General features: G+C 35.8%; 4 protein-coding genes across 5 annotated transcripts; 3 read left to right on the top strand and 1 right to left on the bottom strand.

The window, feature by feature from the left end:
* Nucleotides 1–12118: 12118 nt before the first annotated feature.
* Nucleotides 12119–15342, bottom strand: LOC113283534 (thioredoxin-like protein AAED1, chloroplastic). The gene is made up of 7 exons (XM_026532832.1): nucleotides 15068–15342; nucleotides 14145–14191; nucleotides 13921–14035; nucleotides 13187–13231; nucleotides 13037–13096; nucleotides 12858–12953; nucleotides 12119–12434 (listed from the first exon to the last, which is right to left on the bottom strand). Exons 1-7 carry the CDS (start codon nucleotides 15203–15205, stop codon nucleotides 12327–12329), a joined length of 609 nt encoding a protein of 202 aa, XP_026388617.1. The 5' UTR covers nucleotides 15206–15342; the 3' UTR covers nucleotides 12119–12326.
* Nucleotides 15343–15867: 525 nt separating this feature from the next.
* On the top strand, nucleotides 15868–20861 carry LOC113283535 (thioredoxin-like protein AAED1, chloroplastic). Its single transcript, XM_026532833.1, has 8 exons — nucleotides 15868–16678; nucleotides 17457–17603; nucleotides 18608–18654; nucleotides 18764–18878; nucleotides 19625–19669; nucleotides 19759–19815; nucleotides 19927–20022; nucleotides 20540–20861. The coding sequence occupies exons 2-8, from the start codon at nucleotides 17466–17468 to the stop codon at nucleotides 20654–20656; spliced, it is 615 nt and encodes a 204-aa protein (XP_026388618.1). The 5' UTR covers nucleotides 15868–16678; nucleotides 17457–17465; the 3' UTR covers nucleotides 20657–20861.
* Nucleotides 20862–34362: 13501 nt separating this feature from the next.
* LOC113283536 (F-box protein SKIP22-like) lies at nucleotides 34363–35593 on the top strand. The gene has a single exon (XM_026532834.1). The coding sequence runs from the start codon at nucleotides 34393–34395 to the stop codon at nucleotides 35248–35250; it is 858 nt and encodes a 285-aa protein (XP_026388619.1). The 5' UTR covers nucleotides 34363–34392; the 3' UTR covers nucleotides 35251–35593.
* Nucleotides 35176–38149, top strand: LOC113283537 (putative F-box protein At1g23770). Of its 2 annotated transcripts, XM_026532836.1 has the most exons (3): nucleotides 35176–35311; nucleotides 36952–37049; nucleotides 37432–38149. In XM_026532836.1, the coding sequence occupies exons 2-3, from the start codon at nucleotides 36969–36971 to the stop codon at nucleotides 37846–37848; spliced, it is 498 nt and encodes a 165-aa protein (XP_026388621.1). In that variant the 5' UTR covers nucleotides 35176–35311; nucleotides 36952–36968; the 3' UTR covers nucleotides 37849–38149. The 2 variants fall into 2 exon arrangements, with proteins under 2 accessions (XP_026388621.1, XP_026388620.1); XM_026532835.1 differs by lacking the exon at nucleotides 35176–35311 and having other exon boundaries at nucleotides 36803–37049.
* The last annotated feature ends 33940 nt before the right edge of the window (nucleotides 38150–72089 follow it).

A 72089-nucleotide genomic window follows, 5' to 3' on the forward strand; every position in this document is an offset into this window, starting at 1 on the left:
GATTCCACTACTATTTATAATTGCACATCGAAAAGAATTCAAATTCTAAATTTATGTATATATTTTTTGCTTTATTGCAACACCTATAATTGATATATTTTTCGATCATAAATTAACTTGCATCTTCTAAGTATAGCCCCTCAAATTCTTTAAGCATGACCTATCAAATTATAATGATGAGGTAATTAACCAAAACATAATTTATAAATTCACAATTATTATTTGCATCGTCTAAGCATAACTCATCAGATGATTTAACCTAAGCATGAACCATATATCAAATACTAACAAATAAAATTGCAAACTATATGAACTTAGCCTATTGCATTGTACAAATCCGGTGAAGCAACAACTTGTATTCTAATAGAATCAATAAACATAATTAAAGAATTCAAGATTCATTTTTCATAGCTTAATAGAAAAATAATTCCAAATCAATTCAAATGGTCTAATACTCGAAATCGTTTTTATCCATAAATCTTAGTTACAAAACTTAGCACCACAAATAAATAAAAAATGAAAAAACCCATCAAATAGATATAAAAGAAGAAAAAGATAAGTCGTAATCGAGTAACAGAGTCGTCTCTTCTTTCCGTACCAGCTCCTCCAATGGCCATGACAAAAAACTCCTTCCTCTTTGTTCCCCTACACTATACATATACCCAATAGAAACATCAAATCTCGCCGCAAACTCTGAAATTTTCACACAGTAAATGCTTTATCTCGAGATTATATATGTTCTTTCATTTTTTCATGCGTCTGTGTCTGCAGTTGTTAAAACTCATTCAATCAGACATCAACTGGTTATGTATACACGTACACTATACCAAATCCAGGTTTTTTCACAGGGAATATCTATTACTGATTAAATTTATAAATGATATTCGTCGTTGCAGTAATATCTGTTATAGTTTGTTGCAATGGTTTTTTCAGTGACAATGACTAATTAAAAGTCATATTTATAAACCGTTACAATAATTAATAGCAACAGTTGACCTAATTTTAGGATTGCGACACGTGTCGTATTTGTCACATTTATCTTAACATTTTATCTGTTACTTTGTACTTACCACAATTAGAAGAATGCCACGTGTCACTTTTTGTGACGGATACAGTAACACTTATAAGAGTTACCTATTGATTTATAACTAATTCTTTGAGGACAAGTGTCGTTCTTTTAAACTGTTACTCTTAAAATGATGACACCCGTTTTTTAATTACATTTGTTGTTACAGTTAAACCAGTGACAGTTCTTTAAATTACAATTGATAAAAAAGGGTAATTCGGATGATTTTGATGGACCCGGGCTTCCAGTTTACAGTCCTGCAATACACCGAGCTTCCATTTTACAGGCTTGCAATACAGGTCATTATGATGGACCTGCACTTTCAGTTTTACATGCCCGAAATACTCATGCATATTGATCTACAATCCTTAACCTCACCATAACTGTGTACATTCTCATTCACAAATGAAAGCAATTCATTGCGATCTTATCTGACTAACTTACAGGGACTTCCGCACGAAGAAAACATAACACCTGCAGCTTGAGTCACTAGTGCAGATACTCCCACAAGCACAACAGCATTTCCAGATAGACATAGTGCCTATCCATTTACAACATAAGTTAGCATTTTCTTGTAATTTGAGACTAATGGTCAGTTGATAAACAAGCAAGGGTCACCGCATTTCAATAATAACTAAGTTGTATATATAAAAATTACCACTCAAATTCAAAGACACCTTAATACATTAAAAAATAATCAGTGACACATAAATTGTGTAGAAACCACTGGGCAGGGAGAGACATATTAAAAATTCAAGCGACTTAGATGACGTTAAACAACACGCCGGAAACACACGCCAGCACACTAGATACCATGAATATATAACCATCACCCGAGTTTATCTCTTCGTTTATGTTTTATTTGAAACCGAGAATCTAGCTAATTTTAACCGACTCTAGTACTTATACAAACCCTATATAATTTTGGAAAGTCAGCCCAGCCAAAATCTCCGATTGAATCTCTTGAAAACTCACTCAAATTTTCACCAGAAAGTTACGCAGATAATAATCCATTTTCCCCCAAAAACTAAATTTTCAAAAGGAAGAAGAAAGATAACCCTTATCCAAAACGCAAGTGCCAATAGTAGTTTGGGGATGCCCTTATCCATTTGGGGTTCCTTCATCAATTTTGTTGGTATCTTTAATACTTTTTCCTAGGGTGCTTTCAACACGGTCTTGGGGTGCCTTTAACACTTCCTAGGGGCGCCCTAAGTAATATTACAGGGTGCCTTTAGTAATTTTGTCCAGGAGTGCGAACATCACTTTTCGAACCATTTTTTCCACAAAAAGTTTATTTCTTCAAATTACCTACAAAGACGTAAAATACCATAGTAAGTACAAAATTGAGCACCAAAAATACATAGAACTGAGATCAAATCAGACACAAAAATGTGCCTATCAGGATTCGTGAAGCCGGGTCCGACTATCTTTTACCTATATAGTGTATCCTAATCTTGCTTTTCTGTTATAGAGGTTTTCGTAATCTCTTTTAGACAAGATAGATAGAAATCACAAAGTTCTTTTCGTCTTAGACTTCGTGATTCCTCAAGATAGATACGTGATAATTGATCTTTTCAAGATTGTTCTTGAGAGGTGGTTAAGAATCTAGCCTCCTCTTCGGGAGTCGTAAATTCCGGATTTGTGAGGTTTGGTAGCTTGTTTATTGCAAACAGATTTATACACCTTGATCTCTCGATCTAAACGGAAATCAAGTAGGCTTATCTATTAGAGACATATTGGTATCAAAAGTCTTCACTTGCGGCTGAATCAAATCTTAAGATGTAAAGGACGCCAGCTTAGGGAATCAAGTGCGTAGAACCTTGCGAGGTTCAAGATATGTAAGGAGCGCGATTATAACTGAATTGCTTGGAGGGTTGATTCGGTCTCATCTACATTCCATTATGAAGTTTGATAGTAGGCTAGTGCCTGTAGTTGGTTAATACATCTCAGTATTCAAATCTGGATGAGGTCTCAGGGTTTTTCTATAGTTGTGGTTTCCTCGTTAACAAAATTTTTGGTGTCTTATGTTTTTCTTTTTCTGCATTATATTTTTTATCTTTATAATTGGATTTACGCAATTTGTACGTATTCAATCTAAGTAGATACATCCATATAATTGTGATCGATTATGAGACACGTTCGTAGAATTCATATCTTGAAAGATGTGTAACAATTATAATTACTTGGAAGAATTCCGATTGGATTATTTGGACACGACTAGATTGATCTTGGATATTGATTTTTAATATCGTCCAAGTACTCTTCTTAACAATCAAGTTCACGGACTTATTGTTTTATACATACCGATTGAGAAAAGGTGGAGATTTAAACTCTATATACATATATTGTCAAGGATCACTAAGTTGGTCTGCTTGATATTGTATTAGATTTTGTCTATACAGGTTGGCGAGCGAAAAATCTGGTGGTGTACTTGGCATCCCCGCGTTTCAATTGGTATCAGGGCAGGAAAACACTTTTAGACCTAACAAGTCTATGTTTGAAGCGATCTGTATTATAAACAAGAGTGTCAATTAGCGTACCATCATCCTTCGATGCCACAAATTACTTATTGATACGTATTGATCTCTATACCTTGGTAGCTATTACTATAAAGGCATAATTCAGGATAATAATAGACGAGAAACTTAAAGAACAAAACACAAGTAGTAATTCGAAGAAAAATATCTTCTCTAGATTATGAACAAAAAAATAATTACAATTCTCTGTTTGTTATGCTCACAATCTCTTTAAACAGTGGATCAACCTTAAATTGTTTGCTAGGTTGCACAAGTATTGTTCCAAGCCTCTCTTAGGTTTTCTGTGCCTAGTATTTGTCCTTAGCTATTAGCCAAAGCCCTTTATTTATAGCCTTCATCGTACTCATCCGACCAAGGACTTCTATTAGGAATATATTTCATAAACTAAGAGTATTTCCTAAAACAAAACTCTTCCCTAACTAGGAATTTGCCTAAACAAGGATTCCTGCCTAGAATAGGATTCTTCCCTTAACTTAGATTGAGGTAAACTAAGTTCCCTAAAGGAGTACGGATACACCTGTATCATGGGTCCCCCTTTTAAGAACTTTAACTCATGTGGGAGTAAAAAATGAAGGTTAGGGAACTCGAGGGTCCCTTTTTCCTTGTTAAACCACTTGGCCTTGCTAGGAACTTGACCTTTACATCCAATTAGAAAAGCTTCTTTCTCTCCTTGTCGTGTTTTAGTCACTCTTCGCTCCAATATGTAGTCTTCCTTGAGTGGTTCCTCTCTATCAAACCATAAGTATTCTACTCTTGGTAAGATCATAGTGGCGTCGCCGTCATCATCAAGTAATGGTGGTTCAAACAACTTCAAGTATTCGGCATTTATAACCGAGTACATTACTAGATAAGGTGGCAGATCTAGACGAAAGGAATTGTCACCAATCTGGTCGAGAATACGAAAAGGTCCATACCTCAATGGATTAAACTTCTTACCTTCCCTCTTCAGTCGTTCCTTACCTAACTTTAATCATACCAAGTCACCAATACCGAAATTACAAGGTACAAGATGCTTGTCATGCTTTGCTTTGTATCTGGCTTGTGACTTCTTTAATTGTGCTTCAACAGTTGCATGAATCTGAGATATCTTCTCCAAGAACTGTTGTGCCTTTTGTCGCTCACTTTCTTCCTCCCCCCCCCATTGAGGTGTCACAAGAAAATACTAGATCGAAAGGGCTAGGTGGTAATTAACCATAGCACGTCTCGAAAGGAGATTTTCCCGAAGAACTGTGAACTGCTCTATTGAAAGAAAAATGTAGATATGGTAAACTCTCATCCCAAGTTTTAGGATGCTTAGAATTATATCCCCTTAACATGTGAACCATAGTCCTGTTGACCACTTCTGTTTGTCCGTCTGTTTGTGGATGAAAAGTTGTACTCTTCTTCAACCTAGTGTCCATCATCTTCCATAAAGAATCCCAAAAATGACTAAGGAATCGACTATCCCTATCAGAGATAATCGAAGTAGGTAAACCAAAATGCTTCCACACATGCTCAAAGAAGATCTTTGCTGCACCGACCCCCATTACCGTCTTTGTACATGGAACTAATGCAATCATCTTGCTGAATCGGTCGACCACAACGAACAAGTAATCATAACCAGACTTGGTCTTTGGTAACCCACCAAGAAAATCCATAGAAATACTCTCCCAAGGTCTTGATGGTACTGGTAATGGTAGATATAACCCACGTTTCCTGTTGGAAGGTTTAGATGTGCTACACAACTTACACCCTCTAACTAACTTAGCCACATCATATTGCATCTTTGGCAAAAAGATATAGCATTGGAGGTTAAGTAGAGTTTTATTCATCCCAAAGTTTCCAGCAACTCGGGAAGTGTGTGCCTCTCTCAACCACTGTAAACGATCTCCATCTTCTGGTATGCAAAGTAACTGACCTTTGTATAAAAATCCATCTTGAAGTTCAAACTCACCTTTCAAACCACTCTTTACACCTTCTAACACCTTCTTGAAGTCCCTGGTAGATGCGTATGACTCTGCATACTCTTGAGGAACAATCAGCTGAATTCTCATGTCCACCAATAATGCTCGGACTGGTGGACAAGACAACATATCTGCCAACTTGTTTGTTACTCCCTTCTTGTACCTAATGAGAATGTTGAAACTCATCAAGTAAGACATCCACTTCATGTATCGGGCTTGTGGTAGTTTCGTCTGAGCGTATAGATACTCCAATGGTTTGTAATATAAATGTACCAATACTTCTTTACCTAAGAGATACACTCGCCAATGCTTGATACATTGATATAAAGCATAAAATTCTTTGTCATAAGGTGCGTAGTTCTTAATAGCACCTGAGAACAATTCTGAATGGTACTCCAATGGTTTACCATCTTGTAACAACACTCCTCCCATTGCATAGTTAGAAGCGTCGGTCTCAACTTCAAAAGTACGCTGTAAGTTAGGAAATGCCAACACTGGTGCTTCTGAAATCTTCCTTTTTAGTAACTGAAAAGCGTCTTCATGGGTTTTCTTCCATTCAAACTTTGCCTTAGCTCCCGTCAAACCATGCAATGGTTCTGCAATATTTGAAAAATGCCGGATAAACCTACGCAAGTAGGTACAAGCCCCTAAGAAACTTCTGATTTCAGTTACGGTATTAGGTCTAGGCCACTTAGTGATCACTTCAACCTTCCTTGGATCAATTTTCCGTTGTCCACCACCAACAATGAAACCGAGATACACCAACTCTTCCTTCCCAAACTCACATTTCTTCACGTTCAACTTCATCTGGCCTTCATGTAACACTTTAAACACCTTTTCAACGTGAACGAGATGCTCTTCCCAAGTTCTGTTGTATATTAGGATATCATCCAAGTAAACAATCACAAAATCTTCTATAAAAGGTCGTAAAAAATCATTCATCAAACGCATAAACGTCGCTGTAGCGTTACACAAACCAAAAGGCATCACCAACCATTCAAACAAGCCTTGTTTGGTTTTGAAAGAAGTCTTCCATGTATCATCTTCTCGGACTCTCATTTGGTGGTATCCGAATTTGAAATCCAACTTTGTAAAGACTCGAGCTTTTTCCAATTGATCCATCATGTCGTCTATCCTAGGTAGAGGATAACGGTTCTTGATAGTAATCTTGTTTAATGCTCTATAATCAATACACATACGCCAGCCTCCATCTTTCTTTGGTACCAAAAACACCGCTGATCCACAAGGTGAAGCACTTGGCACTATCATCCTAATTCTAGGATTTCATGGACTTGTTTCTTAATCTCATCAGATTCCTCGACGGTCGTGCGATAAAGACCTACATTAGGCAGAGAACTCTCCCCGATCGACATGATTTCATGATCCACACTCCTTTTTGGTGGTAACCCTGTGACATCAGAAAATAAATCCTTGTATTTCAACTTCAACCTTTCTAGGTCGCCTTCTTGTTGAGCAGTCAAGGCTGCTAAACTTACTCTACTCGGCTCCTCTTCAAGAGAACGGATCACAAGGGAATGAACTTTGTGCTAGCATTCACCAAACTCTTAGCCTGAGTGGCTGTGATCAAGCTTTCTCCCTCAAGAGGAGAATCTATAGCCTGAATCTCAAAACTTTCCTCATCTTTGGTAAAGGTATACTTTTGTTCCCTCATGTGTAGAGTTGCATCTCTATCCCACAGGTAAGGACTACCTAGTACTACCTGGCATACATCCAAAGGAACTACATCTCATGTAACTTCATCAATATATGACTCATCTAGAGCAAATTTGAACGTTCACTGCTGTGAAACTTGTAAGCCTCCTTTCTTTTGAAGCCATCCTAAAGGGTATAGTTTTGGATGTTTGTTAGTCTTCAATCCTAACTTCTGTACCAAATAATTTGAAAGTAAATTCTTCTGACTTCCCGAGTCAATAACAACATCAACTAGTGATGTTTTTACTTGCATCTTCAATGTGAAGAGTCGCTCCCTAAGATAATCTTTTGAAGGTCTTTCTTTTGCCCGGTCATAAGATAAAGTTTTGAATTGGGTTCCGTTAGTCCCTGGACTTCTTTTGGAGTTTGAGTGACTAGTGCTTCCTTCTTGGCTTCTTTCCTCTGTAACCCTTTAGGTTTTAGATGAGGGTTCTTAACCCAACACTTGTCGATAACGTGACATGTTTGCTTACAATGGGTGCAAGACAAACCTTCCTTGTCATTAGACTTCCCTTCTTCTTTGCTCATTTCACCTCCTTTCACAGTGGTACCTACAGATTTCACCTTAGTATTTCCCTTTGAATCAGATTTATTAAGCCTGCCTTCAATGGCATTAGCTTTTATACTTGCTTCGGAGATAGTATCCACTGAAAACATCTTCAACTCCTTCCGTATATACTCCTGGAACCCGAAAATATACTTCATATAGATAGCATGATCTTCCAAGTCTAAATCCAAAACCATAGCTTGATTCTGAAATTCCGAAGTATATTCTTGTATGGTTTGGTTGTATGATTGCTTCAAGTTGTACCACTTGAACCATCTCTCCTCAAGGTAGCCAACCAGATAAAATTGTTTCCTTACAACTTCCTTGAATCCTTTCCACGAAAATGCTCCCTTACCTAGGTTTTGTCTTTGATAAGCTTTCCACCAGGTTAGAGCATGCTTTTGTAGCTTCAATGCCGCGAAAGCAATCTTTTCCTTTGAACCATATTCAAAGAAAGAAAAATACGTCTCTAGACGTTCAATCCAATAATCAAATTTTTATACATCGACACTCCCATCGTAAAATGGAATATCAATACGAAAATAAATTTTCAGATTCTTACCATGAGGTTTTTGTTGATGTAGAAATTTTAAGAAGCTCACTTTTCTTCTTATCTTCATCTTCATCTTCTTCCTTTTCTTCTTCTAATTCTTCTGAATCGTCTTCTTCTGGATCATCTTTTTCCGAAGCTTCAGGTGTAGGTGTAATGTTTTTCTTCGTCTTCGGATTTAGTGTATGAGAACGAATACATTCACTCAGCTCCTAAAGGGTAACTTGAATAGACTTCATGTCTGTTTGCAGCGTAGTCACCTTTTCTTCCATAGTTTGTGGTTCGCCTTCCTAAAGGATCACCATCTGACTTTGTCATCCTTGATCCCCTTGTTTTCTTAACATCCTCTAACTTCTCGAGTACCTCACCAAGCTTTATGTAGAGAGATCTAGTGAAAACCATAAACCACAGGGATCTACCCTAGAAACTAACATTGCTCGTGATGCCAACTTGATACATATTGATCTCTATACCTTGGTAACTATTACTATAAGGGCGGAATTCAGGATAATAATAGACGAGAAACTTAGAGAACAGAACACAAGTAGTAATTCGAAGAAAAATATCTTCTCTAGATTATGAACAAGAAAACAATTACAATTCTATCTTTGTTACACTCACAATCTCTCTAAACAGTGGATCAACCTTAAACTGTTTGCTAGCTTGCACAAGTATTGTTCCAAGCTTCTCCTAGGTTTTCTGTGCCTAGTATTTGTCCTTAGCTATTAGCCAAAGACCTTTATTTATAGCCTTCATCATACTTAGCCGACCAAGGACTTCTATTAGAAATATATTTCCTAAACTAAGAGTATTGCCTAAAACAAAACTCTTCCCTAACTAGGAATTCTGCCTAAACAAGGATTCCTGCCTAGAATAGGATTCTTCCCTCAACTTAGCTTGAGGTAAACTAAGTTCCCTAAATGAGTACAGATACACCTGTATCACTTATGGTGAAAAATTGATATGTAATCTTTCTTACAAGCTCGTGATTTTAATAAATGGGTTCTTGTTGTAAGAGGATACAATACTTTAATGATGGAAGAAGAAGCATCTGTTGTTCTGAAGGGCACAGAAACTTATAGCGATGATGAAATCAGTGATGCTAAACAAAGCTATGATGGATTAAACATTATTATCCACGCCGCAAGCCAAGAACTTCAACACCATCTGTCTACGTGTACTAGATCGAATGATGCTCGGAATATCTTAGAAACTATATTTGAAGAGAAGTCTGCAGAGAAAGAAGCACGACTTGAAAACCTAACTTCTTACTGGGAAAACCTGCATATGGATGACGAAGATTCGTTTGAGAAATTTAATCACAAGTTGTCAGAAATAGTGAATACTTCTCATGCACTAGGAAAGATTATTTCTGAAAGGAATATTGTGATGAAAATTCTGAGATATTTGCCAGCTCGATATGAGTCTAAGAAACATGCTAACACTGAAGGAAACAATCTTACCACACTTTCCAGAGCACCCTTGTTGGAAAAAGATCTTTGATCATGAGCAACTCACAGCGAAAGAGAGGACTTCTGCTCTAGAAGCTGTGACCAAATCAAGCTTACCTCCTCCGAAGACTAGCTTGTCCTGGGATGATGAGCGCTACAATGATGATAACGAATTTGAGCTCACCATGTCTATGGTCACGCAACATGTCAGAAATTTTCTCAGAAGACATAGAGAAAGACGTTCTGGAAAACGACGCTTCATATCAAATTTTCAGTATGAATCTTCTTCTCAATGCAATATCACGGGTTCAGACATATATAAAATGAATGCCAAGTAAGGAATATTATCAAGGAAATAATGCTCTCATAGTTTCTCTTGATGATAAGCCGGATGAGGTTCCTTCTGAAGATTAGACAGAAAATTCTGTAGTAAAAGCAGAAACACTTGTAGATCCTAATTGTTAGAGAAATTCTCGGCTGAACCCACAAGTTTTGACATGTCAAGCTAGTTGCTAATGTTAGATGATCCAAACTATATTTTGATTTCTAGTCTACTAAGTCAAGTCTCGGATTAGGTTAGCAGCTGAGTATCAGACATCACCCTCGAAAATTGAAGATCGATGAAGACATTTAGAGAACTTCTATATCAGGTATGTAAAGACTGAACCATTCTATTTTACTCATTATCTTACCATTATATCTACTGAGACGATTTCGTATGACTTATAACATATTTACAAAGAAGAAGTTTCGAGTCAAGCCTGTTTTATTAAAAATCTCGAAATATGATTTTAGCAAAGATGTTCGACGATCCTTAACAATATTAGTTCTAAACAATTTATTGTGTGAATTAATTTGTGGATCAATTGAAAATTGCCCATGCAAATGATTTTATTACTTGGGAATGTTTCAAATATGATAAGAGAGAAATTCAAAACTACTGATATTTCTGCTCGGGGTAGATTGGCAAACCAGTTCGCAAACCATAGAAAAATAGGAAGATTGGTGAACCAGTTCGCAAACCATGAATTCGGTTGGGAAAAGTTTACGAACCCGATTCATGAACCATTGTCAACTGAATTCTTGAAGTTAGTATTTTAGGCTAGCAGTTGGCGAACCCGGTTCGTAGCCAACTGAGTTCAGTAGTCTTGTAGGGTTCATAAACTGTTGTACCAACTGTCCCAACAGATTTTAGCGGATACTGAAAGACTTATTTTTTTAAAATATGTTTAGCATTGCTAGATTCCTCTGAAATACTTCTAAAGCTTCATCGATCACTCAAACACTTATGTGTCTGCATCATGACTAAATTCTTAGGTGGTTAAATTAACATCAAATTGTTTTCAGTTCTTTAGCGAACTTGCCAAACCGAACAGTCATTATACACAGTTCCAGAACTGGTCCATAGTGTATATACTTTTGTTGTATTTTCAAGACCTAAAAGTGTTTGCTTGATTCCCAAGTTATCAAAGCTTGAATTCTAAGCAACCCCTGGTCTTTGAAAACTATAAATAGAAACGCTCTTTCAACTGGGAAATTCAATGCCTGATACTTTGTGTCTTAGTTGATTCTAGAGTCGTCCTCTATAAACCTAGGTTTTCTCTGAGAAACATAATTAGTTTACAACAAAAAGACTCCGCTTTGGAGATTCGTGAAGTCAGGTCCCACTATATTTATATTGATAGTACATGTATCCTGATTTTTCTTTTCTGTTATAGAGGTTTTCGCAATATCTTTCAGGAAAAATCTTTAGTAATCACAAAGTTCTCTTCGTCTCATACTTTGTGATTCCTCAAGATAGATATCTGAAAATTGATCTTAATTGATTTTTTGAAGATTGTTCTTGAGAGGTGGTTAAGAATCTAGGCCACTCTTCGGGATTCATAAGTTCCATATTTGTGAGGTTTGCTAGCTTTGTCCCGAGATTTGGACGAGGTCCCGAGGTTTTTTTACAGTTGTGGTTTCCTTGTTAACAAAACACAAAACTTATGATGTTTGTGTTTTTCTTTTTCCGCATTGTATTGTTTATCTTTATAATTGGATTTGCATAATTTGTACGTATTCAATTTTAGTAGATACGTCCATCTAATTGTGATCAATTATAACTCGTTTCTTATAGAATTTGTATCTTGAAAGATAGGACTAGATTATTTGGATACGACTAAATTGATCTTAAATAGTTCAACAAGTTCCGGCTCTCCATACATTAATACATTCGAGCAGTTACTGAGATATGGCTGGGTGCTCACTTTGTATAGTACCACTGTAGATTTTAGTTAACCTTAAAACAGTAATTTAGATGATCATGAGGTTCTCTTAAATCAATTTTATTCACACATTTATTCAAGTTTTGGACACTTATTCATTATTTCTTCTGCGTAAACATTGCAATGATGTTTTATAATTACTGCGGAGGAATCTCATTCCTAAACACGAGGAACTCATCAAATTGTACCAGATTATAGAGACGATAGATTTATTACAAGATGTGAAGTACTCGTGTCGAAAGTAAGATTTAATTAACCAGAGCATATATTGAGAACTTCCTCTAAAGGAGCATGATCGCCGGTTCCTTTATCTTTCCTTGCATATAACAACTGTTTTCCTTTGAAGACGAAAATTCCTCCCTAATAAAGATGGAAAAAAGAAAGACATGATAAACAAATTGGGTGAAGCAAGTTACATAGTACGAAGAATTAATGTAGCACAACTGGGTTGAGCATGTTACTTAATGGAGTATGTGGCGCAAACCGCACACTGTACTTAGGTTGCATATGTGAAAATGATGCTTCAATATATTTCAGCTAGTTCATTGCTCAGATGTTATTTACTGCTGGTATCTAAAACACTACTGTAATGCTAGAGTTTGAGCTATTAAAAATCCTAGAATTTCACTGGTACGCGATTATACCCTCCATTGAATATAAGAAAGGAGGGTAATTTATAATTTTGGCGTAACGTAAGTGAGGAATTAAAAGGTTTGAAGTTTTAATGCTATACAAAATTATGAAGAGAAGCTCAAACATACTAAGAACAGGAGGAGATGATACCTGTTGCAATATACTACTCCTATCATCTGGAGTTGCTTTAATGGTGTAATTCTTCCAAACTTTTTTCAGTGCCCCAAATCTTGAAAAAACGCTAGCCTGTAAGGTTTCAAGCTATAAACTGATGAATATTGATAAATGATTTAAGGTTCCTGCCTAAAAATACAAGGAATAGTGATTACACTGGCTCGGTTGAAAAATGTGCGGCCAAAACCGTAATATACTCCCAAAACATCATAGGCCTGTTAGATAAAAGGGAAAATGGTTAGGTCATTGAAACATTTCATAAGTAAAAGATGTAGCAAAACTGGGTAAAGCTCGTCGACTGTTACCTTGCGATCAGGATCCGCATAAAGGGAATCCATAGGAAAAGGCAACTGTGATATAACATGTGTAAGAATAATTAGCTTAAGATAAAAAGAAAAATGTCAACGCCAAGTCTCACTATTTGAATATAAATCTTAATCTAAGGCAACATGTCTTTGCGACTCCTTTGACAGTTCCTGTACATAGACTCCAGGTTCTTGATACCCTGAGACATACGTCTGCGGACTAACTCCAATCCAGGTAAATACTTTGATATGCAAAAACTATATCAAATCAGAATTGAAACCTTATAGAGCCTTGTGTGACTTGACATGTAACATCGAGTGCCAGAGAACCTAATCAAGGCACATGCAAGACTAGCCAAACATAATTTGTCTCTTCTTTCTAAATTCCCTGCCTGAAAATTTGTACTGATTCCAGTGTTTGGGATAAAACTCCAAAGCCACGCCAATTTGAACATGAAGTCTATGCAACAGTCAATCTTATGTTAAAATAAAGGGATTTAATCTTCGGCATCCGCTATTCATGTGTTTCAGGTTAAATTAGAAAGAACTACGGGAAATATCCACTCTCAAATAAAGATAAGAATAGGCAGTGTATGAGAATCATAAACTTGGATTTGGGTATACCACCAATTACTAATAGTTTCTCATACTCGGTTTCAACGTTTAACTGTGTCCTCATTAATATCTCTAAGCTTGTTTCAAGAGTGAAAATTTCAAGTAGGTATAAAGATTACCCGCTCAGCAAGAATACGTGCATTTTCAGGCGTGCCAACACCAACAGCAACTAATTTCACACCAGCAGAATCAAACCTCGACTTTGACTCTTTGAGTGTTGAAGCAAGTTCCCAGCTTCATATGTTTAATCAACATAAAGATGCATGATTAGGTTCATGAATTCCTCCAAAAGAAAGTCTCAAGTTAAAGCAGTGTGCACAGCACTGTAACTCTCCATGCTTACCAACAAATACACCCAAAATGCCTCAGAAGTGCAACAACAGCCACACCCTGAAAAATGTTTAAAACAACAAAAAGGGCTCTTTTAATTGAGTGGATGTAAAAAAAGACAATGAGAAAATTCGGATTAAATACAGTCCCAGTAGTCAGTCCTGATTTCTTTATTCGGAGATACTGCAAATTCGGACTCAAATATATTCCGCCTAGAAAACCCATGGATAACCAGAATGTGACTCTTTTGAGGATTGTACAAGCCTAAACTCCTTTAAGTACGGGCTAGCCAGATAACCTGAACTTTTTTTACTTCCCTCGCCACCGGTCTATGCTACATGTACTCAACCATATCCCTGATATCAGAAATCTCTCAGTGGTGGATTTTGTGTTCCGAAACTAGCGGCTCACCTGTATAGGAATAGCCTCCATAACCGATATGGGATTTAACAGGGACATTTTGCAAATAATTTCTCATGGATCTATTGGTGAGGAATTACCACAAAATATGTCTTGTTTAGGGATGCAAGTTCATTTGTGCTTTGGATGGAGTCATCAAGTAGGTGTTTGGTGGTTGTATCCAATGTTAGTAGTTTGGTACCTACGGTTACTCAAATATATTCCGCCTAATCAATAAAGAAGTAAGAAGTGAACTTCCAAAACCTGATCAAAATAATATATAAACTGTAAATTACTACCTACAACAACTAAATAGACCTCAAATATCAAAATTCTCTCATACTGTAAAAGGCTGAAGGTTGTGCCATGTAATTGTTGGGTTTTATATCATTGGCGAAGTTGTAACATATCCATGAAATGTTCATTTTCTATGAGAACATAGTGAAACAATCATCAAACAAACAATTTACCACTAAAACCACAAAACTCGATAGAAAATCAAATCAATTAAGCACAAGAAATCTTTAAGTTACAAACCTCTTCTTGGTCCCATAAATCCTTGATCATAACTGATTCACCAGCTGCAGTCAAAATACTAACATCCCCAAGAATCTCACTGATACTTTCACTAAAACCAGCTGGAGAACAAGAAAAAGAAACTCTTACAACAGGCATGTTCTTTTTCCTTTAAATTTTCAAATCCTAGAAATCAATTGAATTGATGAGTTCATTTCTTTATCGTGGAGAGCAAATAAAAAAGTTGTGAATTTGTGAGGAAGGAAATACTTCCAGCAGTACCACAGCCACAATTTCTAAGCGGTCCTCACATACTCCTCAAGCAAGGCAACATAATGGCTAGGGCCCATTATCTTTAAAGCTTAAACGAACATGTAGTTGTGTTCGGGAGACTGGCGGCTCAAGAAGGTATAGGAATAGCATCCATAACAGGTAAGGGACTTAATAGGGACATTTTCCAAATAATATCTCATGGATCTATTGATGAAGCACTTTTTTTTTTTTTTTGGCGGAATCACTATCAAAGAATATATGATTGTGGTTAGGGAGCATTGAAGACTTTCAAGTTCATTTGTTATTTAGATAGAGTCATCGACAAGTTAGTTCGGTTGTGCCCCACGCTACACTACTAAGCCGATTCATAAACACTAAATTCACTAATCCGAAACCTGATCAAAATATTATACAAAGACTAAATTACTAATTAAAACAACTAAAAGACTGAAAGTAGTGCACTGTAAATGTTAGGTTTTAGATCATTGGTGGTTGTAACATATTCAAGAAATGTTCATTTTCTATGCACATGTATCGAAATACTCATCCAATAAAACAATTTACCATTAAAATCACAAAAATCAATTAAGCACGAGAAAATTTTAAATTCCAAACCTCATTTTGGTCAATAAAACCTTGATCATAACAGATTCTAGAGCTGCAGCGAAAATACTAACATCCCCAAGAATCTCTTACAACAGAAGAAGATGATCTTTTCTCTTGAATAACCTTAATAGAAGGAGAAAGATAATTAATTGAAGAGAAATGAGATCACCATTTTGTTGGAGAACACTTTTTTTCTGCTTGTCTAGCAGAGATTAAATCTAGAAATCATTGAATTTTGTTGAGAAGGTAGATTTTTGCTTATAAAAGTTGGGTTCTCAATGGAGATTTCGAGAGCCAAAAAAAAGAAGCGTTTAAAAGTTAGGTCTTTGTGTAACGGGTTGTAGGTTTGTCTTTTATCTGAACAATTGAGGCCGATTTGTCTATAGGGAGAGAAAATCTGGACCGCTACTCCAGGCCAACTTGAGCCAAGTTTCTAGAGTCGAAATTCAATTGATTTCTAGGATTTGAAAGTTTGGCGTAAAAAACCATGTCTGTGATTTCTGCTCATCAAACCCTAAACATGAAACAATCTAGTGTTTTACCACCATCTACATCAATGACTCAGTTCTCTTCAATGTTTCTTCTTCAATTAATTCTCTTTTCTACTAAATTTACCTGAGAGAGAAAACTTAGGAAAAATCATCTTCTGTCGTAAGAGTTTCTTCTTCTTCAACGGTTGGTTTTTGTGAAAGTATCAGCGATTCCTGGGGATGTTAGCATTGCGTCCGGTGAATCTGTCATGATCAAGATGAGGTTTGGAACAATTTTCTTTGCTTAATTGATTTCCCTTTTTATTGATTTTAATGGCAAATTGTTTATTTGATGAATATTTCAATTCATTTTTCATAGAAAATGAACATTTCATGGATATGTTACAACTTCACTAATGGTCTAAAACCCACCATTTACATCGCACAACCTTCAGTCTTTTACATTAGGACAGAATTTTGAATAATTATCTGGACTTACTGTCTAGGAATTTGCCATTTCAAAATTCTGAGGTCTATTTAGTGTATATATATTATTTTGATCAGGTCTTGGAATTTCAATTTTTGACCATAGGAACAGAACATGTAACTTAAGGGAGACACCTACCTTGTTGATGACTATTTCCAGATAAGAAATGAACTTGAATGGCCCCTAAACATGAAGTATTCTTTGATAACTCATTCCTGCTAAGAAAAAAAAAGATGCCTCACCAATAGATCCATGGGAGACTATTTGTAAAATGTCCTCGTTTGAGTCCATATCAGTTCAAGGTTCATCCTATACCTTCATGAGCCGCTAGTCTCCAGAACACATAATAATAAGTCCAACTAAATGTACGTTTAAGCTTTAAAGATAATCGGCCCTAGACATTATGTTGCCTTTCTGAGGAGTAATGACGACTGTTGAGAAACAGCAATGCTGGAAATTTTCCTTCCTCACAAAATCACAGCTCATTTATTTGCCCTCCACGTTAAGTTTTGAATCTCACAAAGAGAAGTGATCTCGTCAATACAATTGATTTCTAGAATTTGAAAATTTGAAGGAAAAAAAAATGTCTGTAGTAGGAGTTTCTTCTTCTTCTTCCCCAGCTGGTTTTAGTGAAAGTATCGGTGAGGCTCTTGGGGATGTTAGTATTTTCACTGCAGCTGGTGAATCTGTTGTGATCAAGGATCTATGGGATCAAGAAGAGGTTTGGAACTTAAAATTTTCTTGTGCTTAATTGACTTTTTATTTCTATTGATTTTTGTGATTATAATGGTAAATTGTTTGTTTGATGATTGTTTCACTATGTTTTCATAGAAAATGAATATTTCATACACACGGGTACAACTATGCTAATGGTTTAAATGGCGCAACCTTCAGTCGTTTACATTAAGAGAGAATTTTGAATAATTCTTTGGACTTGCTGTCTTATTGCTTCAAAGTTTAGTTGTTTTAGTTGGTAATTTTAGTGTATATATATTATTTTGATCAGGTTTCCGAATTTCACTTCTCAACTTCTTTATTGGTTAGTAAATTTAGTAACCATAAGAACCGAATTACTAACGTTGGGGACAACTCCCAAACATCTACTTGATGACTCTATCTAAAGAACAAATGAACTTGAATGCTCCCTAAGCAAGACATATTCATTGGTAACTCACTCCTACCAAGAAAAAAAGTGCCTTGCTGATAAATCCATGAGAAAGTATTTGCAAAATGGCCTTGTTAAGTCCCATATCGGTCTTGGAGGCTATTCCTATACCCTTGTGTGCCACTAGTCTGCAGAACTCAAAATTAACGTCATTTTCCTCCCTATTCCCATTAAGTCGACAAACTTACACCATTGGGGGACTTCTGATAAGGTTGAGAACATGTATAATAGACCGCCGACGAGGGAAGTATAAAAGTCAGTTTATCTGTCTAGCCCATGCTTAAAGGAGTTAAGGTTTTGTGCAGAGAGCCCCTTCTTACTCAATAGAGTCACCACCTGGATTATCAAGGAAAGTCTCTTTTATTCACAGGTTTTATAGGCTATATATATATTATAGTCTGAATTTGCTCTAACTCTGGATAAAGAAATCAGGACTGACTACTGAGACTGTATTTAAACCGCTTTTGATCAGGACTGACTAGTGTGATATCTTTCTCATTGTCCTTTTTACATCCTTTCTCAATTTTAAGAGCGCTTTTTGTTTTTAAACGTTTTTCCAGGGTGTGGCTGTCGTTGCACTTCTAAGGCATTTTGGGTGCATTTGTTGGTAAGCTTGGAGAGTCTCAGTGCTGTACACACTACTTTAACTTGAGACTTCTATTTGGAGGAATTCTTGAACCTAATTATGCATCTTTATTTTGATTAAACATATGAAGCTGGGAACTTGCTTCAAAACTGAAAGAGTCAAAGTCGAGGTTTGATTCTGCTGGCGTGAAACTAATTGCTGTTGGTGTTGGTACACCTGGAAAAGCACGTATTCTTGCGGAGCGGGTAATTTCTATACTTACTTGATATTTTCACTCTTGATACAAGCTAAGAGTGATTATTAAGGAACCTGTCAAACATTGAAACCGAGTATGAGAAAATATTAGTGATTGGTGTTATACACAAACCCAAGTTTAGATCCTCATACACTGCCTATTTATATCTTTATTTGAGAACGAATATTTCCTATCGTTATTTTAAGCTTAACTTGAAACACATATGAACAACATATGCTGAATATTGAATTCCATTATTTTACCATAAGATTGACTGTTTCATAGACTTGGAGTCCAGATTGGCGTGGCTTTAAAGCTTAACCTCAAACACCAGAAGCAGTAAATACTTGAAATGACAAACAAATTTTCATGCAGGAATCTAGAAAGAAGAGACAAATTATGTTTATTATCAGGTTGACTAATCTTGCATGTCCCTTGACTAGATCCTCTGGTGCCGGAGGTTAGTTGCAAGTCACATAAGGTTGTATGAGGTTTCCGTTCAACTAGATATAGTTTTTGTGTATCAAAATATTTCTCTGGATTGGAGTATACAGTCGGCTCTAATATATGTTTTGGGGCATAGAAAACCTAGAGTCTTTGTAAAGATGTCAAAGGAGACGAAAATGCATGTTGCCTTTGATTAAAATTGCTGAGGTTTGCAGAGGTATATAAGATTTATATTGAAATAGTGAGACTTGGCAGTGACATTATTCTCGTTATCTTAAGCTAATTATTTTAACACATGTTATATGACAGTTGCCGTTTCCTATGGATTCCCTTTATGCAGACCCTGATCGCAAGGTAATAGTCTTCCAGCTTTACCAAGTTTTGCTACATCTTTTACTAATGAATTGTTTAGATGACCTAAACATTTCCCCTTTATCTTACAGGCATATGATGTTTTGGGATTACATTATGGTTTTGGCCGCATTTTCAACCGAGCCAGTGTAATCACTATTCCCTGTATTTTTGGGCAGGAGTTTATATGCTAGACCAAAGTTCATCTCCTTGGCTATAACTTGTGTCAATAATCATTTTTATAACTTGAAACATGACAGGCTAGCTTTTTCTTGAAATTCGGGGCACTGAAAAAAGTTTGGAAGAATTACACCATCAAGGCGATTCCAGATGATAAGAGTAGCATATTGCAACAGGTATCATCTTCTTCTTTTCTTAGTATGTTCAAGCTTCGCTTCATAAATTTGTATAGGATTAAAATTCGAAACTTCAAACCTTCTACTTTCTCATATATGTTATGCCAAAATTCTAGAATTACTCACCTTTCTTATTTTCAAAAGAGGGTATATCGGCGTACCAGTGAGATTCTAAGATTTGATAGCTCAAACTCTAGCATTATAGTAGTGTTACCTAATTTCAAATAGCTTTCCAAGCATGTACGTAAGAGTAGATACCAGCGGTAAAATATACATGTTCAAGCTCAATATACATGTTCAAGCAATGAGCGTTAACTTTCGTAACAGAAATATCTGAAAGCATTGTTTCATGTGTGCTAAGTACAATGTATGGTTTGGGCCACATGCTGCAACGTACAGTTTGTGCCACATGTGACATACTTAACTTGCTCGACCTAATTGGGCTACATGTTCCGTAATCCGTAACTTGCTCATTCCAATTTGTTTACAATGTCTTTCTTTTTTCCATCTTTATAAGGGAGGAATTTTCATCTTCAGAGGAAAACAGTTGTTATATGCAAGGAAAGACAAAGGAATCAGTGATCATGCTCCTTTGGACGAAATTCTCAATATATGCTGCACTCCCGTTGCTTAAATCTTACTTCCACACGCATGCTTCAATCTTGTAATGAATTGAATGCAGGTTAGTAGGTACCGTTTCTGTAATCTGGTACAGTTTGAGATCCTGGTGTTTAGGAATGTGAATTATAAAAGACCATTGTAATATTTACACAGGAGAAAATGTACAAATGTGCAAAACTTGAAATGTAATTATGTGTGAATAAAATTGATTTCATATGACCTCATTGAACAGCTTGATTATTGTTTAAGGTTTACTAAAACCTATACTGGTTGTACTACACAAAGTAAGCAGCCAGCCATATCCCACTAACTACTCCATGCAATAATGGATGGAGAGCCGGAACTGTTAACTATCATTTCTCCAAAGTCCTAAAGTTCAATGAGTATATTTTTAGCACTAAACATAGTCATATAAATATACTCAGTAACTCTTCTACCCTGACCGAAACCTTATCCAGTACCAAAAATCTATTTGTAGAACACATACTTATTTACTCCCTCCGACCCAAATTAGATGACCTAGAGCTTGCATAATTCTTAAGACAAGGAGAGAAGAGAATTTTTAAATAATTTATACAATTATATCCTTATGGATAATTACTTGTAAAAATTTAGAATTGATATATCTCTCAAACCATAGCACGGATATTTGTAAACTTTATACCATTAGAAAGCATTTTAAAACACCTACATAACAAATATAAACATGACTATCAAATTTTACATATTTCTTATACTGATTATAATCAATTAAAAGGGTAAGTTTAAAAATATTCTATTGTTTGATGATATAGGTCATCTATTTTGGGACAAAATTTAAAACTAATTAGGTCATCTAATTTGGGACCGAGGGAGTATTTTTCTAAAACTAGATTACTGCTGCAGCAGTGCGGGGACGACCGAAGTTTGGAAGCGACTCCGTGGTAGGGGTGGGACTTGGGTTGGGTCAACCCACCCAACCCGAACGTTGGGCGGGCATGGGAAATGTATTTTAAAAGTTTGGGCAAGCTCGGACACAATTTTAATAAACCCGAGTTAAACTTGGGCAAGCATGGGCACAAATATTTCTAACCCGAACAACCCACCCAACCCGAAGAACTATAATATAATTATATCAACTATTTTTATAATTGGTAGTATAATCTATTAAGAGCATCCACAGTGGGCGAGTATAACCAAAAATTTGGGATGAGATCGTAACACAGTGGGACGGAGTAAAGATCAAATCCCAACCAAAGATCAAATTCCACACCAAATATGGTCGCGACCAAATCCCAAATTCTAATATAGTCGGGCGTAAATTTAAAGTACGCTTGTTGCTGGGCGTAAATTTAAAGTACGCTTGTTAACGGGTGGAGATTTAAATTACGCCCGATGAAAATTCAAATTAAATAAAAAAGAAAAAGAATGAGGAAAGTTACGAAAAAAATGGGGCGGACTTTTAAAGTCCGCCTGATGAAAGTTACAAAAAATAAATAAATGGGGCGGACTTTTAAGGTCCGCCTGATGAAAGTGTAAAATGGGGCGCAGCCATAACAGTCCGCCTGACGAAATTTTAATCATGTACCGTTGCGTCACAACACGGACTAAACCCAAAATTTGGTCTTTTTTTTGATCTTTGATCTTTGGTTTTGATCGCACCACTGCAGTTGCTCTAAGAGCACTTTTTAGCTATTATTTTCAAACCTAATAATAAAAATATAAATCGTATGATTATTAATTTAATATGAAAAAAGTTTACATTATTGTAAATAGTCATAAGTTATTTGGAAATTTAAGCTAAATATAATAATTAATTTTATAATTATTAAAATTTGTTATTATATATCACAAATTAATAAAAAAAAAAATTTAAGACTTAGATTAGGGTCATTAGGGTTTCTATGTGTGTATATATAAGTCTACTAACTAACTTATTTTTATCGAGAACACCACCACCTATTTTCTATCAAGGAGCATTAGTGCATTACGTACCATACCATCCAATTTTCGGGTAAGCTTTTTAAATATTTTCTTCAAAAAAGTAAAATAGTCTACCATACCATCCAATTTTCTGGTAAGTTTTTTTTAAATTTTCTACAAAATAGTAAAATAGTAGATTATATCATCATAATCGTATTAAATAATGCATATGCAGTTTTATTATCATACGAAACATCATGTCTCCTTATTAGTTTGAAAGAATAAAAATGCCAAAGAGTTCGTTTATGTGAATGTTTTGATAATATTTCTTTAAAAAACTAACATAGAATATACTGAGTTGAGTGTTATTGTACACGTAAAATAGAAATGAAAACATTGTTGGTGGATAGTTAACTGAACCCCTGCAACTGTCCACAATTTTTGTGTTGTAAAGTATTAGCATGGTTTAACCCGAGGAACCCAGGGAACCCGAGGAACATAATTTGGGGGACTTGGAAAGCACCTCTACGGGTTCCACGGGCAATCTGGGCAAAGGACTTCTATCTCGGGTCTGCCTAGGCCAAGCCTTCTAATCCGACCAACCAATCCAAGTCCCACCCCTACTAGGGGCTCTTTCTTTTGTGACAGTTTCGTAACAGTTGTGCAACTTGTTTAATAACAATTATAAGTGTAATTTATGTAATACTTATTATGTAACAATTTTGTAACATTGATAACAATTGTGAAATAACAACAACAACTTTAGATCCGATGGCCAAATTTTGTTGGTAATCAACGGTCATGATCAAAATTAAAAGTATAGGTGACGGTTTTTTTTTGCCATTTTCACGCCGGAAATACCATCAATCGGTTCGACTTCCGATTGTTTTGACCTCGCCTAACCGTAGTCGTGGTTGATGACTATCCTATTGTCGATCCAATTTTGTGGGAAGAAACCTAATGGGAGTTCAATTTTTGTGATTAGAAAAAAAAAGAACGTTACAAACGGACTACATTTTGGCTCCTCTATTGAATACTAAAGGGATTCCCTTTGGTCGTCTCAATTAGTCCTTCGATCACACTGGGACACAATTAGGGCTGAACATGGTTTCGGTTTTTCGCTGGAACCGGACCAAACCAAACCAATTAGAAAGAAACCAAACCGAACCATTTCCTAATGGATTGGTTACGGTGTAGAAAGTGGAAAACCGATAGTGTTGGTTTTGGTTTGGTTTGACCTCTAAAACCGAACCAAAAACCATTGGAAAGCCGATTAATTTTTGAACTTAATTTCTACCGTTGATTTACAAGTATTAGATTCTACCCATTGATTTAGAGGATAAATAGAAACCCTAAATCTAATATTTCATTATGATACTGTCCCTCTTTCTCTTTCTCCTTCTCTAAGTCGCCTCCCTTCTCCACCGCCAACTACAGCCGTTGCCACTCGACTTTTTTCTTCACGTCTTCCTTCTTTTTTATTTGTCAATAACTAAATTAAAATATATTATATATCTTCTTTTGATCTCTAGAATTGGAGTAAGCTTTAACTATTCTTGATTTTTTTTTTTTTGTCTGTAAATTTGTGTAAACCAGTACTATCGGCAACTATGATTTTTATATCTGTAAATTTGTGTTTTTTATTTTGGTTTTACATAATTATTGGTTAACCAAAAACCACTGGGACAAACCGAAACCAACTGGAACCATTTGGAAACCGAACCAATGGTTAATGGATTTGTTTGGTTTAGATTTTTAGAGACCAATAATATTGGTTTCGGTTTTGGTTTGGCTAAAAACCGAACCAAAACCGACCATGAACATCCCTAGACACAATGCCTACGGGGTGATCCAAATTCAAGTTGATTACAGTATTTTTGTGTGAACCTCAACAAAATTAATTTGTTGGGTAAGCCATGCCCACTTCAAAGCTCACTTTTCCCATGGGTTGCAAAAACTCGATTCCTTGTTCTTGAACAAGACATGATTCTTTTTCTCTTGTACTAATATTTTTGTCACCGTGTTGGTGAGTTTTTTATTTTATTTCAACAAATTTACTTGCCTGTGAAAAGAAAAAAAAACATATGTTTATCTAGAAAAACAAAACAAAAGAAAAAAATAACAAGGCTGCTAATGGATACTAATTTTGTGTAAGATACCAACTCTAGTATAAAACAAGAACTTATTATTGGGGCTTTAAAAGGGCGAGAAATTTAGGGGTTTATGGGATCATGAAATAACAATGCATATAGCCCCTTATCCTGGTATTTTATGTAATACCTATTATACCCATAATATGATTAGTACTAATTATATTGATTAAGCTAACTAATAAAAAAAAAGCTAACTAATCAGTATTAGTGAATGGATTAGACTAATCAAATGATTCATCTTTTGGAAATCAAAACTTGATTTTCCATTTTGATTTGAAGAAGGAAAAATGGTGATTTTGATGAAAAATTTGAAGAAAAATGATGAAACCCTTCGTCACAAAACTTGGGATAACCTTATAATCAACTCCGAACATCAATTTATCGATTCAAATCCGTTAAAAATCAGAGCAAAATCTGAAAATTTTACTAGTTACGGCTAGGAAATTGTGTCGAACCAGCCGTAAAACAATACTTACGGTTAGGATATGAAGAATTCTCAGTCGTGAACACAAAAAACGGATGGGAAGTGAAGAACTTCTGGCCGTTATTCTTCCCATAATCTCCTGAATCTGTATTATGGCTGGGATAACATATTTTTCCCGTCCGTAAATGAATATGTAAGTTGAGAAATTTGGATTTTCAACATGAATACATACTACGATTGAAAATGAGTAATACTTTCATTAATTGGACCTCAGTAAAACCCATTACATACTTAATAGATCCCCATTACAAAGTTGGTTTTAATAACATCCCTTTTGATGTATCAAGAAGTCTTTGTTGATGGCAAATTGATCGAAGTTGAAGTTATAACCTTTCCATTTTCTCCATTCCTTCTTAGCTTGAGCTACGACTTCTCCATCAGCCTCACCTCTAAGTCGAAGTTGCTTGCACATACGAAGTAAAGCCATATATTCTTCCACTTTTTTGCGTATGTCTGAAAATCGAAGATACAATTCAATCTCATCTCGGTTGTTAGTGTTACCTGTTTCACTACAAAAATTTTCAAAAATCTTACCCCAATACGATTGACTTGGTAAACCACCATTCCTTCGTTCTTCTCCCTTCTTTGGATAACATAGTACAAAATTTTTGCAAAGAGACGAGTCTTCTTCCAAACTAAAGTTGGGTTTATGCTTTGAGTACATTGCATTGAGTTTGTAGGAGTTTTAGTGAAGATCATTAATGTAGAAGGTGTGATTTTGATTTGGAATGGGTGGTTATATGGAGGTGGAGTTATTTCAAGTTTAAATAAGTGGTTGGACAACTAGAACTTTCTATAGATCGGTCTTCAAACGGATCTATTTTTCAAAATTCAAAAACTAGTCGATATGATGTGGTATAAAAGAAATTATAGGTGTTTACATCTAGGAAAACGAAAGGTAAACCCAGCCGTAATTTTGTATAATGATGAAGGGTTTTTGGTGTGTCATATTTACGGCTAGGTATTTCTGGCCGTAAATAATAGTTGTTACTTTCTGTCAGAATTACGGCATAGATATTTATTCGTAAATAGGAGCCATTTTCTTTGTGGGTTATCAGAGTGATATACAGCTAGGTAAACCTATTATGGATGGTGTTCCTAACCGTTCTGCATCTACGGTCAGGAACTTGAAAGGTCGACCAAGCCGTAAATCAGAGTTGCAAATTTATGCCAGAATTATGGTTTGGAGTTCTAACCGCAAATACGATACATGGCCCGCATATGTATCCGTAACCAAGACTCATTTTATTTTTGAGTATCCAGAGCAATACACGGCTAGGTATTTCCTAACCATAACAAATTTACGTTTGCTTTTCCTACCGTTTTCCTGTTTATGGACGGGATTTTCTAACCGAAATACTGTGCAAGCTTATTTGACAAGAATTATATGCATTTTCGGCTAGGTTATGTGAAGCATCGACCTAGACGAAAGTGCACAAAAAATTAGTATATCTTGATTTTTTCCTCAGTTTTCTTAGATTAGACAAATGGAAAGACGAAGATTCATTCATACGTGTAAAGTTATAAAAATTCATCCATCCAAATCCATAATCAAACAACAAAATTAGTAAATAAACAAAGTCTTAGATAATAAAAGATCCATGAAGTAAAATAATAAAAAGCGAGTAAATGGTCATTCACTTGATGCATCCTCCGAACACGAGCGCATAAACGCATCCAAATCGTCCTCTTTCTCATGTTCCACAACTTGTTCTACAACTCTATATTTTTTACTTCGACCGCTGCCACCTTGAATTGGAGTCTTTTTACCTCCACCACGTCCACGGTCACCTTTTTCACTTGTTCCAGCACGACCACCTTTTTCACCTCTACCACCTCGACCGCTTTTTCCTTGCTTAGATTGAACTTGCTCATTGGAGGAGTATCCGAGTCGTCGCTAGAAGAAGGAGACCTTGCCCTTTTAGCTCTCCTCGGTCGGTCCTCTTCATAAGCATATAGACCTCCTTTCTCATGGATTATTATGCCTTTAACTGGATTCCGGAGTAATCTTTGTTCAGGTACCGTTAAGTCCTCACCCGAATTAATCATACGGGTGATGTCCTTGACCATCCAATTAACTCGTTCGACCTATTTTTTCATATCAAACACACATACTCTAATTATTCATAGAAAACTAAAAAAAACAACATATACAAACATAATTAGTAGTATACGTACCACCATTTTCTCTCAATCATCTTCTTCATTCATTGATGCCTTTGATATTGAACTCCCTTTCTCTGCATTCTTGAAATGTCTCTGCACCTCCAGATCCAAATTTTCCACATAAGGATGAGCCCACTCTTGATACCATTCCATGTAATTCGCATCCGCTTCGGAAGTCCCATGACAAACTTCAAGCGCTCTTCTACTCATTTGGTTTACTTCTTGGGAACGAGTATTCCAATGCTCGATCAACGGTGCTAATTCATAGATCAATCTGACATCTTTGTCCTTAAATAGGGAGTTGGCTGTACTATGCTTAGTACAATTGGGGATCAAGAAATCAGGAATTGATAGTGATAATCCCAATCCTCACGGATCGAGCCTACTGGTTCCTAATGAACACAGCGAACATAAGTTCTTCTTTAGATTAATTGATCATTCATTATTTTTAGTTTCATTACAGGTTATGAGAATATATAACTCACGCACTCTCTTCCTCTCAATATCCGACGATCACCAACTAACCACGTGGGCTAATCTAAACCACCCATTACAACCAACTAGATACTACTAAATACATATACATACATACGGACACCCCCGTGCACGTGACATTCCACTCCCCTTGAAACCATCCTTGTCCTCAAGGATGAAGGTGAAAATAGAACAACTCTGAGTATCTCCAGGACAACACTAAGACCAACAATCAAGGTACCATGCATGCTATTAATCTATGTAATGAGTCACAACATCCTGTAAGGGCATATGACGGATAGTAGCTATTGTCTTGGTAGACCTGACGAAGATATCATTCGCCTTTGTTGTCCTTCTTAGCAGCAACGTCTTTTCTTTCTTAACACCTGGAATCTTCAGTTGGTTGGAGTGAACAGTCCCCATGTACAAGTGATCAATGTCATCTTCCGTTGTATCTTGAGAGACATCCATCTGCAGTATCGTATCTAAGCGGTCTTGACCATGAATGCACACAAGTACACCATTGAGCTATCCATCACAATTTGGTGCAAGTTGCTTGAGATTGTAGTAGACATTTATCCTGCGATCAACCAACTGCTCCAAAATCTGAAATTTAAAACTAGCCAGCACCGCCGACGTGCAGTTCATAGTGAACCTTTGAGCCATACTTGGACATGCCACTGACTTCGACACAGTTAGAGTGCGTATCACAGTGTGTAATATTTGTGCCAAGTCCGGGATGTCTTCAGTTAGAACAGTGACCCAAGTAACAACACAACATTCATAAGTAACGGCAAAAGAAAAGTACCCATGAGTAGTGAACATCTTGCCTCTATCATATAGACAGCGAACAAACTTGAGGGGATGGAAAAGACAAGTATCTACTACTTTGTGTAAGCTCTTCATGTCCCAGTTGTCAATCATATGACAAATTCTGTATAATCTAAACCAACTTCTTGAAAGTGTAAGCATCAACATAGAAGTATAAACCTGAATTCCAACAATTTTGGTTGTCGAACTGTCAGCTTCAAGCGATCGGGGTAAACCGTTTGAATAATCTGGTGATAATGCGACACCATGAAGATAAGAAGAACAAACCCATAGAGAAAAATCGAATATTCTACAATTCATATGCAACCAATCTGAATATGGAGTTCATTGCTTCTCTATAATGAACTGCCGCATCAATACAGCTCCCACTCTGTAAAGCATTGGAAACCAACTTGAATTTCCAGCCCAAGTACTCTGCCCAGATCAACGAATTTACAATCTGAAGTAGTACGAGTAAGATCCGAGTGTTCAATCTTCTCACAAACTGCAATAATTCATTACTCTTCCATAATTCACCCTGACGGACCTTGGTAGCAGTAGGTAAACTAAGTTGAGACTGCGAAAGAATGTCATCTGTACCCTTTCTTGCACTCCAGAAACCCATAGAGAATAAACTGAATTCCCACTGTAAGGACACCACAAACAGCCACCCTTGTAGAATTTGAATTACCATGAGAAGGAGCTGAGTTCTCAACCTCCTTAAAAAATTTCAGGTACATATATAAGCTTCATTTGCTTGAAAAATTTGAGCTGCAAGACTAGTGTGAATGGACAATATGAGCACTGAAAGAATTTGAAATTTCCTTAGATAAACCTGGAGCACATCACTTTGTCTATCAACTGTAACCAAAAGTAATTCCTCATGAAGAGCCTTTGAAGATAAAGACAAGAGTATATCGTCTTCTTCCCCCATTAGCTGAGATATAAGCTTCCAAAATAAATTCATCCAAACATACCCCACAATTCAGTCCCCTCATAACACTGTACCACCATTTACCTGATAGTTCTTGTAAGAAACAATAACTGCCAACGTTCAAAACAGCTGCGAACAAGTATTCAAATTGCCGTAAGATGATAACCACAAAACCCAACAAAAGCATCAGTTGCACCTAGAAATTTAATTAGTTGTGAGATATCACCCCAGCTGTTATACAATTGGCGATAAAAGTTTGATGGCAAGGGATCCTTAACTGCGGCTGGAAAAGAACAAAGGTTGTTTCCCACAGAGCAAGCATTTGAACCCACAACTGACCCTCATGCTCAATATCACCTACTCTAGCAAACAATAGTAACCAAAATCCATTTATATTTGACAATTCAGCAACCCAACACCATTCACTAGCAAGTTCAACAACACAGGTAATTCCAAGACTCGACGAGTTTAGAAAACGGAATGCAAAATCGTCCACAAAGTGAGTAAACCCCTGATGAAGTTCAATTCCTTTTCCACGATCAAATACCGAACAAGTGTAAACAAAAAAAAGATAGACACAAACAACACCATCATTCCAGCTCCGCAAGACAGTCTCAAGAATTCTATCCAACCAAATTGTGTCTCTCTTTGACATTTGAACAAACAACATTTCAGGAATACTAATAACACCCCTATTATTTAGTCTACAAACAATTTAATCATCACACCATGAATCTGCCAGTACCCATTCTTAGAGAGCAGCTCATACACATAATTTCTATCCATTTCATCCATTAAAATTGAGCAAACATATAGTCCAAAATAACATGAAGTAATTGAATCGAAACCAAATTCATAAACACCGGCCAAATAACGAAACCTCTTAATGAGTTTGAAATCTTTTCCTGGATCAAAAATGATACGAGAAGAATCGAAATAATGGATAAACACTTACCCCATTTGATCTGATCCTTCGTTACAAAATTATTCACTTCGGCTTTATCAATTTTTTCTTCAACAACACCAGTAGGAATTGATTTGATTTCTTCAGGTAGAGAAACCATGAATTTACTAGTTGAAATAGCAGAGTCTTCAATGTTTGATGTTGATTTTGGAAACCCATTTAAACCCTTATCTGAATCGGCTTTAGAACCAGAATTTGAATCAGAGTCTAAAATTGAATTTGTAGTAGCATCAGGAGCATGATTTGGAGTAACATTTTCACTGAATTCGGGTACCAATTCGTCAATGAAAACCTCCTCCTCCTTCGTAGCTTCCAGATCCCCAACTTCATCAACAATTTTTTCTTCAGATTTTGGTAGAAGTGATTCCAACTTGCTCCTGGCGACGGACATAAGATATTCCATTAGAAAAAGATTTAAACCTCGAGTTGGTAAAGTTAAATCTTCCAACAGTTCCCTACATTTCCTCTCCAAATCAAGTAAATGGATATAGGCATCGGATTTCACCATCAATTGAGTCATAACATCCCTCGACGTCGGTGAAAATTGTTCAGCAGCCTCCATGGAAAAAATTTGAACGACTCTGATGCCAAATGTACTATGCTTAGTACAATTGGGGATCAAGAAACCAGGAATTGATAGTGATAATCTCAATCCTCACGGATCGAGCCTACTGGTTCCTAATGAACACAACGAACATAAGTTCTTCTTTATATTAATTGCTCATTCATTCTTTTTAGTTTCATTACGGGTTATGAGAATATATAACTCACGCACTCTCTCCCTCTCAATATTCGACGATCACCAACTAACCACGTGGGCTAATCTAAACCACCCATTACAACCAACTAGATACTACTAAATACCCACATGCATACGATACAGGCACCCTCGTGCACGTGACATTGGCTACGCTCAGTTTAAAAGGAAAGTCTTCAGGTATAATTTTCTGGACAATACCGATTTGGCGGAGCATTCTACGAGGATCTTAAATGACGAACCCAGTTACATGAAACAAAGGTCCCACATAGGTCGCCACATCAGAAAATATGCTATCACCAGCTTTATCATCTCAATCCTCATCAAGTTTCAAATATGGATCAAAATCCACATCATCGATTGTCAAAGCATCCAACTTTTTCCTCATTCCGACCATTTCCGTCTCTTTAACCTTGTGTTGGATCCCTCCAAAGGGGTATCTTCCTGCTGTATTTTTCTATAGCCCATTTTGTATCCCGAGTAGGCCTCAAGATTTTAAAATGGTCGTAAGCCCATGACTACGGGAAAAAAAAAATTATAAATAAGATATTACACACAAACCAATATATAAAAGTAAAATAAATAAACATTTGTTATATTAAAACAAAAAGATACCTGGATAAGAGCAACACATCCCGTAATTTGTGTTTCGTTCCACCTAGAAGCTTTGCAAAGACTGTCCATCACACTAGCAAGGAGGGAGGTACCCCACGAGTACCTAGGTACCTCGTTTGTTTCGATATTGAGACTGAGAGTCTTCAACTACTGCAAATAACAAGCATTTACCTTATTTACTGAGAAATTTGGGGAAAAGGACGGTCCCAAGAGTGTGCAATAAGTAAGCCATACCCGTATGTCTAGTTCTTTCTGCGTCCATCACGACCTCTCCATTACTTCTTGTGATATTTTCTTCTTCTTTTCTTTGGCTCTATTCAAAGAAAGAAAAAGGCTAAAAACCAAAAGTAAATTAGCAAAAACGGCCGGGATATTTTGACATAACCAAACCGTGACACAGAAAACGGCTAGGAAAAATGAATAGTCCCAGACGCAAATATAATTACGGATGGGAAATTAAGTAATCGACTTAGACGTAAAACAAATAGCATCTAGGAAACATAATTAGCGGCTTGGTTATGTCATATTACGTATAGGAAAACCTATACATGAAAATACACCTGGTTTAACATTCAGCATATTAACACATATGGCTAGGAAAAACCAAGCCGTAATATAAAATCGGTTAGGAAGTTAAATATTACGGTTGGGAAACAATAATATAGTTAGAAAGACCGAGACGTAAACACTACCGCTGAAGAAAAAATTAGAACACTGGAAAATATACGGCTAGGAATAACCTAGCCGTATACAACTTTTTGCGGATAGGTTTTCTTAATCTCGTACGCACCGACTCCGTTACGGCTGGGAGTTCTTATAAATCCCAACCGTGAAGATTACAAATGGCTGGGAGTTCTTAGGCACCCCAACCGTAAAACATATACACGGTTGGGAAAACAATAGATCCCAACCGAGAGACCTATTTACGGCTGGGAATACAAGAACTCCCAGCCGTAAGCATTTTCAGAAACTGTTTTTTCAGATCTAAATTTTTCGAAACCAACTTAATAATCAATAAAACGCTTAAATAAAGAGTGGGTTTTTCAATTCATACCTTATTGCTGTCATATCAGGAGTCTCAGCGGTTTGTGCATCTCCTTCGTTCACTTCTTCTTGATCTTTAGTTTTATCTTCATTTGATGAAGTTGGTTTCTCTGTTTCAGGAGGAGGTGGATTCGACGAAGATTGACCTAACTTTTCTTTAGGTTTTATGGTTTTATACAATGAATTTAATCGACGATGATTTTTTTTTGAATCAACAATTAGTCGTTGAAAAACGAAGATTGGAAGAAGAAAAGAAGAAGAAGGAAAACAGAAAGAAGAAGAAGAAGAAGAAGAAGAAGAAGGGGAAGAATAAGAATAGGGGGTGACGGTTTCTTTCTTTTAACGATTTTCCCGTTTTTATTTTTTCTTAGATTAGGTAGTTAATGAGAGGATAGAAGGATAATAAATTAAAATGATTCAGGTATTTTTGAACTTTTACATAAATCTGATCTCCCCTATAACATTTAGGTTCCATTTAGTAATTTAAACCCCAAAATTCCATCCCTCTTCGGCCCCGATAATAGATTCCTAAAACAAAATATTTTACAATTTATCTTATATTGGAATTTGGTGCATCTATGATATCAATGTTGGAAAGCAACGATATGATGTTTTCGAGAGTGGATTGTTGTGTCATTAACCTAGCCCGTTTAGCCGGTTAGGTTTACCAACCATTTATACAAACGACTGTTCATTTTAAAAGAAGAACGTATTATTCCCTCGTTTGAATTGCTGTTAGGGCGGCATGGGTCACAAATAGTTAAGGTTATGCTTAAAATGGTTAAGGTTTATAATTATATTAATGAAATGACCAAATTCAAAGTCCAATGATGGCAGAATCAATACTTAAACTTTTTATTTACTCTTATATAACTTCTCTTTTTGTATTGTTTTATAATATTTCATATGATAATCACACATATTTAAGAAACGTCAAGAAAATGGGACAGCAATTCATCACCAATTTAGAATTTCTCCTTTTTTTGCTTTGTATTTGCACATCTTTTTCTTTGTTTAGTAGTCTCTTATTAAGTTTTGACCAACTGTCTTAATACGGCCAACCCTTATCTGCGTTTGTTGTTCAAATAATAGTCTAATTCCAAAAAGGAAATGTCTTCTGCGGATTTACAAAACCGACAAGCATTTCTGTGGAATGTTAGCCAGTTAGGTGAGTCAGATAACCAACTTTAGGTCGGTCAGATATTAAAATACTGGGCCTCCATTTTCGGCCCAAGGAATCTCCAAAGTGGTCCAACAACTCCCACCTCTCTCTTTTTGAGTTGGTAACAACTCTCTCTCACAAAAAAAGTCTTCAAATTTGCTTCTCATTCTAAAACCCTAAGAAATGGAGTAAAATGGGGTTTCAGCAGTAGAATCTGAAGAAACCCCAGTGATCTCAAGTTTGTAATTTCAGCTGTGGATGAAGCAAAACAATAAACCTTACTGATGGTGAATACAGACTATGAAAATGCATTCTTGAAAAAGATTGTGAAAGAAGAGGTAGGTAATATTGATGCTGATTACAAACTTTTGATTATTTCAGTTCATGCTGTATTTTTAGAATCTGGGTTTGTTGCTTTTGAATCAAATAGAAAAATTGATAGATTAAATCTCTGTAAAGAATGGTCAGAGTCAATAATATTTGAACAAAAGTATACACTTCCTAGTCTATTGAGTTGTGATGGTATTGGTCATGATTCAGTTGAAACCCTGACTTTGATTTATGTTACAAATTCTATGAAAGATGTGCAAGTTTATGTTCATGGACCTTTAGAACAGAGACTTGGTGGTTCTAATTTGTTCATGTTGTGTTTGGGGAAATCTCATTTTATTCCTTCCATTAGATTTGTATGCTTTGACAATGATGAAGAAAATGAAGAAATTGGGTGTTTTTCATATTCAAATTCTGATTCAGAATCATTCCATCAGAGTAGAGTTTTCGAATTTTGGAAGATCACAAAGGATAATCTTGCACTTCCTCTCTTGATAGAGTTATGTTACAAGACTGGATTGACGTTTCCGCCGTCATTTATGATATTGCCTATGGATATTAAGCTCAAGATACTAGGGTTTCTTCGAGTTACAGATATTGCAAACATGGCTTGTGTTTCTAAAGAAATGAAACACATTTGTTCGAATAATGGTATATTGAAACAAAAGATTGAAGAGGAGTTTAAGAAGATATCTGATATAAAGAGAATTTTTTTGGACGGGCAAGGGAGATTGAAAGGAAATGTGAAAATACCCTGGGAAAGACGATTGTTATACACCTTAGAGTGCAAGTTTACGAGGCACAAAGACTGAACTCAAGTTTGCACTCGTCAAATGCTTGGTGAAATATTACTATAAGTATCTCGCGCCTTCTGTAAGTGATCACATTCCTTATGAAGAGCTATTTTTCTTTTTTACTTAAACAGAAAAATATATACAAGATACTTTTCTAATAAATGTTGTTTCTTGGTTGTAAATCTGATAGTACTTGCATTTAGAATGTGGGATATGATTTACATGATAATCATATGAAGATAGAAGCTATATTGTGTAGTTCATTACTTCAAACTGTATAAATTACTGACAATCTGATATACTTATTTGAATTCTGGTATTTAGTTTTTGACCCCAAAACGGGACATTTTATTGTTGGTTACTTCTGATTGTTGCATTTCTTTGTTGTTGCACGTAACTTTGTATTCTTACTTCAAATTAGGCTATGCATCCTTTTGTTGGGGTAAATTGCGTGTATGTGACCTTGTTCTTGAGTTTATCACACTGGGGTGATGACTTCTTTACATGTAGCTTTTGAGTGTCTTTCAAAGACTTAATAGCTGCTGCATGTGCTCTAGTGGGTCAGAATGTGTGATACTCTTAACTGATACAAATTCTGCACTCAAGAGGCTGCTTCCATTAATAGAGAAAAGTGTAAGTTATAGTCTTGTTCTAATGTTCTGGAGATATTCAAACACAAGAATGTTTTCATTTTGGAGTTTAGATTCTTTTGGTGTAGTTCTATGAGATGAGTTTCTCTTACTAGTTTTTATCATAAGCATAATCGAACTGTGAAAGCTGCAGCATGCCAGGATGTGCATGGAAAACGTACATATTAGGAAAGTTTGTATTTTGTATGGTTGTTGAGGAAATTTTTCATTCCATCTCCTGAATGGCCTGAACTCTTGCAAAAGTTTCTCTCTTTTTCTGCATTCTCATTGCTGCCAACTCACTTTAGTGTACCTGATAATTACTAACCATGCTGGAAATGAAATGAAACCTTCCCTTGCGTTTGAGCTTGAATCTTCCTCTCTTCAGGTCAGATTATACATGGACAATTTCAAACCTTGTATGGCTATTTCAGAAACAACATCATGTTACTGAGAACCAAATGAAATGAAATGAACCCTTGAGTTAGCTTGAATTCTCTTTTCTCTGGGTTGGTACATGGACAATTTCAGACCTTGTATGACTCTTTCAGTAAAAACATCATGTTGCTGCACATGGGGTTGGCTCAACCCAGACTGAGCCGACAAAACCCGTACCATTCCCAACCATTCAGAGGACTATAATCTCACTCTGAGCCGACAAAAAATTCAAACCCATACAATACTATACCAAACCATACACAGGACTACAATCCCCCACCCCCACTCTTGAATAACCTGTGCTGAAAATTCAACGATTACTATGTAGATATGTAAACAAGTGTGCGGATAGTTTATGTACAAGTTTTGGGTTTGAAGGCCACTCTCTATCAATGTTAAACAGCCAGTCAATGTGCCTGTTGTGAATAATTTGGTGAAAGTCAGCGGGGAAGACTCTTCCTATCAACTTCTCACTGTCTGTTTCAGACTGGGACCCTTTACTCTACTTCTTGTGAATGATATTCCCACGTTTTTAAACTTTTTTAATCTTAGCATTTATAGTTTATTGGGATTGGCCAGAGTATTTGATAAAGTAAGCCCCTGATCTAATCTTATTTGAGAAAGTAACCATCTGTTGAAACCTTAATAATAGATCCAGAGGAGAAAGCTATGGTGATTTCTGTAGATGAGAACCCTTCTTCTACTGTAGTGGAGGGAGCCGCATCAGTTATTTCTGTTCCCAATGACGAAGTAAGTTACAAATTGGAAGAAATGTCAATTTAACTTATGATAATCTGTAGTCATTCTGTTTTTATGAAATCTGAGTTTGTTGCTTTTGATTCAATCATGAATAAGAATATTATTGGTTTTTTATCAAATCAAAGAATAACAAAATTTATCCACTGCCTTATCTAGAATTATATAAAGGTCCTGGTAGTTAGAATTCTAGTGGTCATCTTGAAGTATAACTTCTATTTTTTGGATCTGTAATTTAGCAGGTTGTGTTTGGGTTGGATGAATGATCATGAGTTTTGTATGGCTGAACTTTGATCTAATGGAATGAATATCTTGTCATGATTTTTTTAATTGTAAAGAATTCCCTGAAATACCAATTGGTGATTGTTTTTTCCAGAATGTCAGGGATGAAACAGCATTGCCACTCCTCAGCGATCTCTGTGAGAAGGCTGTATTGGCTTACTCTCCATGCTTCGCATTCTCCCTACTACCTGGTGACCTTAAGCTCAAGATACTCCAGTTACTTCCTAGTATTGATGTTGCGAGATTTGGCCGTGTTTCTTCAGAACTGAGATTTTTGTGTTCCAATAATGATTTGTGGAAACAGAAAATAGGGGAGGAATTTACAGAGTCAGAGTACTCACGCTGGGCTTCTAAGTCACTTTGGGCAGAAAATGAAGATTGGAAACAAGCATTTATATTGTGTTGGAAGCTTAAGAAAAAGTATAAGCGGTTGACACAGCTATATATGGATTTTCCGAGAAGGAACAGGGATTTTAGAATGAATCTGTTCAAAAGACAAAGGATGGTGTGAGTAGATCGTCATCTATTTTGTGTACATTATGAAAGTAATGTACCTTACGAACCAGACTACATAGATCATTTGGTGACTTGTTTGCGTATTTCATGCTTCTTCAGCGGCGATGCTCGACTGTGGATCAATGGATACGGTATGTGTCTTAATGTGTGTAGTTTTTTTTTTATTGTACCTGTATATCTATTTATTTGAATGTTAATTGGATTTCTCCAGTTGTGAACAAGAGTCAAACAATATTCAGTTTCCCCTTGCTTACATAAGCATCTTGAATGAAATTCTATCTCGTTTGGTTGCACGTATATTATGTTAACATGGATCAGTGGTGGATACTGGAGGATATGTGATGTTGACACATATGTTTTCTTAGGTGAAACTTGTTGTTCATTCATACGTAGTACCCTGTGCTGTGCAGAGTGTCGTTGATTTTGATGCGACTAAGTTGTGATCACAAATGTCGGTGGGCTGCAGAAAAGATGTTTTGTTTTCCTTGTTTGTTCATTTGCTTTCCTATTATTTTTTTTCTCATTCCTTGGATCTCTGTCAATGGGATCCTTAGCATCCTTTTCCGATTGCTAATTAAGCAAACACTGAACGTTGTTTTCCATGTAATCATATATTTCCTTGTTGACTTGTTCTCATAACTGTGAAGGTATCCATGTCGTTTTTTTCTCACTGGAAACCAGTTTATAAATATTTACTTGTTTGAAAGCTGTGCAGTTTCTTTTGTATTTTTGTTCTTCGAAATTATTTTCACAAGTAACATGAATTTAAGTTATCCAAAAGCTTATTTATAAGGACAAAGTTATAACTGAATAGATAAGTCCAATGACCGTTTTTCACGTATAAGTCCCATCAAAAGACCCAGTACTAGGCTTGCTTACTAGAGGATCACTCTCCAAGTGACTCTTATATAAAGCTGCTATTTCCTGAGAATTACGAATTACCAAAGACAGACAGACAGTCCCTCCTTTTCTCATCTGTTCTGGATGCTTAGTTTTCACTAAAGCCAGAGCTTTGGCTATAATCATTGAACAATTTAGGGAATTCTCTAGCCAGTCTGTGAATTTTGGTAAGTCTGGAATTGCTTCAAGGTTCAAAACAATATCAAGCAAGAAATTGCAAATATTTTGAACATAAAGAGAATAGTACTTCAAGACAAATACCTTGGTGTGCCTCTCTTGCTCCAATGAAGTAAGGTAGGATCTTTTTCTCCCATATTGACAACTTTTTAGGTAGACTTGCGGCTTGGAAATCTATATTCCTCAATCAGCCAGGTAAAACTACTTTAAAACAATATGTCTTAGGTACTCTACTAGCCATCATATGGTTGTTTTTAAAATACCAAAGCATATCACTAATAAAATGGATGTTGTTCAGAGAGACTCCTGGTGAAATAAAGAAAAGGTAATGAGAAATGTTCATATATGAAAAAGCGAAAAGGCATTACTTTACCTACAGATTTTGGTGGGTTAAATATTAGGCAATCTACCATCTAGAATCAATCTCTTCTTGCTAAGTTGGTCGGAAGAATGTAGAACATCCTAAATCTCCATCCTTAAATGCAAATATTTCAGGAACACTAATCCTTTGAATAATGTCCTGAGTAAGGGCTATTTAATTGTTGGTACCCGGTAAATGATCCAAATCTAGATTTGGTACCCAACATTCAAAATATGAAGGGGTTTAACGGTTGACCTAACACTCTCGGTTACTTAAATAATTATGAATAATTGTTGTTAACTCATTGTTAGGAATGGGTTATCTATTGATCTAAAATCGAGGTTCTTCGTAACACTTTTTGTTAGAGCACTTCTCGGTCGAACTCGCAAGTTTTGTTATCTCAAGCTTGTTATTAATATTAGATGAACAAATATATATCTTGATTTCTAGTCTACTAAGTCAAGTCTCAGACCAGGTATAAAAGTTGGTAGTTGAGTATCAGACATCACCTTTGAAGATTAAAGATCGATGAAAACATTTGAAGAACTTCATCAACAAGGTATCTGAAGACTGAACCATTATGTTTCCTCACAAGCTTTATCATTCTATCTATTTGGGACTTTGTCGTATGATTCATAGTAGATTTATTGCAAATAAAAAATTTCGAGTCAAGCTTGTCTTGTTAAACATCTTGAAATATGATTCAAGCAATGGATGTTCATTGGTCCTTTTGAATATTACTTTGAAACAATTTATCTTTCAAAAACTAATGTTTTGGTTTATTTGAAAATTTCCCAAGCAATGATTTTGTCATTTAGGAACGTTTCAAATGTAAAAGAGAGAAACTGAGAACTTTTATAAATTCGGCTCCGGGTAGATTGGTGAACCATCTTGCAAACCGATATCTGAGTTCCTGGAATACATGAAGGTTGGGGAACCAGTTCGAAAACCTCAAGTTCAGAATGGGATAGTTCATCAACTCGGTTCACGAACCGTGGTGATCGGAAATTGGTAAAAGGCAAACGGTTGGCGCCAGTTCATAAACCGGAACGGCCGGGGTTCAGAGTTATTAACGGTTCACGAACCATAGCTCCCGGACTCATGAAGTATCTTGACGGTTCACGAACAGTTTCACTATCGGTCCCAGAGGATTTTTAGCATATGCTCACAGACTTATTTTTTAAATATGTTTAGCATCGCTATGACTCTCATAAACACCTCTAAGACATCTATGATCACTAAAACACTTTGTGTATATGCATCAATATTAAATTCCTAAATGTTTAATGAACACGATATTGCTTATTAGTTCGAAAGGCATATTTACCAAGAACTATCATTATACACGGTTCATGTTGAAAAAGTGGGAGTACAACAACCACACCCATATATTTCGATTAACAATATGTATGGACTAACTCCAATATACTCACAAGAGAATCAAATTAGACTGAATCTTAATAAAGTATATCAAAGAGTTATATCTCTCTTTCTCGATTCAATTCTTACTCAAGCAAATAGAAATCTGCGAGTCTAATTGAATACAAAAGAAATCACTTGAACGGTACCAAAGACCAATGTTCAAGTATCAATCAATGTAAATCAACAACCAAATGTTGATATTCTAATTGATTGATTCAACGCACAAACTGTGATATTTCAATTATATAACAAAATATAACGCGGAAAAGAAATAACACAGACACCAGAAGTTTTGTTAACGAGGAAATCGCAAATGCAGAAAAACCCCGAGGCCTAGTACAGATTGAACGCACACTGTATTGAGCCGTTACAGACACTAGCCTACTACAAACTAACTCCAGTATGAACTGTAGTTGAGCCCCAATCAATATCACACTGATTCAAGGTAAAGTTGCGCTCTTTACGTCTCTGATCCCAGCAGGATACTACACACTTGATTCCCTTAGCTGATCTCACCCACAACTAAGAGTTGCTACGACCCAAAGTCGAAGACTTTAATAAACAAATATGTATCACACTGAAAAGTCTACGGTAATAGATAAATCTGTCTCCCACATAAATACCTACGAGTTTTGTTCCGTCTTTTGATAAATCAAGATGAACAAAAACCAATTGATAAACCAGACTTATATTCTCGAAGAACAACTCAGTATTATCAATCACCTCACAATAATCTTAATCGACGCGGCGAAATAAGATATTGTGGAATTACAAACGATGAGACGAAGGTGTTTGTGATTACTTTTATATCTTGCCTATCAGAGATATCAATCTCAATCCAATCGTTACGATTGTACTCAATACGGTAGAAACAGAAAGATCAGATCACACAACTACGAGAAAGTAGTATCGGCCTGGCTTCACAATCCTAATGAATACTTCAAGTCGTTAACCTACAGGGTCTCCGTAGAAACCTAAGGTTAAAGGAGAATCGACTCTAGCTTATACAGCTAGTATCACACAGGAGGTGTGGGGATTAGGTTTCCCAGTTGCTAGAGTTCTCCCTTATATAGTCTTTCAAATCAGGGTTTGCAATCAATGTTAGTTTAGTAACAAAGCATTCAATATTCACCGTTAGATGAAAACCTGATTAGATTCAAGCTAATATCTTTCAACCGTTAGATCGAAAACTTAGCTTGTTACACACAAATGAAATGTACGATTTTAGGTTTGTGTAACCGTGCCCAAACATGTACATTTGTTGGTTCAACAGTAGTTAACCAAATGGTTATCTATATGAGCACTTTCATATCAACCATATTCTTCTTTACCATAACTAGTTCAAATGACTCAAATGAACTAGTTAGAGAGTTGTTCAATTGCTTGTATCTTTAGAAGTATACAAGACACAATCGAAGCAAAAACGATTTGATTCACTCGAATCGATTCATGAACTTTATAGCCACGGTTTTCAAACTTGCATTCCTTAGTTTATATAAGTATAAGTTCACGAATAATCGTTTTTTAGAAAATAACCAGCCTAAGTACGCGAACTTAAGTACCCGGAATAAGTTTGTAAATGGTTTATTAACTCCAGCAGATTTTCTCGGGACGAGAACCTCCGACAGTTCGCTGACTGGGTACATGGACTGGGTTTGTGGACTCTGTTCCGGTTTTCCTGATCAACAAAGTACGCATACTTTGGTTCAAGGAATAAGGACTTATACATATATGTTTTACCACACAATACTTATATCCAGCGATGGTTATATAATCTAAACTCTCATTTCAATCATTGAAACATTCTTAGAGGACGTTATATAGTTGTTATTCACAAACTATTTTTCGTCAAAGCCATTTTCAAGTAATTGAAACATAGTATAAATTTCGTCACTAAGTAAAGATGAACTTGGCCAAAGCGAAAGCTTACCAACACATATTTCAAGAAATAGATAAGCGAGATAAACTCATCCCGAAATAACAAATGTGTATAATAAAAGTCTATATAATAAAACGACTTTTGTCTCAAGATAGGAGATAAAGTAGATAGAATTTTGAGTGATACATAAGTTCAAGTCTCCACACACCTTTTAGTCGATGAAGTTCCACCAGTTCCTTGAGTAGTTCTTCGTCTTGTATGATGATCGCCATGGAGTTCTTGAGCTCAACTACACTTTCTATCCTAGTCCGAGACTTAGCTATAGTAGACTAGAAATCAAGACTTATAGTTTTAATCACTAACATTGACAAACATGCTTGAGATAGCAACACATGCAAGTTCGACCGAGCAGTGCTCTAAAACATGTACCTAAACCATAGTGTATATTCTTTTATGTGATTTCAAGACAAACTTCTCACATTCTTACTTACAATTCTAATTAGAGTTTCAGCTAAATAGAGAAAGTGTTTGCTTGAATCTCAAGTTATCTTATCTTGAATTCTAAGCAACCCTTAGTCTTGAATATCTATAAATATAGAGACTCATTAAACTATAAATTCAATCCCGACATTTGATGTCCTAGTTGATAGCTAGAGTCATCCTATATTGACCTATGTTTCCTCTGAGAAAATAATTAGGTCTACAACTTAAAGACTTCACTTGGGGATTCGTGAAGCGAGGTCCGACTATCTTTACTTTAATAGTTCATGTATCTTGATCTTGGTTTCCTGCTATTGAGGTTCTCATAATCTCTTTCAGGTAATTTAGATAGAAATCACAAAGTTCTCTTCGTCACAGACTTTGTGATTCCTCAAGATTGACATCTGAAAAATATTCTTAATTGATTAGTTTACGATTGTCCATGAGGTGGTAAGAATCCAGGTTTCTCAGCTAATTGAGTATAAGTGTTCCATATTTATGAGGTTTGATATCTAATTGAGTGTAATGCAGAAAAGAAATAACACAGACACCATAAATTTTGTTAATGAGGAAACCACAAATGTAGAAAAACCCCGGGACCTAGTCCAGATTTGAACAATACATTGTATTAAGCCGCTACAGACTCTAGACTACTACAAGTTAACTTCATACTGGAGTGTAGTTGAGCCCTAACCAAGTCTCACACCGATTAAGGTACAGTCACGTTCTTTACACCTTTTGAATCCCAGCAGGACTCTGCGCACTTGATTCCCTTAGCTGATCTCACCCACAACTAAGAGTTGTTACGACCCAAAGTCGAAGACTTGTAAAAAAATATGTCTCCCACAGGTAAGTCTATTCTGGTTTTTATTTCCATCTTTAAATAAAAATCAAGATGTACATGAAACTCAAGTAATAAACCGGTCTTATACTCCCGAAGAGCATCCAAGAAATATTAGTCACCTCACAATAACCCAAATGATTAGCGAAGAAGTTATTGCGGAATCACGAGAGTCTGAAACAAAGAACTGGTGTGATTACTTTTTATATCTTACCCATCGAAGATAAATCTTGAGAAAATCTTAGAGAAGAAGATCAGAATACCAACTACATAGAAAATAGTTAGATATGGCTTCACGAATCCCAAATGAATTCTTCAAGTCGTTAACCTAATAATAGTTTTGGAAAACCTAGGTTAATGGAGAATCGATTCTAGTTTGCAACTAGGACACACGAGAGTGTCGGGATTAGGTTTCCCATATGCTAGAGTTCTCCTTTATATAGTCTTTTAAATCAGGGTTGCTTACAATCAAGCTAAGATAACTTAGTAACAAAGCAATTGACATTCACCGTTAGATGAACTCCTGATTTAAGATTCAAGCCAAGTCTACTTAGAAAATAAGCAATCAATCTCTTCCGTTAGATGGTATTAGCTTGATACACAAATGGAATATAATTATATTTAGATATGGATGTACCTAAACGAGTATAACCATTGGCTCAATAATAGTTAACTGAAGTTAGCCACATGAAAACTTATAGTTTAGCTATATTCATTCTAGATCAAATATGATGATCAATCAATCATGATAGATAATCAAATGAATCTGCACGTGTTTCAAGAGAGTTGTTCAAATGTTCATCATCTCATAGAAATATATATGAATTATTTGAAACATATTTGGTTTGGTTTGTAATTGTACAAAGTACTTATACAAGAACCAATTCATGAACATAATGCCACAGTTTGCAAAACAAGTTCGCATACTTTATTTCATTAAAGTTCTAGGGACTTTAGTTCGCAAACAAACCTGAATTCATGAGTATAAATTGTCATACTTACTGACTTTAGAACCTAACCACTATGTTCGAAAACAGATTAGCGAACCACAGTTCCGGACTTAGTTAGTCTTAGCCGTTCGCAAACCACGATTCCGGACCTTTGTCAGTTAAACCCGTTCGCAAACACAGTTCACAAACAAGAGTTTCGAACCTGAACTAGTATTCACAGTTCGAATACTAGGTACGCATACTGTGTTATATCCAGACATTGGTAGTAGTTCTAAAACTCTCATTTAATCATTGAAACATTCTTAGAAGACAACAATGGTAATTTTACACATATCACTAGCTTCAAGTAATTTTCAAGTGATTAATCGATCAATACGAAACTTTCCAAGTTAACATCAAATGATTGTCTCACACAAATCATATAAGATGTTCAAGGTAATTTTCACATTATCATCTGGACTTAATATTTAGTTTCCAACAAATGAATTATCTATAAATAAACTCGTCAAGTAGATGATGAAATTTAGCTAAACCTAAAAAGCTTCCAACACGTATTTCGAGAAATATATAAACGAGATAAACTCGGATCGAAATTTCAAATGTGTATAATGTAAAAGTATATATAGTTATACGAATTAGTATCTTTAGAAGATATAATAGAACATGCTTATGAGTGATAGATAAGTTTTAGTCTCCACATACCTTTTGTTGATGAAGTTTCTCCAAGCTCTTCAGTAGATCTTCTTCTTCAATTGGTGAACGCCGTGAAATATAAGGCTCAACTACAGACTTCTATCATAATCCAAGACTTGGCTATAATTATACTAGAAATCATGTATATAGTTTTGATCAACTAAACTTGGCAAACAATCTTGAGATAGCAAAGCTTGCGAGTTCGACAGAGCAGTGCTCTAACAATCTCCCTCTTTGTCAATTTTAGTGACAAAACTATCAATACATATGGATTACAAAATAAATAAACTTTGTAGCTTCGGATCAATCATGCTTAATTTCCTTGGCTCTTTAACTTCCTTGAATCTTCGTTACTTCAAGTTCTCCATCGATTCTGAATGTCTTTAACTCAACATCATTATTGTTGAAGATCCGTAGCAATAACAATATGAAAATGAAAGTTCTCAATCAGTGTCATAATATTATTATCTAGAATCAAAGTCCAATTGCATCACAACTTTGAAATAATACTACGGTGATATGTATCACTTCCCCTTAGTCAATACTTCCATCTTAGAATGAAATCCACTCCCCCTTACATAATGATCCATCAACCATATGTATATAGTGTGAACTACTAAATAGTTCTCCCCCTTTTGTCAATATAAATTGGCAAAGGTACGAAAACTATGGGATCATAAAGAATTCACAAAATATATTTCATGACTAAAAGAAAACATATCAACTTTATTTCGATGATTTCACATAATCGAAACTTAGTGTATTCATCAAGGAGTTTATTAAGATACAAGTTAAACCCTTCAAATTCCACAACCACTCTCCCCACAAATATATGAAAGTTAAGCTCAAGTTCATTTAAGAACTCTCCACCATTTGATGTCATTCCCAAGAGAACAACATGAGCGACCTTACTTTTACGAGAAAAGAAGGTTTTTTATGGACGCGATTTGTTAATGTCCAAAGTATCATCGAGTAAACCAATCAAAAGAGAACCTTTATGATTAATTTAACCGAAAACACTCAACATAAGAAAACTTACGGAGTAAATACAATACTTTCACATAATAGTAGATCATGGAAACATCAATACCGCGGAATTTCTCAAAAGTTCATTTTATCTTTTATTAATATTCGCATAAAGACATGATAGACTTAACTTTTGAGCATATCTGAGATAACAACACAGTTCACGAATGTAAACACATATATATATCATAAGATATTTGCAAAATATAAAACCAATAAGATTAATTACTGCAAGATCATCTTCCAAATAACTTAGAATTTAAATAAATAAATCTAAAAATATTGCAAGATGAAAAAGGTTGGAAATAACTATGTGTAATCACAATATTTGCTATACCAAACCCGAGTTATTATTCTTAAACATAAGAATAAATTCTCATAAGAAGTTTCCTAGACATTAAGATTTTTCAAGAATTCTTTATCGTCCCCGAGCTCCTTATCGTCAGCGGACATTGGAACATAAGTTTCATGAAGAAAGGAGTCAATTTCAACAAACCTTCTTGATTGTTGTCGAACCATATGAAAAGATGAGGGTACCCAAATACACCACAATCTTTTTATTTCAACCTATAAGTCATCTACCGAATGTGATTGTCTATGGACAGAGCCGATCTCACACTTCGTGTGATCGTCTATAGATACGAGATCAAGACAATATGACAACAAGATAACTTGTGTGAATGACTATGGATACAAGATCGAGACAATACAACAACAAAGTGTGTTACTTGATAATAGGTTCGGAAATCACCAAACTCTATAGGATCACTATCAAGTAATGCGGAGTTAAAGTACAAGTGTAATACACCTTTAATTATAATAATAAAAATAATAATTGCGAAATAGAAAAGTAAATGACACAACAAGATTTTGTTAACGAGGAAACTGCAAATGCAGAAAAACCCCGGGATCTGGTCCAGTTTTGAATACTCTCATAATTAAGCCGCTACACAAAATCTAATATCAACTTCGTATATTTGAGACCAAGCAGACTACCCCTAGCTACTTAGTTCCCTCAGTATCTCTGCGCCTTCTACTTCTAGAGTCACGCACGTGAATAGAAAGTCCTTTGGATCGTATTTCAAACAACAAAGGAAGAATCTGTTTGGTAACCACTTTAATCAATCTTGCTACAAGATATAGATAATTCGTTGACAAAGGCTCTTCCGTTTAATCTAATAAACTCCTTTGTCTGGTTAGATCAATCTATCCGATAACCGAAGTACTGAAGTTTAAATTCGCACTCAATGAATATAGATCTCAAAGAGAAATATAGAGAAAATCGATCTCATGCAACTAATCAATCAGATAAACTGATTCTAGTTGGATCCTAGCGGATCAAGGTTTGTGCACACAATTCACAAGATACGAAAATTAATAAGAAATCTTCTTCGTTTTCAAATCTTCTTGTATCTTCAAAACCTGCACAACACCACTTGAATATCTTGTGATCAATAACGAACAGAATGGAGTCTGTTAACAATGGATTATCACAAGATGTCTAGATCTAACAACAATTCTAAAGATCTCGTCGATACTTCGATCTGGTTTGAGTGAATCTTATATCAGAAGAGAAGATTCTCAAGCATAAACAAACTAGGTGCAGTCAAAGTTTCAACAACCGTTAGTCAATCAAATAAAATCGAAAACTAATAACACTGCAATTATCTATTTTTTCACCAACGGTACTCGTAGAGATTCTTGGTCCCTCCGAAGTATTTAAACGAGCGGCCGTAAGAGATTTCACATAATTAAGATACTTTCCTCTCCGAATAGACGGCTCCAACAAGAAATGAAGTTTGCTTTGCTCTTAGGATAGTTTGGTAGAAATTCAAACTTATGTATTTATAGACCAAGGATATTTGGACACCAAGGAATTTCCAAAACCGAAAATATTCTCAAGATATGCAATAAATGGCAAAATTTGGTTTTCATAATTCCAATAAATGCTTGTCCAATATTTCTGAAATCTCTCAATAGAAAATCTCCAATTAGTAAATGCACATTACTAATTTTTATTTTCTAGAGATATGCATTAATTGTTGGTAATTAAAGCATATAAAATAAAAAACCTTAATTAAAAGATTCTTAATTTATTTTGGCACATGATCACTTTGAGTACTAAGGAATATCTTTGAACAATAAATGATAAGAGTTATTGCTCGTGTTCAAATTATGTTGACATCTTTTCATTGCAAATCCTTATTTCATATTTTCATGGATTTGCTTTCTTGGAATCGGTGATACCACACTTCCAAACAAGTTTAGAATTGGTTTGCCAGTATTCCAAGACTACTATGTGATTGGTTATACCAAGTCACATACATGGGTTCAGATCGGTTATACCTGAATATGGTACCTACATGTGATCAGTCACACCAGTTACCAGGATCGGTTACACCAATAACAAGGATCGGTTACACAACACTTATGATCGGTCACACCAATTACTAGGATCGGTCACACTAATGACAAGGATCGATCATGCCATCACATGGTGGTTACTTATGATTGGTTACACCAATTACCAGGACCGGTCATACCAAATCATAAGTCTAGGCATTGTGATCGGTTATACCAAGATACATAACCTGAGTTAAGATCAGTTTTACCAACTCACACGTATTGGTCATCCAAAGATATGTAATGAATATCCGAACCAATAAGTCTAATTGATTTCCCATTCGATTCACAAAACAAGTTTATGAATGTACTTCCTTTAAGCAAATGTAAAATATTGTTTCTTAGGATGAAATCTTCACCATAACCCATACACATGATCATAACAATATATAAAAGATTATGTTGATGTCATATCTACGAAGTTCAAAATATAAGTGTTATACTTCTTAGTTTAATTCCTTAATTAATACTATGATCATACTATTATGATCATGTCACATCATTAGAGTATAATATATAGACAGTATATACAGCTTCGCAGTTATGTTTTCAATATGCATGACTTGAAAGATACGTTAGGAATGAAACAAGTTCAAGTCAGTATTACTAACCTCAAGTAGAAGGATGATGTCGTTGTTTTAGTTCATTACTTCTTCGCATTCTTCAGGTCTTGGAAGTAATACTTGTACGTCTCAAAATTCTTAGACTTTCTATAGTCTAACCTAAACGAAGTTGACTCTAGTATTTAATCAAGCGACTCTATATGAGTTTTGATACTAAAATGTGACCACCAAACTTGACATACCAACACTTGGTGAGTTCAACCAAGCTCTACTCTAACACCAGGGCCTTTTGAATCTCCAGAAATCTTAGCACAATGGCTTTTATTTCCTGAATCTCCATCTTGATTAGCTTTAACTCTTTAAGAACAACAAAAGACTTTTGAAGATTTGAGTTATTAGCTATTGGTTTCTTCATATTCTTCATATTTCTATTCAAAGCTGTATTAGACGAATGAAATTTCTCTTTTCCTTCATGATAGATGACTTGACAATCATACTGACATCTTTTCCGTCAGAAGAAATTGTCTTTGGAGTCTCTATAACTTTGAAATATGGGTTTGTGAAAAACACAAATAAAACAACTCTACAAGCAAACCTTTTGATGAAAAGAGTTTCAAATAAGGAAAAGGACTGCAGGATTACAGAACCTATATACAGGGTAAGTAGGGTTCACCTCCAACCAACACAGATAACCCTAAAGATAGTAGAATAGTTTCTGACCCTAGAGCCCGATTGTGCACAACTCTTGTCTCTTTTCATAATACGGGAACATGAGATAAAATGCACTTTCAACACAGCTAGACTGTGTTGGGGGTGAACAATAATCTTTTCACCACAAGGTTCCTGCACAGAATTATCAACATCCCTATTTATAGGTCGTTTAGACCTAGTTCTTTTTTGTAGTGATATAACTTTTCCCTTAGAAATTAACTTCTTAGGATATGAGTTAAATTTACATACCTCATATGGATATTGATAGAGCACTGCTCGGTCGAACTCGCAAGCATTGTTATCTCAACCTTGTTGTCAAGTTTAGTTGCCAAAACTATAAGTCTTAATTTCTAGTATACTTATAGCTATGTCTCGGATTAGGATAGAATGTGTAGTTGAGCATTAGACTTCATGGAATTCATCGATTGAAGACGAAGAACTACTAAGGGGAGCTTGTGGAACTTCATCAACAAAAGGTATGTGGAGACTTGAACTCATCTATCACTCAGAATTCTATTTCTATTCTATCTCGTATTGAGATAAAAGTCGTATAACTATATAGACTTTATATTATACACATTTGATATTTCTAGCTGAGTCTAACTCGTTTACATATTTCTCAAAATCAAGTTCATGTTTATTCTTGAGGAAAGTCAAAAGATGATCATGTGAAAATCGCCTGGTAACATCTTACATGACTTGTGTGAGACAATCATTTGATGTAGATTCGGAATGTTTCATATTGATCTATTGATCAATTGAAAATTTCTTTGAAGCTAATAGTTTGTGTGACACAGTTATTCTCGTCTTCCAAGAATGTTTCAATGATTAAAATGGAGTTTATGACGATTAACCATTGATTGGATATAACACAGTATGCGTACTTGTATGTTAACTGTTGCAAGTTATTCAAAGTCGGGGAACCATAGTATGCATACCCGTATGCGTACTGGTTTGATAGTTAAAGTCCGGGAACTTAGTATGCATACCCGTATGCGTACCAGCGTAAGTCCATGTCCGGGAATTCAACTGAGTTTGGTGGTGTACGATAGTATACATACCCGTTTGCATATACTGGCGAACCCATACCAAGTCCGACCACTTAGGTTTGCATATCGGATGAGAAGTTCAAGTCTGGGAATTAAACTGAATTTGGTCACTACGGCAGTATGTGATCGCTATCATATGCGTCAAAAATAAATTACTTTCTCACTACTTAAAAGATAAAAATATAGCAAGGAAAAGAAAGGATCGTTCCCACAGAGAAGTCTTGGAAAAAAGTAAATAAAGAAAAGTAAACAAATCAAATCAAATAGATGAAATATTGGTCAAGGATTCATCTTCATGAACAAACATGCTTTTTAATAATAACTAGAATTGATTTTTAATCTCAACTTAATCAAAAGTCCTAGGATACCTTGATCGCAAGAATATCCCGTTAATTTCCTCTTGTCATCAACAAACACATTGAAAGATGCGAGTATGAGTTCAATATAAGAGAACAAACGAACGTGTAAAAGCACTAATCAAGTTTAATTCCCTAGATGCGTTAAGTTCTATGAAATCAGGCAAATCAAAGCAATCGAACGTGTAAAAGCATTAATCTGATTTTAAAAAGGTTATGATCCACTTGTGACTATTAGGATGTATCACTACAAGCAATATTCACAATTATGTTACTTGCAATCAGAAATTTATCACTTTTGCGTATAATAAACTCTAATCTAGCAATAAAGATGAAAGTAAACGCAATCGATTCGCAACTCGACTAAACATGCATTCAACTCATGTAACAATATTAATGGTGAATCATAAACGATAAAGCATGGAGACAAAACTAATTCATTGCATAAAAATCATGTTTGGAATTCCAACTTATTTCTTAACCAAAATAAAACTAGCTCATGTTCATGGAGTTCATCCAAAGAAGAAATAAATCTATCATGTTCACAAACCCTAGAACAAAAGTAAAAGTAAAGATAATCTCCTCGTGGTGTTCTCAAACCCTTTTTATATCTCTTTTCAATTTTGTTCGATTCCAAATTAAGTGTCTCGCCATACATTATCCAAGCCCAGTGAAATAAGCCAAGTCCTTCTCAGTACTAGTACAATCTTCACTACATTCAACCCATTCCTGCAACATTTCAATTCACAAGCATACCACATTTCCTGCATCCATCTGAATCTCTTGGCGTCTCGCTGCCAAATACTGGCAGCAGCTTATTGTTCTTCTCGGATTGGAAACCTCTTCTTTCGACCTAATACTGGCAGGAAGTAGATTAAGACGCCCCACTGAAAGAAGAACCACCCAATGGAGGTGCCTTAAGTAACTGAATGTCTGCAGTTAACATTTCTTCTTGGACTTTAGATGGTTGTCCTTTATCCACGGCTATGCTCCAAGTATCACCAGCCCCTTCAAATGAGTACTTTCTTCTTCTTTGGCTCTAATTACTCCAAAACACATATGAAACTCAAAACACCCGTAAAATACATAATTTACAAGAAAACAGCAAAGAAAGTATAAACAATAGATAATAAATAGGGTGTTATCCACACCTATCAAATTCCTCCACACTTAGACTTTGCTAGTCCTCGAGCAAATCAAACTAAAAAAATACATACAACTCCATGTCATTGAGGATACGGCCACACGTAGCACGTATAACAAGCCTTTGAACCCTTAGGTGTCCCTAGTGGATGAGTTATAGTCTCATGAGGGTTTACTGGAGATATACCCACAAAACCCACTTTTCCAACTTACAAGTTTTACGAAATGATAGCATCCAACGCGCTAATAAGACATGGAAATTCTGCACACTAGTCATAAGAAGTTAGACATACATATGAACACAATATCATCCTTAAAAGTTCAGAGAGAAATAACCATCCCTTATCGAAAGAAATCCAAGTTCGAGAGTGATCTAAGTCTTGACTCTGCCTCGCCAGAAAGGGTTTTATGAAGTTGCTCTCAATAATAAATAGCTTTTTATGGGTCACACATGTGTCCAGGTAGGAGTGAAGAGAGAATCATGCGACACCTTGAATGGTAGGAAGGCAAAAACCTTCCGAATTGTTTTGAAAACCCACATCTTTTATCATTTTGAAAACCATTTTTTCTGACGATCTCTAAGAAAGGAAATCAACCACTTAATGAAGGTGGGAATATGCTTACTTACCTTGTTATCCGTTCGACGTGCAGTTATCACCACTCTCACAACATCCATAGAAACGTTTTCGGTCTTAAATCCTTGTCTTCATCTTCGTCTTCGGTCTTCAACTCTTGAACTTCGTAGAATCTTGACAATGTGATAGTTTTCTTCTAATTCCTTATTGCTTGAAACTTCATTATGAATATTTCTTTTTCCACTGGCTTTATTGAAAGAATACAAAACTAAAAATGAACTAAACAAAACAAAATATGATGCAATATATATATATATATATCTTTTTTTTTCTCTTTTTTTTTTGTAACATGTAAGATAAATAATTTAAATACAAAATGAAAACAAACAAAATATTTAAACTAATGATGAACCTAAAAAAAATTTCTCGTCTCTTTTTTTTTTTTTTTTTTTCACTTTTTCTTTTCTAAATTTTTTTTTTTGACAAGGGACCATGTCCCATTTTTTTTTAAAGACTGAGAAAATAATACAAATACAAATAAAGATAAAATAAAAATGCAAGTACAAAGGTCATGGTGTAAGTACTTTACCGCTTGATTCTTCACAACTTGTATGTCTTGATATCATAAACTTCTTGAACTCTCATCTTGATAATCTTCGCTCTTGTATATAAGTCTTTAACTCGTAAGAATTCTGCTCCTTGTCTTGTTGGTTTACTTGAATCTGAAATCTGCTCATTTTTGTATTGTTGCTTGTAAGCTTTGAACGTCTTCAACTTTCATTCGAATTTGTGATGCTCCTCTTGTTGATGATGATGGTGTTTCTATGGACCTGTTGGTGTTGAGAGAGATAAAGTTGATGGTGCTAACTGCAAACAAGATTACAAGTGGTATGTAAATTAGCAATTCGATGTCACCATCATGATTGACAAAATAACACTCAAGAGATCAAAGTAGTGCCTCTATTGGTGGGAGGTTGGGTAGCTCACCATTCTTCCCGGAGTTAATGTACGATGACACACACTCTAAAAGCACATATTTAGACACGTACAAAGAATTGAAGGTCGGTGCCTCACATAATGTAACAATAGGTAGTCTCCACTATAGGGGATCATAACTCTAATACCAAATTCAGTATGCACCTCATTTTCCACTGGCATGGTTAAATCCAACTTTAACTCCAATACAAGTAAGAAACCCGATCACGTTCTCTGTCATCTTTAAGTTCAGTAACTCTTGTGAGAATTTCAATGTAACCTTAGCGACATGTGAAAATACGGGGGTCTAACAACAACACCCAACAATTCGTTTGAAAATCTAAGAAGACTTACTCCAATACATTTTCTAGAAAATCAACTAGACAGTCAAACTCAATCTAGAATAAAGTATATCAAAGAGTTTAATATCTCTAACTCTTAATTCAATCCGCAATCAGCAAATAGAAATATGCGAGCCCGATTGAATATAATAGGAATTACTGGAGCAGTACCAAAGACCAATGTTCAAGTTTCAATCAATGTAAATCAACAACCAAAGGTTGGATATTCTAATTGATTGATCTTAATGCACAACCTGTGATATTTCAATCATATAACAAAATATAATGCGGAAAAGAAATAATACATACACTAGAATTTTGTTAACGACGAAACCGAAAATGCAGAAAACCCCCGGAACCTAGTCCGGAATGAACACCATAATATATTAAGCCACTACAGACATTAGCCTACTACCACTTAACTTCGGACTGGGATGTAGTTGAACCCTAATCAATCTCACACGGATTCAAGGTACAGTTGCGCTCCTTACGTCTCTGATCCCAGCAGGATACTACACACTTGATTCCCTTAGCTGATCTTACCCACAACTAAGAGTTTCTACGACCCGAAGTCGAAGACTTGATAAACAAATATATCTCACACATAAAAGTCTATAGGATTGAATAAATCTGTCTTCCACATAAATACCCAAGAGTTTTTGTTCCGTCTTTTGATAAATCAAGGTGAACAGGAACCAATTGATAAAATGGACTTATATTCCCGAAGAACAACCTAGTATTATCAATCACCTCATAATAAACTTAATCGACTAGCGAAACAAGTTATTATGGAATCAAAAACGATGAGACGAAGGCGTTTGTGATTACTTTTCTATCTTTCCTATCGGAGATATAAATCTCAAGCCAATTTTACAATTGCACTCAATCACAATAGAAACAGCAAGATCAGATCACACAACTACGAAGAGAATAGTTGGGTTTGAATTCACGATCCCAATGAAGTCTTTTCAAGTCGTTAACCTTCAGGGTCTCGAGAAGAAACCTAAGTTTAAAGGAGAATCGACTCTAGTTATGCTACTAGTAGCACACAAGAGGTGTGGGGATTATGTTTCCCAGTTACTAGAGTTCTCCTTTAAGTAGTTTTCAAATCAGGGTTTGTAATCCAAGCTACCTTGGTAACAAAGCATTCAATATTCACCGTTAGATGAAAAACCTGATTCAACCAAGCTAATATCTTTCAAATGTTATATCGAACTTAGCTTGTTACAAACAAATAAAATGTACCCTCATTTAGGTTTATGTAACCGTACCCAAACGTGTACACCATGTTGGTTTACAAATAGTTAACCGAGGTTATCCATATGATTACTCTCATATCAACCTTATTCATCTTAACTATAACTAATTCAAATGACTCAAATGAAAGTATCTAAAGAGTTGTTCAATTTATATATTCTCATGGATTTATACAAGAACATAATTGAAGCAAAATCGTTTTGATTCACTTGAATCGATAAATGAACATTATAGCAACGATTTGCAAAGATTGCATTCCTTATTGATAAATATTTTAGGTTCATGTACAACCGATTTTAGAAAGTAACCACTTAAGTATGCGTACTTAAGTAACCGGATTTGAGTTTGTTTTAGTTTTGAAACTCAGTAGAAATTCACGGACGTGAACTTTCTGCCAGTATGCGTACGGGTACGCGTACTTTAGGTAACCGAATGGGTTTGGTTTTGGTTTTCAAACTCAGCAGAAATTCACGGACGTGAACTTCCGCCAGTATGCGTACGGGTACGCATACTTACCCAGTCTCCTACAACCTTTTTGTATATACACAAGTATGCATACTTTAGGCTCCCGATTTTGGACTTATACACTAATGTGCGAACACACTATGATTATATCCAAAGATGGTTACAGGATTTTAAACTCTTTATTTCAATCATTGGAACATTCTTCTATAATGACAATAGCCGTTTTCACACACTATTAGCATCAAAGTAATTTTCAAGATATTGAAATAATCATTATCAAAACATTCCAAGTCTTACACCAAATGATTGTATCAGACAAACCATATAAGATGTTACTCGGAAATTTTCTCATGATATAAGATGAACTTGGTCGAAGCGAAAGCTTTACAACACATATTTCGAGAAATATGTATGCGAAATATACTCAGCTCGAAATCTCAAATGTGTATATAGAAAACTATATCGTAATACGAATTATGTCTCAATATAGGAGATAAAGTATAAATAGACTTTCCAAGTGATAGATGAGTTTAAGTCTCCACATACCTTTTGTCGATGAAGTTCCACAATCTCTCCTTAGTAGTTCTTCGTTTTCAAGTGATAAACGCCGTGAAGTCTAAGCTCAACTATACAAACTATGTCCTAGTCTGAGATATCTATAAATAGGATAGAAATCAAGACTTATAGTTTTGATCACTAACATTGACAAACATGCTTGAGATAGCAACAGATGCAAGTTCGACCGATCAGTGCTCTAACAATCTTCCCCTTTGTCAATTTTAATTACAAAACTATCAATACGTATGGATTACAAAATAAATAAAAATTGTAGCTTCTCATCCAAATGCTTGATCTTCTTGGCATCTTCAACGCGACTCGAAATCTTCGTCACTTCCAAGTACTCCATGATCCTAAAGGTTGTAAGTTCAGCATCATAGTTGTCGAAGATTTGTAGTGATAATAATGAGAAAACAAATGCTCTCAATCATTATTATATGGTGTCACACAACATCAAAGTTCAATTGTATCACAACTTTGACAAGAACTATGGTGATATGTATCACTCCCCCTTAGTCAATACTTCATCTCGACATGAAAACCACCCCCCTTACATAATGATCCGTAAACCATGTGTATTTGTAGTATCACACTACACATTAATTCTCCCCCTTTTTGTCAATATAAATTGGCAAAGGTACGAAAACTAGTCGGATCCTCATGAAATTTTCATAGAGATACTTCATGACCAAAAGAGAATATCATATCAACTTATTTAGATGCCATCATAAAGCCGAAGATAAATGCATTCATCAAGGAGTTTATAAAGATACAAGATAACCTCTATAATATTCCACAGACACACTCCCCACAAAGATTTGGCAATTAAGCACAAGTTCAAAAAGAACTCTTCTCCATAGAATGTCATTCCCGAAAGAACAACAAAAGCGACCTTACTTTCACAAGAAAAGAAGGATTTCTATGGACATAACCAAATCACATGAAAACATGAATTTGAGTCCAAAGTATTCAATTGAATTATTCGCAAAATAATTCATGATTAATCCAATCTAAATGCAAAATTAAATTAACCACAAGAAAACTCATAATTAATTCAATCGGAATTTCACAACTAAATTAACCACAAGAAAGTGATCAATTTCAATTGTACATGCTCGTCATAAGAGAACTTACGGAGCAACAACTAAACTGACAACAAGAGAATGATCAATTCAATTGGTCATGCTCAAACATAAGAAAACTTATGGAGCAACACAGTATATGCACAAAAATGTGGATCGGAGATCGACTAATACTTCGGAATAGACAAGGATTCATTATATTTTCCATCACTATTTGCACAATGACATACAATAAACTTAATCCTTGTAAACAAAAGTTTTATCCTTTCTTCCATCAAAACAATGACATAAAAGGCTTGAACTTTTGTAATGTCAAAATTTCATTCTATCTTCTATCAATACTTTCTTACCGACATAATAGAGATAACTTTTGAACAAGTATGGGACAGTCACAGGTTCACGGACGTAAACAACACATCCCATAAAAATTTGCAATGTATAAAATCATAAAGATTGAAATTGCAAAAATCATCTTCCAAATAACTTAGAATTTAAATAAATAAATCTAAAAACATTGAAGATGAAAATTGTTGGACATAGCCATGTGTACTCACAATTGTTAGAGCATTGCTCGGTCGAACTCGCATGCGTTGCTATCTCAAGCATGTTTGTCAATGTTAGTGATCAAAACTATAAGTATTGATTTCTAGTCTACTATAGCTAAGTCTCGGACTAGGATAGAAATTGTAGTTGAGCTCAAGAACTCCATGGTGGATCATCATACAAGACGAAGAACTACTCAAGGAACTGGTGGAACTTTATCGACAAAAAGGTATATGGATACCTGAACTTATCTATCACTCAAAAGTATATCTACTCCATCTCCTATCTTGAGACAAAAGTCGTTTTGCTATATAGACTTTGATTATACATATTTGGTATTTCGAGCCGAGTTTATTTCGCCTATCTATTTCTCGAAATATGTGTTGGTAAGCTTTCGCTTTGGAAAAGTTCATCTTTACCTAGTGACTTATGTCATGTTATGTTTCAATCACTTTGAAAATTGCTTTGACGAAAAATGGTTTGTGAAGAACAACTATATAACGTCCTCTAAGAATGTTTCAATGATTGAAATGAAAGTCTAGATTATATATCCATTGTTGGATATAAGCATTGTTGTGGAAACAAATATATGTATAAGTCCTTATTCCTTGAACCGAAGTTTGCGAACTTTGTTGATCAAGAGAACCGGAACAAGAGCTGTGAACTCAGTCCGCGAACTGGCAGAAGTTCTTGATCCGAGAAAATCTGCTGGAGTTTGAGAACTCCTTCCGGGAACTTAAGTCCGCGAACCCAGTCCGCGAACTTCAGTTGGTTATATCTAAAGACGATTGTTTGTGAACTCATGTTTATATAAACTAAGGAATACTAATTTCAAACCGTGGATATAAAGTTCATGAACCGATTCGAGTGAATCAGATCATTTTTTCTTCAATGTGTCTTGTGTAGTTACATAAGATTTCCTTGCAATTGAACAAATCTCTAACTAGTTCATTTGAGTCATTTGAACTAGTTATGGTGAAGAAGAAGATGGTTGATATGAAAGTTCTCATATGGCTAACCATTTGGTTAACTATTGTTTAACCAACAAATGTACATGTTTGGGTATGGTTAACAAACCTAGAAACGTGCATTTTATTTGTGTGTAACAAGCTAGGTTTTCGATCTAACGGTTGAAATATATTAGCTTGAATCTAATCAGGTTTTCATATAATGGTGAATATTGAATGTTTTGTTACCAAGCTAACATTGATTGCAAACCCTGATTTGAAAGATTATATAAGGGAGAACTCTAGCAACTGGGAAACCTAATCCCCACACCTTACTATGATACTAGTTGTGTAATCTAGAGTCGATTCTCCTTTAACCTTTGGTTTCTTCTCTAAAACCAGGTTAACGACTTAAAGACTTCATTGGGATTCTGAAGCCAGACCGATACTACTTTCTCGTAGTTGTGTGATCTGATCTTGTTGTTTCTATTGTACGAGTACAATCGCAAAGATTGGCTTGAGATTGATATCTTCGATAGGCAAGATATAAAAGTAGTCACAAACATCTTCATCGCATCGTTTGTGATTCCATAATATCTTCTTTCGACGCGCCGATTAAGATTATTGTGAGGTGATTGATAATACTAGGTTATTCTTCGGGAATATAAGTCCGGGTTATCAATTGGTTCCTGTTCACCTTGATTTATCAAAAGACGAAAAAAAACTCGTAGGTATTTCTATGAGAGACGGATTTATCTATTATTGTAGACTTTTCTGTGTGATACAGATTTTTTTATTAAAGTCTTCGACTTTGGGTCGTAGCAACTCTTAGTTATGGGTGAGATCAACTAAGGGAATCAAGTGCGTAGTATCATGCTGGGATCAGAGACGTAAGGAGCGCAACTGTACCTTGGATAAGTGTGAGATTGATTGGGGTTCAATTACAGTCCAGACTGAAGTTAGTTTGTAGTAGGCTAGTGTTTGTAGCGGCTTAATACAGTGTGTGTTCAATCTGGACTAGGTCCCGGGAGTTTTCTGCATTTGCAGTTTCCTTGTTAACAAAATTCTGGTGTCTGTGTTATTTCTATTCCGCATTATATTTTGTTATATAATTGAAATATCACAGGTTGTGCGTTTGAATCAATCAATTGGAAATCCGACCTTTGGTTGTTGGTTGAAATTGGTTGATACTTGAACATTGGTCTTTGGTATTTTTCAAGTGTTTTCTCTTGTATTCAATTAGACTCGCAGATTTCTATTTGCTTGAGTAAGAATTGAATCGAGAAAGAGAGATATAGCTCTTTGATATACTGTTATCTAGATTGAGTCTGACTGTCTAGTTGATTCTCTAGAAAGTATATTGGAGTTAGTCCATACAGATTGTTAAGCGAAATATTGGTGTGGCTGTTGTACCCCCGCTTTTTCAACAATAATGGCTATTCCAAACCCTAGTTATTCTTCTAAACACATAAAAAGAATATTTACTAGACAATATAAACCAAAACAAACTCAGAAACAAAGAGTGATCACAATCCATAATTAGAGTTCTTGTACGGAAGCTTCACTGGTACCAAGACCTTCAAACTTGTGACTAACTGTATCAACTGCATCTTCGGAGAAGGTATCCTCATTGAGAAGATCCTTAACTTGTGACTTCTTGAGAACAAGGTAAGAATCAACCTCTTTCAACTCAGTTCATAACAGGTTAAGATCCTTTACAGAGTTCTCGAGCTTCAGTTGACTCTTCCCAAAATCAGTGAGAAAACCATGAACTACTTCAGCAGAGACCATCTCAGCATTTTCTTGATCTTGATGAGAAAACGCATAATAACATGAGGCACGGGATTCGAGCTCGTCAGACTTAACAAGGGTTCTCTTCTTCTTCAAAACAAACTCCAAATAAACCGAATCATCGATTGAATCGGCTGGTAAATCCCAAGAACTTGGAGTAGATCCCATCCTTAAAAGAGCACAACAAAAGTATGCGTACTCTATAAAAGGTTTGGTATTTATAGGTTACGTAAGAACCAAATTTTAGGGTTTCCAAGTTTGGTGTGTACCTGTGTGAAAAGGTATATATGCACGTTCATAGACTTACCCTTATACCACACGGTTTCCAAGAACATATAGCACATATTTGCTTGATGAGTAAAAAACTCAGCTCTAAAATAAATTTGTTCTCAAAAGAGAAAAATTTAGAGCACAACAATTTGACACCCCTTTTTGGAAGAAAAAAAAAACAAAAAAAAATGTTCATGCAATAAAAAGTGTTTGTAATTGATAAATCAGCTAAGAACGATAAGAAGATAGCTGGAGATTCAGAAACACATTTTGTCATCAAGTATACCTGAAAAATATCTCACTCTGTCAGGATTTTTACTGAGAGTGAGAATTCAACCTTGTGATTAATTAATCACAAGTATGAGCCTTGAGCTCATTAAATGAACGTTGCTTATGGTTAAGCCTCTTTTTCCCGATCTTTGGAGGAAAACCATTATGATGTGAAAAGTTATAATAAAACTTACCATCATCAAAGTATGACGCATAGTGTTGATTCTTACCTGAAGAATTTACAGAGGGACTTGTAAGCCTGTTGATGATATCTTTATATCCTTCAATTATCCTTTTTAGGTTGGCTCCCATTTTTCCATTGCTTCCTTCTTCTGGTACCTTTTTCACATCATGAACAACATAATATCCCTTCTTAATCGAAGAATATCCATGAGTTCTTCTTCGTCGATTTGGCTTAGGAAGACTGTTATGTGTTTGAACATTTGAGGAACACCTTGAATTAACTTTCCTGGTGGAGTACACATGGTGAGTACTAAAACCAATAGGTTTAGACATACGAATGTCAGTTACACCTTTAAGAATTAAATCTAAGGTGTGTTGAAGACTGATGAGTGCTAAAAAGTGCATATTTCTATATATTTTTCTTGGCATTTAACTCATCCTTTGTGCATTAATTCTACATTTTATCCCATATTCTGTATTTTCATTGTTTTCAAGAATAAATATTTTTCTTACTTAATTTTATATTTTTAGGTAATAAATAAAGTCTGGATGACTTGCGGAGCGGAAAAGAGCTGAAGAGTGGTGAAAAGCCGGAAGAAATTACGCAAGGAAGCCGCAAAGAATGGTGCGCACAAGACCAAAAAGTTAGGAATGGGCTCAAGAAGGAAGAATTGTTCTTAAAGAAGATATGGGCTTGGCATACCCAAGGCCCAAAACCCTTACCCAAACCCATTTTCTATATCCATACCCGCCTCCATTCTCAGCCGTTAGATCGGATCCATCTCATCATCCAATGGTCGCTTCTTCATCGTTCATCAAAATCTGAAGTCCCTGCAAAACACCATAGTACCTAAATTCCAAGCCTTCAGATTAGATCACATTTAGATCCTACGGTCGCTTCTTTGCCTGCGCATCAAATCTCGATACTTCCGCTTAACACTATAACACCTAACCTCGATCTTCGCCGTCAGTTTTGATGTATCTCGTCATCCAACGGTCTCCCTCCTTCTTCTCCATCGACTTCTTCTCTACCCCCCCCCCCCTCTGCAACAGAACCACCTTCTCCATCATCACCACCTGCTGCTACACCCATGTCCGCCACCAACTCCTCAACCACCCCATAATCACCACGTACACCGCTCCACACCCATCATCACATACCCCTTCTCTTAGCTGTCTACTTTTCCATTTTTACACGGCTCTATGAAACCCTAGGCGTGTACAAATGGTAAACTAGGTTAAGCTAAAGACGCAAATTGAAAGCAACAGGAGATGTAGGAGACGCACAAGAGGGATGGGTCGAAATCAAAATCAAATTTCAGAGAGTTGGTATGATTTAATTTCGATTTAGGTGAAACCCTAATTTTTGGGGATTTTGATATTTTGATGTTGCATGTATAAATAGGGGATGTGTGGGAGGATTAGAACTCATGCTGGACTAGCCAGTATCAAAATTGGGAGAATTGGACTAGCCAGTTCCCCAACTGTGTAGTTTTTTTTTTTATGTTCAGTTCTTTGTTTCACTTTCAATTCCAAGTTCAATTACTGCCTAATTCAATCTATTGTTATCTTCAAATGTTATTTATGTTCTAAATCCACCACTAGGGTGAGAGGACCCTTAAGTCATGATGGTTAGCCATTAGGTTAGTTTTTGTTGAACTCAAAATAGCTTAGGCTAGTTAGGTTCCTAAAAGCCCAACTGACTTGTGATTAGTGGTGCTGTAAGAAGACCACTAATGCTAGGGGTCAGTGGTGGCTCTAAGGGGTTAATCAGCTACATTAGTTAGTAAGCCACTGCCTTGTTAGTCTGTGATTGGCTGTGCCTTAAATAGACAACCAATGCTAGGGGTTAGCTAAGGTTGTAAGGTTAGTTAACTAAACATATTGAACTGCCCTGGCCAAGAGACTAGCTTGAACTAGACCCTTTTGTCCATTAGGGACAAGGATTTAACCTAGGTGAACTAGCCAGGTGAAAGGGAAATCTTAACCCTAGAATCACACCTTCATTCCCACTGTCACTTAGTTTAGGAAATTAGTTAGGAAATTTAGGAAAACAACAATAGCTCCCTCCAAGTCCCTGTGGACAAACCCCTGCTTATTGACTTTCTACTTTAGATCCTGTGCACTTGCAGGTTAGGATAAAACGTAGTTTTAGGACCTATTCCTTGAGCTACCAAGTTTTTGGCGCCGTTGCCGGGGACTCGGTAGCGGCGCTGTGTTGTCTCTTTGTTTTTCTTGCATTCTTGCTTGCTGTCCATAACCATCATTCCCTTCTTGCACTGTCATCTTGCATATATTGCATTGTTAGCTAGTGCATCTTCTTGCATATACTGCATATTCATAGCATCATTGCATCTTGCATTCTTGGTGTAACTTAGTGTAAGCCTGTAGCTTTAACTGCATTATCATTAATTGTTGTTAGTTTGCTAGTTTATTGTACTTCATCTTAGCTTAGTTTGCATTACTGTTACCTAACTGTCATAAGCATTATTGTCATCCTCTTGTTCATTGCTCTCACTGCATAACTTGCATACTTTTCATCACTTCATCACTGCATCTTGTCCTGTTCTCGATTTCTTTTCTTGCTTACAGCAGCATCTCAGTTACAACTCAGATTGTATCATAGTGTAACGTAGCTGCACTGCACCTGAATCTTGTTCTTCATGGCTATGCAATAGTCACTTTGCACCAGTTCAAATTGGTTCCTAAGAACTGCAATCTCTGCAATTTCTATGTTCATTCCCATTGTTGTGCACTGAACCATTGTTTCTGTGCTATGTTGGCTATCTCTGTTGATCCAATTTTGAGTTGTTGCAAGAACTAATTAACTCTATCTGTTGCAGGTACTTGAGGAACTGTTAATGGACTTGAGAATCTGTTGCTAGCAGCACTGAGAACCAAAAACTGCAGCTGTTGAAGTTGCTACACAGTCAGTTCTGTGGGCTTGAGTTAAACAAAACACTGCTGGTGCTGCCTTCTCCAAGCTGCCTGGTGCTGTTGGGTTGACCCAACTGGGCTTCTGTTGTAAAGCCAAAGGAAAGCCAAAGCCCAACTGGGCCTCCCCAACAAAAGTTTAGGAAGATCCAAAGCCCAACTGGGCTTGTGCAACTTAAGAATAGGGATAAAAGCCCAACTGGCTTCCCTCCAAAAAGGTAAGCCTAAACCCAAACCCAAATTTTTTGGGCTTGTAATTTTTTTTGGGCTTGTATTGTTATTCTCTTTTGGGCTTGTAATTGTAATTATCTTTTTGGGCATGTAATAATTATTTTAATTTTATTTCTTTTATTTATTTGGGATTGTAATAATTTTTTTAGTTTTTTTTTTTTTTTTTTTTTTTTTGGGTTTGTAATAATTAGTTTTATTTTTATTTCTTTCTTTATTTGGGCTTGTAATTTAGTTGTTTGTTAGGCTTGTAGTTTCTTAATAGTGGGCTTGCTCTAAACTTAACTTTTTGGATTTTGGGCTTGCCTCTTTTGTGAACCAAACTTAACTAAATTACTGCCTAAAAAAAAAAAAATTTATGGGCTTGCTTTTTTCTGGCCTTACTTTTTTGTGATTTGTGTGATTATTTCATAAAACAAAGACATGTCTGGATTTTGGTCTGCCTCTGGGAATAAATCTATTAGAGATGCTTACGGGCAAGATTCACCTTATGAGCCTCCCATAGACCATGATGTCAATAGTTATAGGGATTATAATTATGGACCTTTTCAAGGTCATGAGCCTCAATATGCAAACCCGTATAACTATTCACCCATGTATCAACCTAGCCAACCTAATATGCATGTTTGTACCTTTTGTGGTGGTTTAGACCACCCTGATGATTATTGCTATGTTTTGCATGAATTTAGGAAATCTAGGGGATACCATGAAAATCCAAATTATGAAATGCCCACAAATTGTGAGGCTGGTAGTCATTGGGACCATAATCAACCTTTCGAAGGTTGCGATCAATATTTTGTAAACCCTAATGACCATGCACACATGTACCATTCACCACAATTTGAACATGAATAATTTTGTACTCCCATGAATTTAGACTCCACCGTAGAAACTCTCAGACTCGGTGAGCAAAATTCTGATAGAACTATGTCACGCATTCAGGCGAAGTTAGATCAGATTTTGCTTCAACTACAAAAGGAGGAAATTCATGAGGAAATGCATGTTGTCCCTAATAAAGTGTCCAGTCCCATTCATCTAAATGATATTGAATATGAACCTGATTTAGAGGAACATGAATCGACTAAGGACACCACCACTTTTAATGAGGACCAATATGCATGTTACCATGATGATGATTATGATGATAATGATATGTTAGAAGAACATGTTTTTGCTGAAAATATTGTGGAACCTTTTGGTTCAATAACATATGGCTTCTCAGCCTCAACCTTCATGAATGTTGTTTCTTCTGATACTCATCGTAATTCATATGATTTTGATTCTAATATGGGGCTTGTACAATTCTTCTGTGAAGATGAACATGACATAGGAATAGTTGAATCTTCTGTAGACACTAATTTTATTATGCATGAGGACGAATTTGATGTGTCTGATTCCTTGCCTAAGTCACAAAATGTTATTTCTTCCGGTGATGATTTGAGTACTTCGAACAATCATGATACTGATTTAGGTATTGATGTTTTGTTCGATGAATGTGAGCATGTTTTACCTGTTTCTGATTTAGGGAAAGTATGTGTTGGTACTATTGATCTTACCCATGAAAATAATTTAGATGTACCCACTTTCTTACCTAAATCTCAAATTGAGATTATTCCACCCAACCTAGATTTGGTTTGCAACAAAAAATTTAAACCAACTTTTCTGAAAACTCTCAATCTAGGATTGGAACTGTGTGCCTCCCAAGTCCTCTTGGACTATTTTGCTTCAAAATATAACACTTTTAAAGAGCCACAGTTGGAATGCATTTCTTTGCCCATCCCGAAAACAGTCCATTATGAGTTAGACCTTTTGAATCCTGAACCCCTAAAATTAAAAGATTTTGTGCTTAAAAGTAAACCTGTTGAACAATTTAGGTTTAGGGGTGATTCATTCGGTTTTTCACTCTCACTCTCATTTCAGTCCAATTTTAGTGTTTTGAAACTGTCTATGTTTCAACACTTTGTCTTTTGGGTTGATCCTCAACTCTTTAGACTTTATGTATATAGTGAATTTTTTGTATATAATCTGGTACGTAGTTTTTAGTGAAATTTTATGTTTTCTTTATATTTTGCTACTCCATGGTGATCGCGGCTGAAATATGTTGGATTCTAACCATGAACAATGGAGTTCGGTTCTTTCTTTCGTCAAATCGGGTAATCTCTTTCCTTTCTCTCAAAACTCAACATGTTCTTCTGATTTGTCCAAGTTATGAATATGTTTATCATTAGAAACATTGAGGACAATGTTTAGTTTAGGTTTGGGGGTATAGAGTAGATACCACGATAACATGTTATAACTGAAAACAGAACTCCCTCTTTTTGAAAAAAAATTTAAAAAAATTCCAAAAAAAATTAAAAATTAAAAAAATCATAAAAATGGAGCTCATTTACCTTGAAATGTTGACTCTTGTGCAAATATATAATTATTAGGAGTCTTAGTCTAGATATTTAGGCACCCTGATTCTAGCACAATTCACATAGTGATAAGAAACTTGCACGCGCACGATCTACCAATACATGTATAGCCTCGATCTTCAAGGTGTTTGATAGGAAGTCACGATTGCCAATCACTTTAGAATACTGAACGAAACTTGACTAGCTTGTTCTTTGGTTGGTTGGGATAGAAGGTGGAGGTTACATTAAGAAAGACAACCATCGAATTTAACTGGGTGCATCAAAAAGGGCTACCTCTTGCAAAGTGTCATGTAATCTTTTGTTTCCTTTTGTATATGTATCAAAAGTGTTTGCTTGTTTAAAAAAAAATGTATATATTCAGAAAAAAAAAATCAAGTATTTATCAATTCCATTCTCTCTTGTTCCAAAAATAAAAGAGAGTAGTCAATGTAAATAAGAGTCATGTAAATAGTCATTTTGTTGTTTCATTGTAATAAGCAAGGAGGGTGTATGCCATTGATGTACAACGCGAGTAATTGTGAAATACCTCCAACTCATTCACAATTCTCGTAAAGTCCGGACAGCTAGCTAGATTTCGACCTTGGTTCTTAGCCTGAGAAACTATCTCTTGGTGATTAGTAGTCATAACATCCGATCTTTCTTTACACATGTGTAGATACACTTTACACTCTTATCACATGTCTTTTTTTGTTATCAGTGCTAGGATTGTGCCTTTGATAGCTAGATTGACATCTCCATTTTGCTGTGAGCTTAAACTATCCTGCACATGTCACATTTGATGGAATCTGAGCTTATATTTTGACCTAGAACTTTGTAGGTACGTTCTAAGCAAACCTTCACGAGACTTCACTCGTCCACTAGGGACACTTAGTGGTTTAAAAGGCTTAGTGCATACGCTAAATGCATTCGAGAGACCAGCGACAGTGGTATAGGTAGGATTTCCTTAGTTTTGTTTTACTTGAGGACAAGTAAAATTCAGGTTTGGGGGTATTTGATGAGTGCTAAAAAGTGCATATTTCTATATATTTTTCTTGGCATTTAACTCATCCTTTGTGCATTAATTCTACATTTTATCCCATATTCTGTATTTTCATTGTTTTCAAGAATAAATATTTTTCTTACTTAATTTTATATTTTTAGGTAATAAATAAAGTCTGGATGACTTGCGGAGCGGAAAAGAGCTGAAGAGTGGTGAAAAGCCGGAAGAAATTACGCAAGGAAGCCGCAAAGAATGGTGCGCACGAGACCAAAAAGTTAGGAATGGGCTCAAGAAGGAAGAATTGTTCTTAAAGAAGATATGGGCTTGGCATACCCAAGGCCCAAAACCCTTACCCAAACCCATTTTCTATATCCATACCCGCCTCCATTCTCAGCCGTTAGATCGGATCCATCTCATCATCCAATGGTCGCTTCTTCATCGTTCATCAAAATCTGAAGTCCCTGCAAAACACCATAGTACCTAAATTCCAAGCCTTCAGATTAGATCACATTTAGATCCTACGGTCGCTTCTTTGCCTGCGCATCAAATCTCGATACTTCCGCTTAACACTACAACACCTAACCTCGATCTTCGCCATCAGTTTTGATGTATCTCGTCATCCAACGGTCTCCCCTCCTTCTTCTCCATCGACTTCTTCTCTACCCCCCCCCCCTCTCTGCAACAGAACCACCTTCTCCATCATCACCACCTGCTGCTACACCCATGTCCGCCACCAACTCCTCAACCACCACCATAATCACCACGTACACCGCTCCACACCCATCATCACATACCCCTTCTCTTAGCTGTCTACTTTTCCATTTTTACACGGCTCTATGAAACCCTAGGCGTGTACAAATGGTAAACTAGGTTAAGCTAAAGACGCAAATTGAAAGCAACAGGAGACGTAGGAGACGCACAAGAGGGATGGGTCGAAATCAAAATCAAATTTCAGAGAGTTGGTATGATTTAATTTCGATTTAGGTGAAACCCTAATTTTTGGGGATTTTGATATTTTGATGTTGCATGTATAAATAGGGGATGTGTGGGAGGATTAGAACTTATGCTGGACTAGCCAGTGTCAAAATTGGGAGAATTGGACTAGCCAGTTCCCCAACTGTGTAGTTTTTTTTTTATGTTCAGTTCTTTGTTTCACTTTCAATTCCAAGTTCAATTACTGCCTAATTCGATCTATTATTATCTTCAAATGTTATTTATGTTCTAAATACACCACTAGGGTGAGAGGACCTTTAAGCCATGATGGTTAGCCATTAGGTTAGTTTTTGTTGAACTCAAAATAGCTTAGGCTAGTTAGATTCCTAAAAGCCCAACTGACTTGTGATTAGTGGTGCTGTAAGAAGACCACTAATGCTAGGGGTCAGTGGTGGCTCTAAGGGGTTAATCAGCTACATTAGTTAGTAAGCCACTGCCTAGTTAGTCTGTGATTGGATGTGCCTTAAACAGACAACCAATGCTAGGGGTTAGCTAAGGCTGTAAGGTTAGTTAACTAAACATATTGAACTGCCCTGGCCAAGAGACTAGCTTGAACTAGACCCTTTTGTCCATTAGGGACAAGGATTTAACCTAGGTGAACTAGCCAGGTGAAAGGGAAATCTTAACCCTAGAATCACACCTTCATTCCCACTGTCACTTAGTTTAGGAAATTAGTTAGGAAATTTAGGAAAACAACAATAGATCCCTCCAAGTCCCTGTGGACAAACCCCTGCTTATTCACTTTCTACTTTAGATCCTGTGCACTTGCAGGTTAGGATAAAACGTAGTTTTAGGACATATTCCTTGAGATACCAAAGACGAATAATAGAATTGACATTCAACCTAGAATTCCTCTTTTGTTTACACGACCCTTTTGAATCACAAAAGAGACACACTTTCTGATCACCTGAGTGATTAGCCAGAACAGTTTTAACACCATTGTCGAGAAAATTCTTCCTTCTGTGTGATATGGGATTTCCTTGATTGGAAGAAGATACAGGCACATATTTCTCAACAGAAAGGGTTTTCAGTTTTGCTTCTAAACCAGTAATTTCAGTTAAATCAGAAGCAGTTGGTATGGCGAACTCTTTTGAACACTCTTTAAAAGAGAATTTACTTAAGAGATGTTCAATTTTCAAAGCATCCTTTTTGAGATTTTCCTCTTGAAGAATCTTTAAACGAGAGTCACGCTCACAAATCATACCAACAAGGACATTGACTTTGTGTTTCAACCGGTTGACATTATCAGCCTGGATTCTAACAAGTTTTAGAATCATTTCACCTCTTTGGATGCATCCCTTTCAACTTCAGAGTCAGACTCTTCAGTAAGGTGGTCATGGAAACACTTATCAATGTATGTTTATTTCCTTTGAACATAAGGTTATTCTATATTCAAGATTGATAAGTCTTTCTCTCTAATATACTTTAAGAAAACAAAACTTTTATTTCTGGCAATGCGTTTATCAGAGATAATATCGTTCATCCTCAGATCGCTACAAAGACAGACTTATTAGGTCTTTAACGTGTTTGCCTGCTCTGATACCAATTGAAAATGCGGGGTCTAACAACCACACCCAATAATTCGTTTGGTAATTTGAGAGGACTTACGCCAATACATTTTCTAGAGAATCAACTAGACGGTCAGGCTCAATCTAGAATAAAGTATATCAAAGAGTTTAATATCTCTAACTCTTAATTCAATCCGAAATCAGCAAATAGAAATATGCGAGCCCGATTGAATATAAGAGGAATTACTGGAGCAGTACCAAAGACCAATGTTCAAGTTTCAATCAATGTAAATCAACAACCAAAGGTTGGATATTCTAATTGATTGGTCTTAATGCACAACCTGTGATATTTCAATCATATAAAAAAATATAATGCGGAAAAGAAATAATACAGACACCAGAATTTTGTTAACGACGAAACCGAAAATGCAGAAAACCCCCGGAACCTAGTCAGGAATGAACACCATAATATATTAAGCCGCTACAGACATTAGCCTACTACCACTTAACTTCGGACTGGGATGTAATTGAACCCTAATCAATATCACACGGATTCAAGGTACAGTTGCGCTCCTTACATCTCTGATCCCAGCAGGATACTACACACTTGATTCCCTTAGCTGATCTTACCCACAACTAAGAGTTTCTACGACCCGAAGTCGATGACTTGATAAACAAATATATCTCACACATAAAAGTCTATAGGATTGAATAAATCTGTCTTCCACATAAATACCCAAGATTTTTTGTTCCGTCTTTTGATAAATCAAGGTGAACAGGAACCAATTGATAAAATGGACTTATATTCCCGAAGAACAACCTAGTATTATCAATCACCTCATAATAAACTTAATCGACTAGCGAAACAAGTTATTATGGAATCAAAAACGATGATACGAAGGCGTTTGTGATTACTTTTCTATCTTTCCTATCGGAGATATAAATCTCAAGCCAATTTTACAATTGCAC

This window comes from Papaver somniferum, chromosome 5 (genome assembly GCF_003573695.1).
Source record: "Papaver somniferum cultivar HN1 chromosome 5, ASM357369v1, whole genome shotgun sequence".
Taxonomy (NCBI): Eukaryota; Viridiplantae; Streptophyta; class Magnoliopsida; order Ranunculales; family Papaveraceae; genus Papaver; species Papaver somniferum.

What these genes read in the sequence shown, in the direction of transcription:
- LOC113283534 (XM_026532832.1), bottom strand. Translation starts at nt 15,205, where the DNA reads ATGCCTGTTGTAAGAGTTTCTTTTTCTTGTTCTCCAGCTGGTTTTAGT. An exon ending in ATGCGGATCCTGATCGCAAG is followed by an intron (nt 13,097 to 13,186) that starts GTAACAGTCGAC and finishes TTTATCTAACAG; the next exon opens with GCCTATGATGTTTTGGGAGT. An exon ending in GGAGTAGTATATTGCAACAG is followed by an intron (nt 12,435 to 12,857) that starts GTATCATCTCCT and finishes CATCTTTATTAG; the next exon opens with GGAGGAATTTTCGTCTTCAA.
- LOC113283536 (XM_026532834.1), top strand. Translation starts at nt 34,393, where the DNA reads ATGGTGAATACAGACTATGAAAATGCATTCTTGAAAAAGATTGTGAAA.
- LOC113283537 (XM_026532836.1), top strand. Translation starts at nt 36,969, where the DNA reads ATGGTGATTTCTGTAGATGAGAACCCTTCTTCTACTGTAGTGGAGGGA. An exon ending in TTTCTGTTCCCAATGACGAA is followed by an intron (nt 37,050 to 37,431) that starts GTAAGTTACAAA and finishes TGTTTTTTCCAG; the next exon opens with AATGTCAGGGATGAAACAGC.
- LOC113283535 (XM_026532833.1), top strand. Translation starts at nt 17,466, where the DNA reads ATGTCTGTAGTAGGAGTTTCTTCTTCTTCTTCCCCAGCTGGTTTTAGT. An exon ending in GCATTTTCAACCGAGCCAGT is followed by an intron (nt 19,816 to 19,926) that starts GTAATCACTATT and finishes GAAACATGACAG; the next exon opens with GCTAGCTTTTTCTTGAAATT. An exon ending in AGAGTAGCATATTGCAACAG is followed by an intron (nt 20,023 to 20,539) that starts GTATCATCTTCT and finishes CATCTTTATAAG; the next exon opens with GGAGGAATTTTCATCTTCAG.